Source organism: Aethalodelphis obliquidens, unplaced genomic scaffold (assembly GCF_003676395.1).
Source record: "Aethalodelphis obliquidens isolate GAN/ISIS:26980383/991018 unplaced genomic scaffold, ASM367639v1 scaffold5, whole genome shotgun sequence".
Classification (NCBI taxonomy): domain Eukaryota; kingdom Metazoa; phylum Chordata; class Mammalia; order Artiodactyla; family Delphinidae; genus Aethalodelphis; species Aethalodelphis obliquidens.
The window spans coordinates 26,788,610-26,860,698 of NW_020837949.1; the positions used below are offsets into that span (position 1 = coordinate 26,788,610).

The 72,089-nt window shown below is 38.8% G+C and overlaps 2 protein-coding genes, 1 long non-coding RNA gene and 1 other non-coding gene across 6 annotated transcripts; 1 reads left to right on the top strand and 3 right to left on the bottom strand.

The window, feature by feature from the left end:
* Positions 1–9,205: 9,205 nt before the first annotated feature.
* On the bottom strand, positions 9,206–27,437 carry HYAL4 (hyaluronidase 4). The gene is made up of 4 exons (XM_027101306.1): positions 27,413–27,437; positions 16,586–17,585; positions 11,880–11,969; positions 9,206–9,934 (listed from the first exon to the last, which is right to left on the bottom strand). The coding sequence occupies exons 2-4, from the start codon at positions 17,537–17,539 to the stop codon at positions 9,533–9,535; spliced, it is 1,446 nt and encodes a 481-aa protein (XP_026957107.1). The 5' UTR covers positions 17,540–17,585; positions 27,413–27,437; the 3' UTR covers positions 9,206–9,532.
* Positions 27,438–30,891: 3,454 nt separating this feature from the next.
* Positions 30,892–43,827, bottom strand: LOC113618155 (hyaluronidase-like). 3 transcript variants are annotated; one of them, XR_003431899.1, is made up of 4 exons: positions 36,235–36,848; positions 35,970–36,059; positions 35,318–35,399; positions 30,892–32,008 (listed from the first exon to the last, which is right to left on the bottom strand). XR_003431899.1 is itself a non-coding variant. In XM_027102057.1 (4 exons), the coding sequence occupies exons 1-4, from the start codon at positions 41,820–41,822 to the stop codon at positions 31,826–31,828; spliced, it is 321 nt and encodes a 106-aa protein (XP_026957858.1). In that variant the 5' UTR covers positions 41,823–43,827; the 3' UTR covers positions 31,277–31,825. The 3 variants fall into 3 exon arrangements, 1 of the variants encoding a protein (XP_026957858.1); XM_027102057.1 differs by lacking the exons at positions 35,318–35,399; positions 36,235–36,848 and adding exons at positions 41,566–41,601; positions 41,811–43,827 and having other exon boundaries at positions 31,277–32,008; XR_003431898.1 differs by having other exon boundaries at positions 31,284–32,008; positions 35,970–36,848.
* A 719-nt stretch (positions 43,828–44,546) lies between these two features.
* LOC113618156 (uncharacterized) lies at positions 44,547–49,105 on the bottom strand. Its single transcript, XR_003431900.1, has 2 exons — positions 49,056–49,105; positions 44,547–45,805 (listed from the first exon to the last, which is right to left on the bottom strand). It is a non-coding gene; the product is annotated as an uncharacterized LOC113618156 (long non-coding RNA).
* Positions 45,601–45,811, top strand: LOC113618647 (small nucleolar RNA U3). The gene has a single exon (XR_003432078.1). It is a non-coding gene; the product is annotated as a small nucleolar RNA U3 (small nucleolar RNA).
* Positions 49,106–72,089: the final 22,984 nt, after the last annotated feature.

A 72,089-nucleotide genomic window follows, 5' to 3' on the forward strand; every position in this document is an offset into this window, starting at 1 on the left:
GGCTATCTTCAAAGACGTAGAATAAAATTATTATTATTTTATTTTGGCAGCACCACACGGCTTGCAGGACCTCAGTTCCCTGACCAGGGACTGAACCTGGGCCATGGCAGTGAAAGCAGTGAATCCTAACCACTAGACCACCAGGGAACTCCCCTAGAATAAAATGTTTAAATCTAAGGAAAACAACTCTAGAAAGTTGTCTCCAGTCCAAAGAGGTGTGGCTGGAACCAAAGTCCCAAATCGAAGGTTTGGATGAAACTAGACTGTGTCTGGGAGCCCTCTGTCTCCTGTAGCGGGGGTATCTGCAGTCAAGTGTAGCCCTGGCAGCAGCTGGACCATGACACAGGGTCCTACAAGAAGGGCCAGAGACTACGCCACACCTCAACCCGGCCCCTTCCATATTCCTACAAGTGGAAAAATTGAGGAGTCTCCATTTTTGTCATATTTCAGCCTAAACTCACTGGCACCTCAAATGCCTCCCTTTACATCCAGAAATAACGCTGTGGATTCTACTCTAGGGCTTGCTGGTCTCTCTAGACCCTTGCTATGACCCACTGTTTCTCGCTGCTTGAACTGTTCTGATGCTTTCAGTTTTCCTCTGTGCCCTTGCTTTCACTTCCCCACTTGGAACTTCGTGACGGACACTGTAGTACTCTGCCTGCTTTGGTTTGGATTCTGGTTTCTCCTCTGTACTATCTTAAGACGTCTCTTGTCTTACTTGGGTTGGATAATCTCTACATCCCAAGTGAGGCTCCCCACACTACCTGCAAAGTCTGTCACCTACTTGTTTGCAATTAATTAAAATCTACTTCATGATTCTGATCTTACCTGGTCCACAACCTCAGTGAAAATTTACTTCTTTCTTGCTCTGGTTCCTTAGCTAATTTCCTTCTATTTTGATTATCATGAAATAATAGTCTTCATTGATTGCCTAAGTAAGAATTTCAGACATTGCAGAGGGCTATCAAGGAGATGTTCTGGAGTCACTGGGGCACCTCAAACCACACCATAAGTACCGACTACTTGATTTATTGATTCAACTATATGTAGCATTTATTACATGCCAAGCGCAGGCATGGAGGATACTACATGCACCAGGCTGTGTTCTTATGGAGACTGTATTCTAGTAGGAGAAAACAGACAATAAGAAAATCAACGAACAAGTAACTTCCGATTGATAAATGCCGACTTAGTACATTTAGGTTGCTAACAGAATACCACAGGCTGGGTAGCTTATATACAACAGAAATTTATTTCTCACAGTTCTGCAGGCTGGGAAGCCTAAGATCAAGTTGCCAGCATGGTCCGGTGAGGGCCCTTTTCCAGGTCGCAGACTTCTCACTGTGTCTTCACATGGTGGAAGGGGGCTTGCAAGCTCTCCAGGCCTATTTTATAAAAGCACCAATCCCTCATGATCTAAACACCTCCCAGAGGCTCCACATCCTAATATCATCACAACAGGCATTAAGATTTCAACATATAAATTTTGAGGGGCACAGACATTCAGACTTCAGCAAATGCTATTACAGAATTTAAAGAGAAGAATGGGAAAGAGCAGTCAGAGTTGAAAAGGCAATTCTTGTCTATTTTAAAGATATAATATATAATGCTGACTCCTAAAGAGATTGTACCAGTTAACACGTCCTCCAAAAATTAGTGCTTATTTCCCCATACCCAAACTCACATTATATTATTATACTTTGTAGAGCCTTTGCCAATCTGAGTAATATAAATATGATATCTCATTGCCATTTTAATAATAATTTGTTTTATTTTGAGAAGTTAGGCCATGCATCTTTTCTTTGCTGTAATTCTTGGTCCATGTCCTTTTCCCATGTTAGGTTTGGGTGGTTTTGAATTGGTTTGCTTAAGAGCTCTTTATATATCAGGGGAATTAGTGTCTTGTCATGTGTCCCAAATGTGTTTTTCCAGTTTGTGTTTTGACTTGCCCATGGTATGGTTTCCATGCAAAAGCAAGCTCCTTTTTTCATGTTTGTTTCTAAATATTTGGAGAATAAATGAGACTTAGTTTGAGTTCCCCACTAGCAGACTCTAAGATGAGGTTTAATGTGCAAGTGATTTATTAAGGAAGTTTTTTCTGGAAAAAATTCTTAGAGGATGAAAGTAGCAGAAGAAAAAAAGGGGATGAAGCCAAGAAAGGGTGCAGTTTCAAGTAAAGTCCTGTGGAAGGCAGCATTAGCCTGATCACACAAAGGATCCAATTAAGTGCTGCAGGAGGCAAAACCACACTGAATGGGAGGGAGGGAGGAGGGGAAGCCACTGAATCTCGGGGAGGGGATACACAACAGACAATAAAAGGGACCTTGGGGGATCTGTATGGACGCTGTCAGTGTCTGTTAACATTGTGTGGGGCAAGAGTCAATGAAAGGAAAGAATTAGAGAAGTTCAAGCCCAGCATTTGATTTCAATGTGGAAATTTCTTATTATTTCCTTGTGATTAATTATTAAATGAGGTAACAGAAGGAATCCACCCAGTCAGGACAGTTTAATCTCCTCTCCTTCACCTCTTCCCGGATTTCCACAGTCAGACCTGATGGTGCCAAAGATATTGGGAAAGGCACTTTTCATTAAGCTGAAGGCAAAGTAGGTAACTTTAGATGTAGATCTTGGGAGTTTATGAAAAGAGGTAATGGACTGAAAAGGGGGTGCTTGGTCTTGGTTAAGGAGCACAGAATTTAGTCTTGCACCATTACTCATAAAGGATGTCCTTGCTATATTTCTGGAGTAACTTGAAAATAGCCTCTGATATTGACTTTCATTAATATCACAAATTATTTTCTTTTTGGAGGACATGCAAGCTCCACTAAGGAAATGTCTTAATCCTCTAGTGGAGAAAAATTTGATCTTGTAAGGTAGGTATTAAGTAGAGAGCATTTGAAAGACTTACAACTCTTTTAATGACAAACAATTGTATAGCACAAAGCATTACCCAATTTAGGGCTGTCCTCTCCCAAATATCACTCCCAGGTATGCCCCTATGTGTTATGTAGATTAGTGGTTCCCTAGGGAGGCTGGGGATTGGGGAAAAGTAGATAGTGACTGATAATGGATTAGGAGTTTTTTGATGGGGTGATGAAAATGTTCTAAAATGTGATGGGGTGATAGATGCATAACTCTGTGAATGTACTAAAAACCATTAAATTGTAGACTTTAAATTGATAAATTATATAATATGTTAATTATATCTCCATTAAGATGTTATAATTTTAAAAATTCTTTCTGGAGGAAAGCAACTCAAATTTTGACACTTAGAATTCCCACAGACTAAGATCAACAAAATACACACATAATCAAAGGTTGCCAAACACACAAATAAATAAACTACCATGACTGAGGTCAGCAAGAATAAAAAAAGCCCCAAACAACAGAAAAACAGGTATAGGATCTCCTAATGTTTAAGTAATTATAAATATCAAATAGAAAATAATAAATATCTCTGTATAAATCTTAAAATTTTAAAAGTTGAAATCATAATAATGATTAAGCAAAAGACTCTTATATGATAAGGAGGATAAGCAGAAAAAATTGCCTGTTTAGACACTAGACCAAAAATATAGAACTTCAAAACCAAGTCTAACATTTTAAAATGGGCCCAGAGGGCTTCCCTGGTGGCGCAGTGGTTGAGAGTTCGCCTGCCAATGCAGGGGACACGGGTTCGTGCCTCAGTCGGGGAAGATCCCACATGCCGTGGAGCGGCTGGACCCGTGAGCCATGGCTGCTGAGCCTGAGCGTCTGGAGCCTGTGCTCCGCAAGGGGAGAGGCCACAGCAGTGAGAGGCCCGCGTACCGCAAAAAACAAACAAACAAAAACCCAAAACATAAAGTGGGCCCAGAGAGAAAAGACAGTTTACTTACAAAGAAAGGCATTCAGATAAAAAGTAGTATTATCACAAAAAATAACATAAAACTATGAAGAAGGATCTACAAAATGCTAAGGAAAAATAACTGTCAACTTTTATAACCAGCAAAACTTTTTATATTGAGTAAAATTAAGACATTATCAGACTAAAAAATAGAGAGCTGTCCCCCAGCAGACTTTCACTAAGGGAAACTTTTTTTTGGCCATGCTGCACAGCTTGCAGGATGTAAGTTCGCCAACTGGGAATTGGACCTGGGCCCATGGCAGTGAAAGCACTGAGTCCTAACCACTGGACTGCCAGGGGAGTCCCAAGGGAAACCTATTTTGAAGGGAGAAGGATGGAGGGAGGAAGGAAGGAGAGACAACCATCCCCATGTTATGGTTCTCACAACTCCTAAGAACAATCTAGTTGTTTCTGTTGCTCCTGCTTAGGATATGAAGCAGAAAACTCCAATTAATGTTCTTTAAAAGATCACATAAATTTTTCTTTTCTTGTTATATATATATTTTAACTTTTTTCACTAGGAATACCCATCATAGTTGATTAGGGAGCTTTTTCAAAATATACAAGTTAGTTAAGACTTCTGACTCCACAGTAGGTGGTGCGCCCAGGAGTATTTGTTTCGGGATGGCGCCCCAAATGATTTTAATATGCATCTCTGGCTAGGAATAACTGAATTACTGTTCTTTGTTTTAACTATTCTTTGTTTAAGAAACATTTTTCAAGGGCCTCCTGTGTGCCTGGTCTGAGCTTGACCTAGGAATACAATGGTGAACAAGATAGTCCCTACTGTTTAGGAAGTTGTAGTGAGTAGAGGGAGAAAAATGAAATGAAAAAAGTGTCCATTGTGCAGGACATAGTAATGGCAGAGACTGCTTATTATGCCCCACTCTCCTGTTCCCTTTTTTAGTAGTAATAGATTTTAATCTAGCCAAATGGCTGCCAGAAAAAGAACACATTTACCATCCTGCTTGCAGCCAGCTGGGTCACGTGACCAAATTCTGCCAAAAGATGTAAGCTGATGCATCATGTGATAGATTCTGGGAAATTTTCTAAAAAGAGATTTATTTTATTCATTTGTTTTATTTCCTCTTTGTACTATTCTCCATTTTATTGCGTGGAATTTAGATGTGATAGCTATGAAGTCATTCACCATCTTGAGATGATCAAGTAGTGGGTCTGACAATTCTTTCCCCTGTCTTTCTGTAGAGCGGAATCTTGAACTATCTGCCTCCAGAGGGAAAAATAAACTAATATTTTTAAAAAAGAGAATAAGGGCAGATTTCTTAAATCCAGAGGGAAATATGGATTGCTAGAATACACACAAATTAAAATCAGTAAATGCTCCTAGGTGGAAAACTGTAGCACCTCATTACACTTAGGTTTACCAACACAGTACAATCTTTAGTAGATTAGAAGTACAACATTTACTATATATTTTGCCTTGACAAAAGAATTGTAAGTAATTTGGGGGTAGCAATAAATTTGATTGCAGAAAATTACTTCTTTCAGTAACTGAATAGAACAAAATGCAGTAAGTGGCCTAAATAATGACCTAAGACTTCTACTTTCCAGACACAGAGAATAGAGTACCCTGTTCTAAGTTTGCACAATAAAAGCGGTACTTGAAGTGAAAAATTGATGGTTCCTGGGCTCACAGAGAGGAACAAAATGTCGAGCTCATAAATGAACGTTCAGTAACATTAAACATTTTCCAAGTTCTTAAGATTAGTAATAAAGACAAAGGAAACAGTAAGTTTATATATTTAGTCCTTGGATAGAAACAAAAATCATAATACTAACATTCACTTTGACACAATATTTTTCCATTATTAAATTTTATTCTATAATTTTAAATTATAACAGAGCTGCTGCTCAAGGTTTAGAATAAGCAAATAACTTAAAATTTGATAGCACTATATATCACTTTATACTTGATGTACATGGCTTAGTAATGGTTTCTTCAGGTTCCCTTTCTTTGATGAGATTATCATTTCCTTGAACTTAGCTGGCTAGTCACATATGGCTTTTACATTTGTATACTTTAGAGTTCCATACCAGTAGATGCTTAATAAATTTTAGATTAGTTTAGCTATCTCCAGGAAGTCTTTCTAAAATGTAACTGGAAATACATTTCTAATGTATAAGATTATGAGTCTCCCTCAATATGATTAGAGAGAAGTCAAAATAAAGCCTAAACAAGACACTTGTATTTTAAACTTCTTTTGACATCAGCATATAGAGAACATCCTCATTCCTTTTTAAGCTGAATGCTATCCCATTGTACTATTGAAAGTGCTTGATGATAATCGCTAACATTTGGTTGGGGACTTTTATGTGCCAGGTTTTGTGCTAAGTATTTTATCGACTTGGTATGATTAAATCTGTATAAAAGGAAAAAAGATACCATTAGGATCTCCCTTTTGAAAAAGAGAACACAGAAGATTAGAGACCCTGAATACCCTGCTATTTCCATAAAGGGAAGTTAGGACAATCCCAAGAAGCTGCAGTCATTAAGCAGCTTTAGAGGTGAATTTCCCATCCACCTTGGAGCAGTGAGCCAAGTGAAACAGAGAATCTGTATCTGGAAGATCTGGGGACTGGTTGAACGTAATCAGTAGTCATAGCCCAAATTAATAAAAAATGCATTAAATTCATGGTCAAAAGCTGAATGAATATATTTGGATTCTATTGCGACAAGAGTTATGGTGAAGAGAAAACTCGGCAACTCAGATTCCAGACTGGCGTCTTTTACAAACTGGCTCTTTGACTTTGCCAAGTGATTTATTCTCCTCAGGCCTCAGCTCTTCACAGAGGAGTTAAACTATGTGATTTCAGAGGCTAATGAACTAGGATAAGAATAAAACAATAACACTGGCCAATGACTTTGCAATCACTCTCTCATTAATGTGCAAAGTTAAAAAAAAAAAAAAACCTGTAACAAACTTATACCTTCTATTGATTCAGGTTTCTGAATCACTCATTCATTCATTCAAAATATTTGTTGGGCACCTACTATGTGCCAGGCACTGTACCAAGTAGTGTTCTGGCAGTGAACAAAATGAAGTCCTCATTTTCCTAGTTTACATTCTAGTAAGAGAAGACAGAAAATAAGCAAATATATGTCAGTTGGTGATAAATACTATACTATAGTATAGTATACTATACTATACTATAGTATAGTATACTATGTATAGTATATGTATAGTATATATATGTATAGTATATGTATAGTATACTATACATATACTATGTATAGTATAGTATACTATAGTATACTATGTCAGTTGGTGATAAATGCTACAGACCGGAGAATAAACAAGGAAGTTGATGGTGAAGGGACGTGTCCAGCCCTTGTGCCCTCTATGCTCTTCCTTGAATACAACAGGCCCACTACCAAATGTGCACTTGCTGAGTCATTTGCCTGAAATACCCTTCCCCCAAATATCCCCATAGCTAACTCTCTATCATTCAAACAGCATCTTCTCAAAGTGACCCAACACATGGAAAATCCCACCCTCCCCCACTCTGCTCTCTTAATTTTTTCGTATACATCTAACATCTGATATAAATTGTTTATTTGTATGTTGAATGTCTGTCTCCCCCAGCAAGAATATGAGTTCTAAGAAGGTAAGGCTGTTCGTTTTGTTCTAGGATATATTTAGTGCCTGATAAGAAGTAATGCTTAATAAATTGATTAATGTACAAATTGATTAATAGGTGAATGAATGAATTAGGAAGATGATACAGAAAGTCTTCTCCGATGAGGTGACTAAATAGTAGAAGCTGGATACTCAAAAATCAAAACTTAAGGAAAATTGCTAATTAAGTTTTGCTACATCCAGTTGATAGACTATTATGTGGTATTAAAATTATTTAAATTATATTTATGAAGACTATGAAATAACATGAAAACTATGATGTATGGTTAAGTGAAAAACACAAGATGCAAAAATATGTGTATATTATTATTTACAACCATGTTTTTAAAAAGTCTTTAGAAGAAAGGCCAGAAAGTAATACACCAAGAGTTACCAGCATATATTATAGAGATTATTGGTGATTTCCATTATTTTTTTTATTTACAAATTTTCTATAGTGTATTTATATCATCTTTGATATAAAAATAAAATAATGAAAAAATTTAAAAAGTTAACCTACATAATGTTACCTGTATTTTATGGTATTATAAATTTTTTTTGTTTTGTTTGTATTTTACATTTAGAAATTAGACCTTCACGATGTCAGTAACGTCTGACAAGCAGGGACCCAGAGTTGAAAAGGACACACCTGTATTGCAAATGTTTCACCGAAAGACAAAAGAGGCAGAGGAGGAGGTTGAATCAACTCTCATGCCTTCTGTAATAGCATCATACCTGTCTTGAGTTTACCTTCTAAGTAGATCATTTCCAGTAGAAGGAAATCCTGTCAGTTGAAACAGTGGCTCTCAAGAGAACACATGCATAAGTGATTGTACATAGAACATAATATCAGAAAGAGGAAATTGCCCAAGACTGTTTTATCCTAAGTGTCTCCATTACTTTGGTGATCAAGAGAAGATAATTGAAGATTAGCAACATGTATTAATAGCTGAAGTATGTATGGGATGTGTTATCCCATTTATTCCTCAGAATAATTCACTGAGGTAGGAATTATATTAACAAATTTCACTTGAGAAAATGGGGAATATGAATAACTTGCCCAGAGTCACACAACCAGATGGAGAGTGAAACAATGATTCAAATCAGATTCAAACTGACTCTAAAACCACTACTCAAAACTCATATGTGGGGACCAAAATAGCGATAGCACTTCCCAATAGCACTTCCAGGTCCCTTAAATATCATTTATTTTTAAAATTTTTAGTAATGATTTTTGCTTGCTAAAGACACCAACTGAATTTTTATTAACATGGCTCTCCAGTTTCTAGATCTAGAGCAATGTCAGCCTCGGCAAGCATGAGTACTATCCTGAAGCCTTTTGCTGTATTTAGATCACCAGCCTCTGTGAGGGAGGGACTCACGGTGGGTGAGAAAGGCGCCATATTGGAATAGATGTCTTTGCAGTGACTACAGCTCCCCTTGCCTCAGTTCCTGCACTCTTCTGTTAAGACACATCAGTGACTGGTTCTGCACTCATCGAGCCCAGGCATGGAGAAGAAGCCTGAAGAAGAAGTTTGAACCTAAGGCTGGAACAGGAATTCTGCATTTGGTCCCCTTTGGTGGACCAGGTGACCAGGTCACACCCTGAGGTGACCCCATTTGTTAAATCAGATAACTGCATAGGAATCTGTCCTTAAATAAGTTGCTAGCTGGAAAACCAGTCTTTGAAATCAATAATTTAATATTTATATGTATACTTTTATGTATCTATGTTCATATGAAGACTAAAATATATTCGTTTCAGGTTAAATACAACTTAAACATTCCAGTAAGGAAGAAGAATGCATTGATTTCACTCCTGGATCTGGTTTCTTAGCCAAATCGGAGCCAAATGAAGTAATACGTTTCCTGTTTATGTTAAGTGACACACGTGTCTACTTACAATACCTCTCAATGGATTTCATATGAGAAAAAGATTGTTGTAAGTTTCATCTCTTCCCTAAGTGACGACTCTAGAGGCCAAACTTCATTCCCTTTAAACTCAGTTATCTCACAACTGAATGCTCTGATAACCTGCGGAAACCAGCAGACACAATGTGATTAGGGAGCCAGAAAAAGAGGAAACCGCAGAGCAGCCGTCAGCCATCCTCATTTCTCTGCAATCAGCCCCTTCGTATCCCTGATAACAATGACAGGAGAATCTCTTCGCCAGCACCGCCAGGTCTGTATCAGATGCTTTGCCCTTCACAGTAAATTCTCCATCCTCGGAGGCCTCTATGTGGTAACTTGCAGGGTTCAAGTGAAGGTAATCGGGCGTTTTCCACACCTTCCTTACGCATCTCCCATTATTCCTGCAGAGGTGAGAGCTGCACACCTCAGCGGCTCTGGTCACGTTGACTATGTAGCTCCCTAAATCAGAACTCACAAACTGCTTCACCTTTGTACAGTTGCCCTAGAAAGGTAGAAACAAATGGGATTTAGTGCTTTTGCTGGTACTGGTAGGGTTAGAGCATCTAGATCCACAAGGCAGCTCTTTGGACTTGATTGAAACTTAATGGCTTGGTTCCAGCCCATGAACTCTTAGGTTCAAGTGCTGTAATACAGGGGACCCAGACCAGCAAAATGAGAGGTGGTTGCGACAGGAGATGGAGAATATGTTACCATAGGCTATCTGAACTTGCAAATGGGCCCCAGCCTCAGCATATACGACCTTGCCTTCTTTCAGTTTACATCCTTTATTTCCTCCTTCTAGATCCCAAGTTAATGGGTGTGAGGAAAAGGAGGAACAAACCCAAATTGAGAAATCGTGCCAGAGTTGCTGTCCTCTGGCCACCTTTCAGGTGTGTGTGTCTTTCAGGCTTGTGTTAGAACCTGAATCATCATGTTCTACCAAATTGTTGTTGACTGTCAACCTGAGCCTTCTGGATTTTCCTGTTAATTATGCTCAAATACCGACTGCCCTGGGATCTAGCCCCCTCTAAACAATTCAAAGACAGGAAAGCCTGGAAGGCTGGCCAGGTCATTTGTGTGTGGTTCCTATTGTGTGTTCCAAACAGAGGCCACCTGGTTGTGCACTCAGCTTCCTGAGGATGCTCTTCTCAGGAGGCACATGGGCTGGAGGGGAAATGTTGCACCTGGAGACTCAGGTACTGATCCTCAGTTTCTACCTAATTCTCATGTGTGGACAGAGGAGACTTTTAACTTTATATTGTCACAAACAGTTTCATGAACAATGTCTTGGTAGCAACAAATTGAGCCTGTGAAATTCTAAGAATAATATCAGATCACCATGAACTTGCAAAAAATTCAATTTAACAAAAAGCATTGAGGGCTTCCCTGGTTGCAGAGTGGTTAAGAATCTGCCTGCCAGTGCAGGGGGCACGGGTTCAAGCCCTGGTCCGGGAAGATCCCACATGCCGCGGAGCAACTAAGTTCATGCGCCACAACTACTGAGCCTGAGCTCTAGAGCCTGCGAGTCAAAACTACTGAGCCTATGCGCCACAACTGCTGACGCCTGCACGCCTAGAGCCCATGCTCTGCAACAAGAGAAGCCACCGCAATGAGAAGCCCGTGCACCACAACGAAGAGTAGCCCCTGCTCACTGCAACTAGAGAAAACCCATATGCAGCAACAAAGACCCAACACAGCAATAAATAAATAAATAAAAGCATTGAGGATACAAGTATTATAATTCAAGGCAAAATGCAGTACACTATAGGGATATAAACAAACAACATCTGGAAATACAGAAGAGATTGTGATTAATATGGATTGGAGAAAACCAGGAAGACTTCTTGGAGTAGATAGTATTTGAGCGGGAAGAAATTCGAAGAGACATAACTCATATTTTAAATGCTATTAATTTTCAGCTAATTTCTCCATAGAAGAAAAATAAGTTCAATATAGATATTAAAAATTACCATCTGATTCCACTTCTCTAAATATGATATCATACATTTTATGTAATGGCTAAATGCAAGGGCTCCAAAGTCATACCATCTGTGGTTAGTGCCAGCTCCACCACCAGCTAGCCTAACTAACTGTTACCCTAGTTAGATTTCCTTTCTTGTTTCCTCATCTGTAAATGAGGATGCTAGTCCCTACCTCATAAGGGTTATTATGATCAGGAAGTGAGCAAATCCGAAACCAAAAGGCACTTAGCACAATCCTAGCATAGAGTAAATATTCAACAATCGTCAGTATTATGATTACTATCTGAACCAAAGCTAATCTTTATGGAGCTCCCTCTATGTATCAGGTGCTGATTTGGACTTTAATTCTAAAGCAGGTTTACTATGGGAGACCTGAGAGCTCTGATTAGAGTAAGTTCTATAGGAAAACAGAGCAAATAATGTAAATATTGTAATATTAACTATACCGCCAAGGTACTGTCTTACCTCAGATGAAGTCAAATTCATGTCTCCCCAGATAACGATGCCTGCAGCTCCCAAGGCAGCACTTTCTCCAATAGTACTGATTAGATCTTGCTAGAATGAAGAGAGTTCATTACACTGTATTCATTTGAATATAAACAACCTGCCAGGGATTAGGATTGGAGGCTAAATTCAATATAATACATGAAACTATTCTCCAGTTTCTTAGAGTAAAGCAAATGTTAAATGAACTGGGGCTCAGAAATTTCACTCTATAATCATATAAAAACATATTAAATACATATTTTTAAACTTATATTTTGCCAAACAGGACATTACTTTTAAACAATTAGCCTGTAAATAGCCACTAAAAGTTGTTTAATTGAAGTTAGCTAGGAGTATATACATACAAACCAGCTATGAGTATACGACCTGGAAACAGAATCCAAGTTTTCCTTCTCTAAATGTGACGACTGCCTTGCATTCATCTTAGCCAAGTTCCCTTCCCAGTATGCAACACTCTCCTGAGAACTTTGCCTCTGCAGTGACTTGGAAGGCTTTTGTGTCATTTGGATTCCCAGGATAGGCAAAGGAGCACAGTGTTAAGGGCCCCGCAGGATCCGATTTGATCCAGCCCTTATATTTGGTCCCTGAAATTATTTGTATTTAAGTTTAAAGTACCTGATTTAATTGGCTTTACTTATGATTCTTCCAGTCACGGTAAGGCTGCCGGGATTTTTCTCAATATGGTTAAGATAGATGAAAACTAAATTTCAGCAGGGAGAATTTTGGTTTTGTAATCCTAAAGGATTATTGTTTTAGTGTTTAAAGATTAACATGAATCTAGGTCATTTCAGAGGGAAATTAAAAGTTGAATGTGTGCAGTTGGTTTCCTAAATAAAGTTTCTGCAGTTGATTTTCTAAATAAGTTTCTTATTTTTTTTTTTAATAAATTTATTTATTTACTTATGGCTACGTTGGGTCTTTGTTGCTGTTGCGTGGGCTTTCTCTAGTTGCGGTGAGCCAGGGCTACTCTTCGTTGAGGTGTGCAGGCTTCTTATTGCGGTGGCTTCTCTTGTTGCAGAGCACGGGATCTAGGCACATGGGCTTCAGTAGTTGTGGCACATGGGCTCAGTAGTTGTGGCTCGTGAGCTCTAGAGCACAAGGCTCAGTAGTTGTGGCGCACGGGCTTAATTGCTCCGCGGCAGGTGGGATCTTACAGGTTATTGATCCATATTCAGTAAGTACGGAAACTACAGATGTTTGTGGTGAAAGCCACAGCTTCTGAGGTTGATATCAGGAGGGAACGTTAGTTTCTTTCCAACGTGTCCTTTAGCGTCATTATCAAAGAGAGTTTATTGGGACTGATTCAAAATGGCAAGTCTCCTAGCATGTGTTGACTAGAGGTAAGGAGTCACTAGCAGATATTTAGGCAAATTCCTCTAACAAATTAGCCCACCGTCACCTAGCTGAGAGCAGGGTGCTGGATGAAACACAGAACAGCTATGCTTGGGGGGCCAAAAAATCAGGGTACTACTCAGTGAGGGAAGTCACAGGTAAGATGTCTCTAGGAGTAAATTGGGACCACCTGAGCGCATAAGCCACATGAAAGGAGAAATAAAGGAAGAGCACCTGATGTAATAGCAACACATCTTCCAGGTCCCAGCCTGGTGTAAGGGAGCCTTGCCCTACCCATGATTCTTGGCTCAAATCAAGGTTTTGGAAGTTAAGAGTAGGGACACCCAGAGGACTCATTCTTTACCCTTGGGTTTCAGTCCCTGAAGCTTTACCACAGTGCGTGTAAGTAAGGAGCCCACTGTGGGGGGCTGGAGCATCACTAATGTGCTCCCTTTGTGTGTTATCAGAGGGAATATGAATTAATTACAGGGGAAAACATCTTTAAACCTATAGTCAAGAAAACCCCTCTCATTATTTTTTAAAAGCATAGTATCAACAATATCTAAATTGCATTTATATATGTGGTATAGGCAATCTACTGTGTGAAATGAGGCTTTATAGACCGCATATGATTCCCCCAAGCTATGGCTGCTGATGAAATTTCATTCTTACATATTCCCCTTTCAAGTTTAAGACTCTGATACTTGTTAAAAAGTGTTATCTATACCACATATATTTCTGTAGTGCTTTAAATGTTCATTTTTGTCTTCTTATTTGGTTTTCATAATATTTCTCCTAAGTAGATAAGGCAGGTAATATTGTGCCATTTTGTAGATTAAGACAATGAGGCACTGAGGTCTGGAGAGGTTAAGAGGTTTGGTACTTATTGGTAAGTTGTTTTTCTAATCCTAATTATATGCGTGTGTACACACACAAACATTTTAAAATGCAGATATCTTTGGGAAGGCAGAAATGGAAGCCATTACTAGTATTTACAATTTGGTATAAGTGAATATCACGTTTTGAAAAGTTTGTGGGCAGGTTTTTATTGAGGGTGGAATAAAATGGTGGTTTGATGGTGTAAAACAGGTGGAAATGCCTTGCCTTTCAGAAAGTTTACAGAATGATACCACGAGACTAACAAAGAAAATTGTTTCTAGGTGAGACCCTAACTGTTGTTCCTTCTTCCCTTAGAGGGAACAGAAATGTTTCTGAGGCTGTAGCTGTTCAAGAAGGAGCTTGCCGTTGGCTTGCAGAATGTGCAGAAGGTACCAGTAGTTTAAACTAATCTATTGAAATGAACACTTTGTCCTTTAAAGTTGATTGTTTCTTCCAAAAGTAAATTTGTTATCACTAAAGAAAGGAACTTGTTTGAGCCAAACACAGAAAAGCAAAAGAAGTTTCATAGAGGAAGGTGGTATTTAACTTTCAATTCTAGAGTCAAGACTATTTTATAAAGATGTAGATAACTTTTTTACACCTTCCAAATAGTGTTAGTTTCCTACCATTCTCAATCAGTTGTTGCTGATTTTTCTGGGTAGTATTAATATCAGTTCACAAGACAGAATTTTTTTTTTTTTTTTTTTTTTGTGGTATACGGGCCTCTCACTGTTGTGGCCTCTCCGGTTGCGGAGCACAGGCTCCGGACGCGCAGGCTCGGTGGCCATGGCTCACGGGCCCAGCCGCTCCACGGCATGTGGGATCTTCCCAGACCGGGGCACGAACCCGTGTCCCCTGCATCGGCAGGCGGACTCTCAACCACTGCGCCACCAGGGAAGCCCCACAAGACAGAATTTTTATCTTTACTCATCTCATCAGTGGCGTCAGAGGCACAGCATTTACCAAATCCTGATGCATTTGTGTCATTTCTCCCTCTGAGGAGTAAGCTCTACTCTCTGTCTGCTCCACAGATACCTACTGCTCATGGTAGAGTCCTCACTGGGGTGTTTCCTGAGTCTCCTTTGGATACTTCATACTCAGAACATCTTTATATTTTGATACATGCTGGCAAATTGAAACTTGTTATAGTGGAGAAAAAAGAAAGGTGATCAACCCCTAGTGTGCAGCAATATCTTAAAATAACTCTGCATCACAAATGTGAAGGTCTGAACAAGGCTCAAGTCTTCTCATAATCACACATAATTATCCAAGTCCAAAGGTTAGAGTAGCATCTTCTTTGAAATTTTTGTCTCTACAAGTTTCCATTTCAGTGACTAGAGTAGTAAAGGGAAAGTAAGGGAGAGCAAATTGGGCTGAAAGTTCATCTATCTTAAAAGCTACACTCACAGTTTGTGTGAGGTCTTTGGCTGCATATATGACTTAAGTAAAATAAACAGAATAAAACTTCTATATGTTAGTTTTAACCTAGGGTTATGAAACCATCTACTAGTGATGAATTTACTATTGAATTTAGAAACTCACACCACTCTTACCAACTTTCCACTAATTGTGGTCATAGAGTCAAGAATAAACCAGATGGTTAAATCTATAGGGGTCACCTACTTTTAGCAGATTTGTAACTCCCTTATTCCTTAAAAAATTATTTTTAATTGTGTGAAAAAAACACTTAAAATTTACTATCTTAGGTATTTCTGAGTATATTCATGTTGTTGTGCCTCCCTTATATCTTTTATAAAACCTGCTATTGTGCCTTAAAAAGAAAACACTATTTTCCTCTTAAGATTTTTTTTTTTTTTTTCGGTACGCGGGCCTCTCACTGTTGTGGCCTCTCCCGTCGCGGAGCACAGGCTCCGGACGCGCAGGCTCAGCGGCCATGGCTCACGGGCCCAGCGGCTCCGCGGCATGTGGGATCTTCCCGGACCGGGGAACGAACCCACGTCCCCTGCATGGGCAGGCGGACTCTCAACCACTGCGCCACCAGGGAAGTCCTCCTCTTAAGATTTTTAACAATGAGGCCAGCAGCAGAAATGTCTACAATTCTACTTCCACATGTATGAGCAAACTACTCCATTTTAAAACCTCCTCTCTGTTTTCCCAACCTGTTTACCCCCAATTGTTTCAGTAACCTTCGCAAGAGGCCAGTTGTAAGGGAACACAATCAAGGTTGGGGAGCGGGAAGTAGTTGCTGACATTGCACTTTAACCCCTTCCCTCCTTACTTTGCTCCTTGAAAGACAAATAATAAATGAGATAATCAAAATTCAGTCTGTACAAATGAAGAATCTGAGTGATTGACTACTCAAAGGAAGAATTATGCTCCTATCTAATGGACCACTATTCTGGAATCCTTTAAAGAACATAACTAGCAAAGAAATGTCTCTTTTAGAGATAAGAGGAAATCTCCTTATCTTTGTCAAGGGGTATCTTTCTTACCTTAGAAAGAAAAAATAAAGGTTGGTCTGTGTAGCCTAACCTTGTGTAGACGAACACAGGCAGAGCATAATCATGGGATGTCATGGTGGAGATCCTCAAGGATTCATGCACCCGAAATTGCGAGAAACGCAAAATGTTTTTGCTGTCTCCAAGAGATTTCCTGACACCGATAGAAGGATATAAAGCAGCACTGCTGTTCCAGAGCCAAGAGAGCTCATTGTTCCTCAAAACTTCTTCTTCTGGGCATGACCCAGTATAGTTTGGGGCATAAACATTATAATTGTGGCAATCAGGATATAAATAGTAACCCCAAAGGCCCTTGGGTCTGCTCTTAATTCCCAGTTCGATGGTTTCCTTCATAAAAGCTTTTGCACTTTCTTCAAAGGTAGCTTTGGCTAAATATTCAATATCAGCAGCTGATACATTCTCTTGCATCTCAGAAATAAGCTTTCTTGATTTCTGTCTGTAGATATCTTTTGTGTTCCAGTTCCTGGCCCACTGGGGTCGCCAATATTCCCAGTCTATAACGGCAAGTCCACTGAAATCTTCAGAAGGGATGTAATAATTAATATCTTGGTCAGCTTTTTCCAGATGTACCTGCAAACTTATGTTCTGGGGGAGACCCCCATTAATGGGAACTCCCTGGGATGTATACCATGGATAGTATCCCAGTCTGTTGACATAAAATATAGTGACATTTTGCCCCCTGGCCCTGGCCAGTGGACTTCCAATCACCTGAAACATTTTCAAATTTAGTCTTAAATTATATTTTATCAAGCACTGATCTGTTGGAGCATTCCAGGCAGCTATAAAAGGTTTCCTTTGATAAATTGGAAGTTGGGCAGGTTTTAGGGAAGAGATAGACTTCAGAATGAAAAGTATGGGCAGCCATGATGTGAGATGTATTGGTTGAACAACACAAAACCTTAGTTGTCCTTCAGATAATGGTTTCATGATAAGATAAAAATCTTCTCTTCTGCTTTAATGCACTCTGGAAGACCTGAGGAGAGATTCAATTTTCTGTTAACGATAATTTTGAGGAAAAAGACTCAAATGCTGGCTGGATATTATTATAGTTCTTATCTATTTACATCTTTAAGTACATTTTAGTTAAAGGTCTTAAAGATCCCTATAAATACATTGAGATAGAAGTGAGTGCAGTGACCTAACTTCTATTCAGGGGGAAGAAATGCAACTCAACAAACATCATGGAGCATCAGATGCTGTGTCCAGAATACAAAATGAATAAGATGTGGTCCTTGCCCTCAAAAAAGCTCATGATCAAATAAAGATGTAAAAGAGTATTCACTACCATTTTGGAAAACTCATCAAATCCCAGGCTCAGTGCTTACTTCCTGAATAAATATTTATCTCATTTAATTTTGTAATACCTTTTTATTATTTCATTCAATAAGCCAAATGTCTGGTTGCTTTCCCAGGCTTCCTTGCCGCTAGGGTACTGGTATGTGACCATGGACAGGACAATTAGATGCAGCCCACTCTAGACTTTGAATTGAGATCTTGGGAATCAAAGTGGCTAAAAGGTGGTGGTGCCCGTGATAACAGAAATTCCAGAAATGCCGGGAGTGGCAGTGCCTGTCAGGGCACCCACAATCTGATACCCATGGTGTTGATGTTAAGTGGCAGCATTGCCCTCACGGAACAGCACTCTTCTGCGCAGATCAGAGAGGTTTTGTTTTGGTTGCTTACAACCAGGAACTCACTGACAGAGATGCTTTCCATGCAATCTGTGGCTTGTGAGTACTTCCTCCAGCAAAGGTGATCACTGTGGGCAGCATGTTGTATGTAATTATCATTTTTAACCACCAGGTGTCACCAGGCAAACCTTATAGCATTTCTCAGGCCTAGGACACAGAGGTAAACAAAAATTATAAGTAATCTGTAAAATTTTATTCAGTGACATTAAGAAGTCCTAAGTTATATATAAAATATTAGTTGGGGATATACACAAAATACCACTTTTTAAAGCTATGGAGGTAGATATTTTCCTCAGTCATTCACAGAATAAATATCTGTATCCTTCCACAATGCAAAGATGAGTAAGATTACTTAGTAACATGAAATCTACTGAACGTATAAATTATGGTTTGAAGAGAACAGTATTTTCAAGGGAGTATAATTTTATGAGTACAATAAGAATTGCGGTCCTCAAAACTGCCTCTTATCTCTGAATGTTTTTATCATATTCTGCCTCAGGGTAAGAAAAATGGATGTGCATAAGGTGTTCATTCATAGAAAAACATTTTTTCTTTGAATTTAAAATTCAGTTTATGTTAGAGAAGGCTACGTATGTATACAAAAAAAAAATCTATTCTCCCAGAACACTTCCTGCTTTGGGTTTCATGCAAAACATGGTTTTCCACTGATTATTGTTTCCCTTTTGGTCAGTCTCCTCATCACTGCCACAGAAAATCCTCATTCATTTACTACAAAGTTACCAAGTGGTTCTGTTCTACTATCCTGGAACACTGTTATTCTCCTTTCTCCAGTAAATGGTAGGTGCACTTTCCACGGCAGGTGGCAGGCAGAGCTCCTGATAAAATGTGCAGGTGCACAGCCAATACAGGCAAAAGAAACAAGGGAAATCCAGTGCCTGTGTCTTCTATTTGCTGTATGCCTTGGGTTTCTGCTTCCCACGCAGGTTTGTCATGGCACTGGTGCCCCCTCTCTCACTCTCCTAGTTAAGCATGGCTTGCTGGGAGGAGAGTCCCTCGCTCTGCACCTCCCAGACAATCTTTTCAGTCCCCTGCCCCCGCTGTGCTATCATTAGCTGTGTGCTTCTCCCACCCTCTTTCCTTCACCAGGGAACCTCCGCAGGCCTGCCAATGGCTTCAGAATCCCTCTAAAGCCCTTTCCCTCATCCTACCCAGGCCATCAAAATCCCCACTGCCAAGCTCTACCTGTATCTTGACTAGTTGTCACAGCATAACAATCTCTGGATTATCCACACTTAACCATGAGTCACCAGTAGCACTTTCCTTGTCTTTTTCCCTTCCCCACTCTCATAATCTTTCCAGGAAGTTTTGCTTTTTTAAACAAATCTCGAATTAGTGGGATTTTAGGAAGAATTGGCGGGATATTGGGGGTGGGTATGGTGAATTCAATCTGGATTTTTCCCCTAAAATTTTATCACCCAGTTTTCTCTTCTTAGGTTTGTTCTGAGAACGTATATGAAAGACACCTGCCCTCACAGAGCTTAAATCCTTTCAGGGGAGACAGACAATAAGGTGAGTAAAATATACAATATATTGGATGGCGGTAACAACCAAGAAAAGAATTAAGCAAGGATTCATTTTAGATGGGAAGACCTCATTAATCTGAAAAGAAGTGATCTGAAAAGAAGATAAAGAGTAAGGCTGGAGGATGTCTGGGGAAGCATGGGGGGGAAAGCAGGTGCAAAGGCCCTGTGGCAGGCACACGCCTGCCATGTTTAAGGAACTTCAAAGAAGCCAGTTACTAAGTAAAAGGGACAGAGAGGTAAGAGAGAGGGTCTTGTAGGGCCTAGTTGGGGCTATGGCTTTCACTCTAAGTGAGATGGGAAGGAGTTGAGAGAGTTTGGAGAGAAGAATGACACTGTCTGATTTGGGCTTAACTGGATTCCATAGGCTGCTGTGTTGAGGCAAGCATGAAAGTGAAAGGGCACAAGAAAGAAGCATCAGGAAGCCTGTAAGGAGGCTCTTGTCATAATCCAGGACAGAGATGACAGTGGCACGATCCAGTTATTTAGAAGAACTTCACAATATTTTTAATAATCACCAACACAGAAAAATAATAAGATTATAAACCTATAAATTAATCCTACTAATTTTGTTTTAATTTTGATTACAACTCTAAACTTCTGTTATACACAATGTAGGTTTTTTTTTTTTCATACAGCATGGTGATTCTTACTAATCTTTAAGATTAGAGGGAATACTTTTGGGAGTATTCCCCAAAAACATACACGTTCATCTCTTAATATTAATGTATTAGTGGAAGGAATTAATTTTCCAAGTCTACAACTCTTCTGTTTCTTTTTTTTGCGATATTGGGATCTGTTTTCAAAACCTTTAGGACTCCAAGTGTCTTCCCCTAAATCCACAAGGGTTTAAAAAGGTATCCTGAAGGTCATTATCCCCATTTTTATTGGAAATTTAAAAACGCAATGTTTTATTTCCAAACCTTTAAGGAAAGTACTGACTGAAGTGATATTTTGTTGCCAATAATAAATATATATGCATAATTTTTTTTTTTTTTTTGCGGTACGTGGGCCTCTCACTGCCGTGGCCTCTCCTGCTGTGGAGCACAGGCTCCGGACGCGCAGGCTCAGCGGCCATGGCTCACAGGCCCAGCCGCTCCGCGGCATGTGGGATCTTCCCGGATCGGGGCACGAACCCGTGTCCCCTGCCTCGGCAGGCGGACTCTCAACCACTGCGCCACCAGGGAAGCCCTATATGCATAAATATTTATCAGAATGGAAAATAGAGCGGAGCTGCTGAGTTCAACTCAACTCTGTAGAAATAATTGTTAACCTGCTTTCTCATAAAAGCTTATTAGAGAAAAGGCCAATTATAGGCTTCCATTTTTTTATCTGAAGAATGTTATTACCTTAGTCTGACTGTTAATGTCTTATCCTGATGGTTCTTAAGATCTTCTCTCATGAAATATCAATATTGTAAAAGCTGGCGCTAAGTGTTCCAGCAGAAGAAAAAATATAGTTTAATGGATAGAGTTTTTCCCATACATTTTTCTTAAAAACTTGATGCCTATTGGTTTACAATATAATATACTATATGATAAGATTTCTTTAAGTTCCACAATTCATCATTAGGTACTAAGTTTTATTATAACTCTATTTCATGTCATAATCAAAGAACACTGATGTCCCTCCATCTGAACAAATTTTAGAACCACTGGACTACCTTGATTATACAAAACGGCTTCCCTTCCTAAAAATGAGCTTAAGTTTTGTAAGTATATAAAAATGACTATTTCAGTGTTGCTTGTGCTAATGGGAAATTCACTCTTCGGTGTGAAAGGCCACATTTCTTATGAAGCAAGAGCATTTTAAAACCTGAAAGAGAATGTAATTGTCTTTACATAAGCGTATATACTTAGTCTTTGTCAAAAAGTATTACTTCTCTTTTAGGACTTGAAATTTCTTGCAGCCAAGATCAACAGCTTCTAGGAAAAGCACACAAAGTCTTAGAACCACATTTTGAATAAAATGTTCCCTCTGTCAAACCATTTTTAACTAAGCTCCTTAAAATAACATTAGGTTGATTTGAATCCTCAGTTTTCTACTTGAAGTTTTTGAACTGTAAAGCCATCTAGTGGTCTGTGAAATGTTACTAAGGTTTTTTTCAATGTCCATAGTCAAGATTATAACTTAAAACACCCTCTACTCCCATAATATGACCCAAGCCATTGACCGGAAGAGCTGGGATACCAGGCAGGGTAAGCAGACAGAAACTAGGAAGCTGGGGGTGGGTGGTGGTGAGGCCGAACCTCAGGCCTAAGGACTACAAGGATATTTAAATAGGAGAGTTTGATCTGGGTTCTCTAGATACCAGATCTGAATGTCAGGGTACAGACTGGAGCGGAAGGGCAGGCACTTGAGAGGAAAAAGGTTGTGGCCAGGTCACGTGGTTTTCTCTTAAGTAAGCATGGCTTAATTTCAATTTCTGCCTTTGTCCTGACAGGAATAGCTTAGAATCTAGGATTGGCCTGGTTTTGTTAACAGCACCCATTCCTCTGTGGGAGCACGCATATTTTAGCAAGGCAGGAAATTTGAGCAAGGTGAAATGTGCAAGCACTGGCTCGAAACTCTCTGTAATGAAGAAAGAATAAAGAATGATGGTGCATTCCTGGTGGAAACAGAAGGCAGAAAATTTTTATCTGAGTGACAAATGCACAAAACCTCTCACCTGGAAATTCTGCTTCTGTGTTATTCATTGCAGCATTGCCTATCATTTCCAAGCTGGAAACAAATGTCTGTCATTAAGGGACTGGTGAAATAAAGCATGGCTTTCCACACAATGGAATACTATGCAGCTGTAACAAAGAACGAGGTTGCCTTTCCATGTTGATATGGATATTCACCAGATATCATAATTATTCTTTAAAGTATATATTTGTTTTATGTATATGTCTGTACATATACTTAAAATTCTTAAAAAGCTAGATATGTATAGAATGAAGCCATTATTTTTCTAAGAAAGGGATATATATATATATGTATGTGTATATATGTAATATATATATACAAATATATATATTACATATATATGTAAATATGTGATCTGTGCAGTAAGGAATATCTCTGGAAGAATTATGATTGCATTACTTGCCTCCAGGAAGAGGAACTTGTGGCTGAGGGAGAGAAACTGCAGGGGTAGGATGAGATTTGGGGGAGGAGGAAACTTCTGTTGGGATTTTGTACTATGTTGATGTAGCAGCTATTCAAAACCATTACTCAAATTTAAAAAAATGAATAAAATTCTTTGGAAAAGAAAGAAGATGTACATTGATTCTGACTATAAGGAATCTGGCATGGCTTCCTAAACAAGGTAACATCTGAGTTGATTTTACTACAAAGATCATTTTTTTATAAAGTTATTTGAGAAAATGGTATGCTTTTCTGCAACAGGGCAAGAAAAAGACCTTTTCAGGAAATAAGAGAGGTTTTATTTTTTGTAGTTGAAGTAAACACCATCAGCCAGAGATTTAAGTTACCACTCTATGCTGTCACGCGGATATTAAGAACTAAGTATAGGTTGTTTAATTATCTATGGTAAAGGAAAACTAACAGTGGTTAATGGTTTAGGAGATGTTCAGTAGGAACACAGAAGATAGGCCTAAAGAAATTGATTAGGGCTTCCCTGGTGGCGCAGTGGTTGAGAGTCCGCCTACCCGTGCAGGGGACACGGGTTCGTGCCCCGGTCCGGGAGGATCTCACATGCCGCGGAGCGGCTGGGCCCGTGAGCCATGGCCTCTGAGCCTGCGCGTCTGGAGCCTGTGCTCCGCAACGGGAGAGGCCACAATAGTGGGAGGCCCGCGTACCGCAAAAAAAAAAAAAAAAAGAAAAGAAATTGATTAGTGTTATTATGCACCACAAAAGGCAGTGCACAATACCACTACATTACTTATTACAAGTGGGAAAATAGGCTGTAGGGTAATAGGCCTTCTCTGATTGCAAACAATGCAAAGCTCTAGCTATAACAGTAAAAGCATTTGGAGGGATTTGATATGAAAAAAATGCTTTGATCATTCTTTTTATTTCCTTGCCTATACGTTAATTTTGGTGATTTATCCAACTAATTTTAAATAACTCAGGAAGTTGCATTTTACCCATTCAACTTCAGATCATTTTTTCTTGTGTTTTCTTCTTAAACACTTCAATTCCAGTGTATTTTATCCAATAGTACCTTTCTGACAGAAATTAACTTCTGACTTCTTTTTTTAATTCTTCAATGTTTATGGCATTATTTTTATTTTTTATTCTTCCTCACACTTCCCTATTATAAACCCTTTCTCAAATCATATTTCTTTCTTTGAGTTCTATCCAACTACCCTGGTGTGTTTACAACACAAAATAAGGAGATCTCAGTGCAATATAACAGAAGCCAGTATGAAGCAGAGGTTACTGGAAAAAGCACACTGGAAAAAGTTTCATTGTCTCACCTATTCAATTTTTATTTATATTGTTTTAATTTGCCTTTATAGCATATCACAATACTGTCTTTTGGGGGGGCAGCAAGGGTATGATGATAAATGATAGCATTTTATATATGCAAATATAGTACTGACATCTATCCCCTGTCTATGAGCTGAAATCTCAGTTTTTCAAAATTATACTTGTGAACTTAAATTCCACTTTTAAATTTATGAATATAGGATAGAATCTTGCCCACCACCCCTTCCTCCACACCCCTCTGCAACTTTATAGCCCTCTGGCTGACATTTTCATAAAAGACAGATTTTCTAACCAAGATGGCAATCCCTCTGAATTGGATTGCTCTCTGGACATCTCACCACTATGGTCTCGCTTCCTGATACTCAGTTGATTCATGCCTGAGTTTGCAGTGCCCTTTGGCATTGCAACTAATGTTCCCTACCTAAAATATCCCTTTCAACCTTCAGTAAACTTGGTTATAAACTGTCAAACCCATTACAATTAAGCAATCTGAAAAGACTGTGGCACATAAAAAATTAAGAGCTGGCAAAATTATGTTTGCATGTACTTTTCTTCACTTTTCAGGTTTGGATCTAGGTATGCTTAGCTACCTAGATATCTCATATCTCCTTCTAAGTCTCTAGGCTTCCACTTCAGGTACACCTGCTGGATGTATGATAAAATTTTTGATGTTGCAAGTGAATGTGCTGGTCAGCCTGAGCTCCACCAGGTTTTAATAACAAATAGTATGTATTATCGTGTAACCAAGGAATTATGCTTTATTTTTTAAAAATTTTAATAAACTGTTGAAACACGAAATATAGTAGCTAACTAGTCATTAATTTGTATGAATTTGGAAAAGATCATTACTTGATCTCTACTTTGGTTGCCCTTTCACATGATATGAGAGGTGTGTTGTACTTGGATATTAGTAAAGAAAGTTGAGTTTCTGCATTAATTATAGTAGCATATACTAACCATAAATGTGAAGTAAATGCTTTTTCATACAATGAATTTTTAGTTCCTTAAAAAGTTTACTCGTTCATGACCATTAATTCCACGCAGTTTAATTATACAAACAATATAACTTGAAAATATTTTGAAATAGATTTTGGTTTCCAAATGTAACCTTGACAGAATCTCTTAATACAATAAGGAAATCTGGAAATGTTCCAGTCATGGGTTCTGGGTTGGACTAAGGATGCACCAAGGTTGTTCTGGGATACCGATGATAAAGGCAGAGCAATTCCAGCCTAGGACAGTAGACAATTCTTGAACCACCCAATATAATGCATCTAAGAAACAGTGTTCCTTGAAGAGTGGAATTTGTTTTTTTTTTCAAGTATACTTGATAAGAGGGAACATGGGATATATTCATTTGGATCTATTATGAACATTGGACCAATGCTTAGGTGAAAAGCTTCCCTCTGTGAAAAAGACAACTGGAGATTGTTCCTGTTAGAAATTCATAGCAACTGCAAGTCTATTATATGTAGAAAAATTCAAGGATGTGCTAACCTAAGGAGAACTAGATTTCAACAAACAAGTAATTATAGATGATGATGTAAATATAACTATAACTTTAATTACTGAATTTGCTAAAGTTTTTCCCAAGAAAGAGCCAGGTTCCCATAGAAGTTTATTGCTAAGAAAATATGGTACATATTATGATTCTCAAAAACATTATAAAGGACATGAATCCTGAATCTCTGCACGTGAGTTTTTTATAAATTGTTATTTTTAAAAATTTCCTTAACTTCACCATTTAACACCTTTTCAACTCTTTGCTCCTGACTCTACCTAAACATTAAGAATCTATGAATAAATACTTCAACAAGGAACCTTGTTTCTGTCATCAAACTGAATTCAAATTTACAGACAAGGCTGAAATAAATCATGTGACTAAACTCTCTTAAGTAAATCTACAATATAAGTATTTATTAGTAATATGAATATCTTAATTAGTAATGGCTCTAGATTAAAGATTGTTGTTCAGGAGCTGGCCATGAAGGAGTTAGAGATAATCAAGTTTCATTGCCTAAGCTATGCTATTCAACTCATAATTTTTCAAAAATTTCACTTTACCTTTGGTGTATGTAGCCACCAAAGTAGATAGCTTTTTTCTCCGTCTTTAGGCTATTTCTTGACTTTAAGATGTACTCTCTCCAATGGATTAAATGATTTAAGATTTGTCTTTCTCATATTGTCTTGGTAGGTGTTCTTTCTTTTCTGGAAAATCTAAATCTAACTATCTTTATGTATATATATGTTTACATCCTCTTCCCAATTACTGATTTTGTTATTTGAAGTGCCTGTTGATTTTCATCTCTGAATATTCAGTCCCTTTATTAGTATTTGGAAAGAAAATTTAAAACATATTTTATGACCAAAAAAATAACCATCTTCTGAACCATTTTAAATGTCATATGTTTCCTAAAAACTGCAATACTTGTTCCAAATAACAGCCCTCTAATACTATCCAATACAGTAGGTATGATAACTATGTAACGTATCTTCTAAAATACATTTTATTAACGATCATGCAAAAATAAAATCTTTATCAAATAAAGAAATATACTTATATGTAAAGAAAACCATTTAGGTATATAAAGTTAGCTTGAGGGACTCTGCACAGCTATCAGTTATAAAAAATATTAAAATTGTGGGTCTCTCATAAAACCATATGTTCTATGGCTTATCTACAGTTAGTTTACTAACCTGCTTCAAGGAATACATTCTGATGCTATTGTATTAAGGATTAAGTATTAGGTTATGATAACACAATATACTGCAAAAAGCTGCTTTTCAGAGAAATTGTTCATGTAGAAGAGAAATGAAACAAGTCTCAAATACATATTAATGTAAGAATCATCCTCAAATACAAATTTATAATAAAAAATGAACTGGAATTTAAGTTATATCTGTCAGCGACAAATGTACTTTTTACAATGTTAGGTTCATAAAAGCAAGTTCACATTTTGAAAGATAACTGAATTTGGAAACTAAATAAAATAAGTTAGGACAGAAAAGAAATCAGGATATTCCAAGAAATGAAACAAAACTAGTTTTCTTCTAACTAACTCCTCTGAGAAAGCATGTTTCTAAAAACAGTCCTCAAAAAATTTTCAAACAAAACAAAAAGTGTATTTTACCTTTGCTTTTGTTTGCTGCCCGTCCTTTAGTCACCTGATGCAAGCAGAGGTTCAGTGGCAAAAGGATGCCCTATGGCTGTTCAGAGAAACATGTCATTACAGAGGTGACTCAGTCCTCCAAGTTAAACTAGAGGCTGGCATTACATCTCTTTATAACCAAAGTCAGACTCTCTTAAAAGCACATTGGTATAAGTGACCATTGTTTCTGAAAATACCCAATTTAAATTCACTGACCTAAGAAGGAAGAAAGAAAACTTTGATTGAGACTTTAGTTGGAGAATAGAGGTAAAAATAACCATACATTGGAAAGATTTCCTAGGATGTGCTATCCTTGATGATAATGGAATAATTAACTCTTAGTAGCGTTTTAGTTATCATACTGAGTAAATACATTAATCTACTAGAACCACTGGTTCAAGATGATAAATTGAGATCATGTATTTACTGTGTCATCTGCAGTACATGTCCTTAGAAAAAGTACAGTATAAAGCTGAAAACAAGAAGAGGTGACATGACTCAAAGATCGAAAATAGATTGAATTGAATCAGAAATTTTTAACAGTAGAAATTTACTTTAGAGGTATGAACTGTCCCTTCCACTGGAGAAATAAACCTTAGGTGCAGCGACAACAGCTCCAAAAAATGCAAGTGCATGGGGAACCAATTATCTGAGCAATCAGTTAAAATATTGACTCCAGTATAGCAGAACCAGTCAGACCATTCAACTTCCCAGAGTATGGAGCACGACAAGTAAGAGAGCCATGTGACGCCAGGACGCTGAAATATAGAGAAAGACCTTCCCAGGTAGGGTTCAGAGTGTCTGTGAGACCCAATACAAGAGCAGTGCTGAGCTGGGTATAGTTGGGTCTCCCCAGTGGGCACAGAGGGCATAAAAAGGTTTCTCAGCCCTCGAGGGAATTACACTCCTCTTCCAAGGTAATTTTCTCCTTACTCTGATGATTGTGAGTGTTCCTACCAACCTGCCTGTTTTCTGCTCACATGCCCCAGATGGAATCTTACTTGTCAGCGTGCCTCAGCCCCTTTCACAGTCTACAGCCCATTCTCCCATTCAACATAGAGTCCTGTTGAGTAAATATACCCAAACAAAGGCAGGGGGCTGGCAGGGGTTGGGGGATCCCTATGACGGTTTGCAATCACTCTGTTCCCCCATAAATATAAATGGATAGCCAAGGATCACATACACACACAAGAAAAGAATTCTTTGGAATTAAAAATACGAGTGTCAGAATATTGTGAAGACTAGACTAGCATTCCAGAAGAAAAAGTGGGCAAATCCATAATACAAAACAAAAAAGACAAAGGCTTAGAATACATGAAAGAAAAGCAACACTGAGTATAGATCTAGAAGTGCTAAGATCCATCTCATAGTAATTTCTTAAATGAACAGAGAGAATGAAAAATAATCAAAGAAAATTATCCTGAGCTGAAGATGGGAGTTTGAATTAGGAGAGAAAGCTAGGCGGCTTTGTAAAGAATATCTCCAATATACAGATAAACACAATGACATGAATTTACTAAGGACCAGAAAGTATGACATACTGCTACTGAGATGAAGACATACATTCTTTCTGATTTAAAAGTTAATGGTGTGGAACAATTACAAGACTGGAAGAAAGCAAGTATCTCATCAAAAAGTTTGTGTCCAATAAAGGGTACTGTGATTTTTTTTAACAATTAATGGGAGGTAAGAAAGAGCACTGCCCTAGACAACAGACAAAGTATCATTGTTCAGGTAATTCGGGAGCGAGATGGGCACTCTCAGGGTTTCTAACAGGTATTACCAATCATCTTACAAGGTATGTTTCATTTACTAAAGTGGTTTGTAGTATTTATAAGATATTTTGATTACAGTGTATCCTTTATTAATGTCTCTTGGAGAATTATCATAAACATAGTAATGGAGTTTAAATTTCGATCTTTTATTTAAGAAAAATAGAGATGTATGTGTTTGTCTTTGGATTAGACATAATTGATGAGTTTTTATGAGACAGTTTACTAAGCACTATGGTCTGGAAACCCAAAGTTATGCAAGTCAAAATAAATAACAAAAATTCAATGCTTTTCATAATCTGTTTTTAACCTGAGCAGATTTTTTTTAACAAGCCAAAATTTTTGAAGTATCTGTTGTTAGAAATGTGGCATCCTTTGGTTTTAAAACGTTTCTTTTGCTTGCTATTAAATTTAAGTGAAATAAAATATAACGTTTTTTATTTAGAAAAAGTTAAATGATTATTTGTGGGGAATAGAATTGGGGGGTCCTATTTTCTTCTATGTCTTTTCCATACGTTTTCCCTTTTTCTTTCATCTACCTTAATCCTTCTTATGCCTTGACTATTTTGGAGGCATGTTAGTTTAAACAGTGGAAAGCAGTGATGTGTATGCCATCCTTTATATATTCACTGATTAGTGGGTAAAATTGGCTATACCTCTCAATATCTCTGTATCTTATTTTCTTTATCTTCAAAATGGTGATAATATGTATTAATATTTGCCTTTGCCTGCCTTACTGGAATCCACTGCATATCGAAACTCGTATAATAATCGTTGAAAAACTTATTACTGTAAGGATAGAAGGAGCTATTCTTTTTCACTTATCATGGCTTAGCACCAACTTTTTAACAGTTGTAGAAACATTTCTTGCTTGGGCACGAGAATCGAATTACTGTAATTGCAGTCTTGGTGCAGCAGGATACCAACAAAATAGGGGAACTTACAAAGAGCCCCCAATTTAGCTTACTATATTTCACTGCCTCTTTAAAGTTACTTCTCCTGAAAATGAGAAAATAGACAAACAAATGAAGTTTGAAGCTGAGTGTGATCTACCTATCAACGTTCTATATGGCTGGATAAAGTACCAAGAAAAGTCTAATATTTGGAAAGTTTCAGGCAGGAAAACATCTTCCCTAAACTAGGGAGGGAAACGGTATTTGAGATAGTATAATTTCTTTTGAATCTTTATGAAAGAAAATGATCTGGATTACAACTAGGTCAGATCAAGTCGTCATATGAATTTTTCAAATGACTTGCCATGCATTCAAGACTCAAAGGAAATTGCTTCGATACAGTACACTTTAATAAACCAGCAGGTATCACATCAAAGAATTTCCTATACAAATTCCATTTATGGGAGTCTAATAGGGCTTACCTTCTGATACTGATGATTGCCAAATGAATTTCTAAGAGCCCTAGAGATACTTTGGATTAAATTGAGCCCTACAGCACTCAGTATAGATTCCCTCTTGCCCCATGACTTGGTATCCTGGGGTCACTTGTATCATGTAGGATTTCCCAATTGTTGGAACAGAAACAGCTATAACACAATGGTCGCCTTCTGTAGCTCCCATGTTATTGTACGTTCCATATCTCACATGACTTTATTACCAATTTCTCAATTTGCTATTAGCAATCAGAGTCTCAAAACTATCGTAGCAACATCTAATCATAATAGATGCTCCTGTTGCTGTCCAATTTAAGTGTATATTTATTTTTTTAAAAAATAATAAAATGTAGATAACATCTTACTTGACCCATTTTCTTCCAGAAATTTCTCTTCTTTTTTTAAAGTTACCTTCACTCAAACTCTTAGTTCAAATAGAGTCAGTTAATGACCTGGCTCACTCTTCATCCTGCATCAGCCACAGTGGCCTTCTTGAGGCCCTGAAACCCTCCAAACCTGCTCCCACTTAACGACTTTTGCATTTGCTCTTCCCTAATCCAAGAATGCTCTTCTCAGACACATCTGTGATCTGTGCCTCCTGCCTTCAGGTCCTCTCATTAGGCAGCCACATTTCACGACCTTAGATGTAATTTCCAGAGCTCTCCCACACTCCCTAATCCCTTTACCCTGCTTTGTTAGCCTCCACTGCACTTAGCACCATTTGATATAAACGTATTTGTTTATTTATTATAGTTCATTTTCCCACAATAATTTAAGCTCCCCAAGGACAGAGACTTCGGTACATTCACATCCTTATCCTTAGTGCCTCGCATGAAGTAAGTACCCAATAAATAATTGCTCTATCTAATGGCTCTATGGAGCCAATGAATACCTTTATTTATTTATTTATTTTACTTTAAAGCCAACAGATATTTTAGAAGTAGATTGAAGTTAAAGAAAAAAAATCAGCATCTCCTACCCTTCAGTATTTCAAGGAAATATTGACGTTGTCGTAGGGGGTAAAAAAAATCAACAGAATCGCAGAGAAGGTCATGCAGAGAAACCGATAATTTAAAGTTAGCCATAGGAGGCTTATCCTTCCCTCTCAGGACATCCGAAGAACGTTGCTGGCAAGACTCTCCATGCCAGCCATGACAGCAGTGACACACAAGCCCATCCTTCATGTCCTTTATCGTCTTCAGTTTATTGGCTGGAGAAATGATGACTCTCAAGCTCTTAGGGCATATTTCTTACTGCTACTTTCAGGCATATGCAGATAGGAGGAGGATTCAGGTGCTTTTCGAACACATCTTCCATTATTGTGACATAGACTTTGCAGAGTTTGGCTGCTGTTGTCACATTAACAGCATAACTGTCCAATGGCCCTTGAATGAATTTTTGCACAGACAAGCAGGTCTCCTGTAGGAAAAACAGAGATCTATTTAGATCACTTTCATAATGTGATTCCATTATCCAGGTGTTATTTATTAATACCTGAATTTTATATCTGGTAAGGCTGGGAAGAAAGAGCGTTTCAGTGATTAATCATTTAAATGATAGACTAAGTCCTTATAAAGTCCCGTAAGTGATGATCCATGCCTTTGATTAGGAATACACTAACGAACCAATTTCAAACCATTTTCGGGGGAAGATGATTCCACATTTTTCCACTAGAGACTATCCTTAAAGAGATATTTGTAGTAACGCTTTACAAAGAAAATCATTAACGTGGGTTTTTTTAAATTTAAATTTAATTGTGAAACAATTTTGATACTGATACTTCATCTATGTTAATATCAGGTCAGATTTTTCTAAGACTGCCAAGTTCTCCCACTCCTCTTCTTACCTCTGCAGAGATAACCGTCCTCCTGAAGTTGGGGGCGGGGCGTAGTCCTTGCATCCATCTTTTTATAACTTTACTACATATAAATGTAATTATAAACAATATGTAATATTATTTTGTGTTTTTAATTTTTTTCTACTTTTCTTTTTTCTTTAATTAATTCATTAATTTATTTATTTTTGTCTGTGTTGGGTCTTCGCCTCCGCGCATGGGCTCCCCCGTGCTGTGACGAGCGGAGGCCACTGCTCACTGCGGTGTGTGGGCCTCTCATTGTGGTGGCCTCTCTTGCTGCAGAGCACGGGCTCTAGGCACGCAGGCTTCCGTAGTTGTGGCACGTGGGCCCAGTAGTTGTGGCTCACGGGCTCTAGAGCGCAGGCTCAGTAGTTGTGGCGCACAGGCTTAGTTGCTCAGTTGCTCCGCGGCAGGTGCAATCCTCCCAGACCAGGGATCGAACCTGTGTCCCCTACATTGGCAGGTGGATTCCCAACCACTGCACCACCAGGGAAGTCCCAGTGTGTTTTTAAATTTTTATATAAATTTATATTATTTGGGATATTTTATTTTATACAACTTGCTTCTCAAACAACATTCTTGAGATTTTTTTCCCCCATGTTAATACATGTAGCCCTTTTTAATAAAAAAATTTAGCAGTGATTCAGTTTCATAGTATAAATATATCATCCATTATTTATTCATCAGTTGGGTTGTAGGAGAGTCTATAAAAGATCATTATTTACAACCAAATACCTAAGTCACTTGTATAGCATATAGAAAGTAAGGTTGTCTTCCCACAAGTCTACGGTTGGGTGCCATTGATGTGTCCACAGTTTTGGGCTTTAACACTAGGACATATTTCCACCTATGGATGATCACACTGTGCGGCTAGAATGGGCTAGCCTAATTGAAACGACATCATCAGCTAACCCAGAATAATCTGGCTAGAATCTTCATCAATGCCTGCCTTGATCCATAAAGGAAGGACCATGGGAAAATCCTAGTAGATTCAATAAACATCAAGTGTGTTTTCAACTAGCGCGTCAGTTATTTTGTATAAAAAACTCCAATTAATTTAAAACAGTGGGATAGTTTCTCTGGGAGAAGAGGCCCCGGAAATGTGAATCCATCTAATAAGGATTTAGGGGTTCAAATGCAAAGTCATAAGGCAGAATAAAGCACCTAATGGCAGGCAGTTGAACAAGGATCACTTGGGCAATTACAAGTTCTGAAAATCCTGTGTGTAATATTTTTGTTCAAGGCACATTCAGTCTAGGCCAGCTTCATACTATATTTAGGAAAAAATGTCATTTTTAGTCAGGACAAGACTCCTTATCTGAGGCATCTGAGGAGGTTTCTAGGACAGATGGAAAAAAATAAAACCAGGAAACCATAAAATAAAAAAGAAAGGAAGAAAAAGAAAGAAAGTGGGGGGAGGAAAGGGGGAGGAAGGAAGGAAGGGAAAGAGAGAGAGAGAGAGAGAGAAAGAAAGAAAGGAAGGAAGGAAGGAAGAAAGAAGGAAAAAGAAAGGAAGGAAGGAAGGAAGAAAGAAAGAAAGAAAGAAAAAGAAGAAAGAAGGAAGGAAGGAAGGAAGAAAGAAAGAAAGAAAGAAAAAAGAAAAGAAGGAAGGAGGGAAGGAAGGAAGGAAGGAAGGAAGAAAGAAAGAAAGAAAGAAAGAAAGAAAAAGAAAGAAAGGAAGGAAGAAAGAAAGAAGGGGGAGGGAGGAGGAAGAAAAGAAAAGATTGGGGGGAGACTGTAATCAAAGAGAGCATAGAACACAGGTAAACCCAATCAAGTTCAACTGGGGCATCCCCTGTTCTGTCCCAGTCCTCTTCCTTGAAATTCCTTCTTCACTCATCTTCCAGGATGTCACACTCTCCTGGTTTTTCCTTATCTCACTGAATGCTCCTTAATCTCCTTTACTAGCTCTTGCTCAGCTTCCCTACCTCTTAACCCTGGAGTGCCCTAGGCTTAGTTCTTGGACCCCTTCTCTTCTCCAGCTATACTCTCTCTGGATAAACTCATCCCATCTCACTGCCTTAAACAGAACTCCCAAATGTGTATTTCCCACACTTTATCCCTGACTGACTGTACACCCACCTGCCTGTTTGACATCTCCACCTGGATGTCTCACAAACAGTTCAACCTTAACCTACTCCAATCTGATCTCCTGATCCTCTTCCCAGCCTGCTGCTCTGACAGCCTTCCCCATCTCAGCATATGCCAGCTCCCTCTTTCCAATGCCTCAGGAGCAAAAGCTTGGAGGTGCAAGTTTTGTGGGTGTTGGGAGTGTCCCTAACCAAATCTCAAGGGCCCCTCATGCAAGAAGGAGCCAGACCCTACATGGCAGCCACGTGCAAAGGTCTTCAAGAGACAACAACAATTATAAACGTCACCAAATAAATAAAAAGTACCTTGCCCAGCTGTCTCCTCTCCACCCTAGTCTCACCCATCCTTGAAGCAAATGAGCAACGAAACTGATGGTGCTCCTCTTCCCCATAACTGAGACCCAGGCTTGGGGTGTGAGGAGGAGAAGCAAGAAGTTTTAACCTGGAGAATAACAACCACCACCTATATGGCACTTACCATGTGCCAGGTACTGTTTTAAGTGCTTTACGTGTATGAATAATGTCATTCTCATATCAGCCCTATGAGATAGATACTATTATTTGCCCCATTTTACAGATAAAGAAATTGTAGAGATTTGCTCAAGGTCAAATGGCTAGTAGGTAGCAAAAAGTGAACACTGGAACCCAAGCAATTCAACCCTCCTGCTCTTACTAACCCCACCACGCTGACTCGTGCAATGCTGAACGAGAAAGACGTGGCTGTTTTTATATTTTATGAGACTGGATGTTTTAATACCTGAAAATTGAACTATGTGTTAATACCTAGAAGTGAGGAAAAACTGTGGTTTCAGAATTTTCACTTAGGTAGTGTGACAGGCCACCAACTGAACATGTCCAAAGTCAGCTGTGGAAAAATAATAGAGTTATTCCATGTGAGCATTTCTATCAAGAGTAGATTGTTAATAAAGTTTATATAAATATATTTTTCCTCCCATGAGCATTTCTATCATAGATAATCAGAAAATAAAGAATCACTTTTGGAGAATCCATCCTCCATGTGGATGAAAAAATATTTATTTTTAAAGTTTAGTATTCTTTCTTTGCCACATATATATTACATCATTTAATCTACCAAAATTCTGGCAAAATAGGTTTTATTTCAATCCTTTTTTTTAGATGGAGAAATGGAGTCTCAGAGAGGTTAATTAACTTGTCCAAGATTACACCCCTAGAATGCAAAATTTGAATTCTCACTTAGGGTTGTCTGATTGGAAAACTTGTGCCCTTTCTATGCTACTACCAGCAACAGTGGCTGGTACAGAGTAAGTGCTCAATGTGAGTGCCTGTCCTCTTTGTGCTTTATTAAAGTCAAGTGAGTAGATAATCTGCAAATGTTTGTCTCCAACCTGAAAAATTAAAAAAAAATCAATATCTAGAAGACCCCCAAGATGCTGATGGAGTAATCACTGCTTACCTTTGAATCAGAATATTCATATCCTCCCCACAATATTATTCCTGCCGTCCCCAATGCTGCACTCTCACCAACTGCATGTACTAAGTCCTCCTAGAAAAGAGAAGGATCACAAGCGGTTTGTGCCAACCATATTTAGTCATTGACAATTCAGTAAGTCTCAATCCATCAACTGTGGTAAAGAGCACATTGATAATGTTATCTTTGCGTCTAAAACAAAGGACTATAGAGCAGAATTGGAAAGGGTAATTCTGCCTGGGATACTGACCTGATAAATATTTATGATGCTCCAGGCAATATTCTAGACACTAGGAATATAAAAATGAAATAGATTCCAGTTCCTGTTCTTGAGGGAGTGCTTTACTGTGATGATTGAGACAGACATATATAACTACAGCGTAACAAATTAAATTACATATTAGCACCAACAAGATATATATAGATTAGAGGAAGTGCTTAATGCTGCATGGAAAAGTCTGGGAAGACTTCCTTCAAGAGGTGAAATTTTAGAAGGGTCTTTGGAAATGAGTATAAATTGATAAAATAGACTAGAGAGAGCAGAGTTTTATATCCAGAAGGAAGAAAAATGGCAGAGGCTCATATGTATGAAAAAGCATGATCCATCCAGAGAAGTGCCAGTAACTCTTACGGTAAAAAGCACAGGGGACTTGGGGAGAAGTAAAGGCATCTGAATCATTGTATATAAGTAGGATCCAAGTGTCTTTTATGCTATTTTATTTTATTACGCTATTTTAAAGTCCTAGGGTTTAACTACAAGAAAGTTTTAGTACTGGAAGACCACATATTTGCAACTTTTTAAAAATAAATTTATTTATTTTATTTTATTTATTTATTTTTGGCTGTGTTGGGTCTTCGTTGCTGCACCCAGGCTTTCTCTAGTTGTGGCGAGCAGAGGCTACTCTTCATTGTGGTGCGTGAGCTTCTCATTGTGGTGGCTTCTCTTGTTGTGGAGCACAGGCTCTAGGTGTGTGGGCTTCAGTAGTTGTGGTGCATGGGTTCAGTAGTTGTGGCTCGTGGGCTCTAGAGCACAGGCTCAGTAGTTGTGGCGCACGGGCTTAGTTGCTCCTCAGCATGTGGGATCTTCCCAGATCAGGGATGGAACCCATGTCCCCTGCATTGGCAGGCAGATTCTTAACCACTGCGCCACCCGGGAAGTCCCCATTTGCAACTCTGATAGGTATTTTTGGCTGTCACAAAAAATCATATTGGAGGGGGAAGTCAAGATGGCAGGCAGGGATCCCAAATAGGAGATGATGGAAACTATTCAGTGAGAAATGATGAGGGCCTCAACAAAGGCAAGGTCAGTCCTTGTAAAGCAGAGGAGACAGACTGAACAGTTATTTGGAAATTAAGATGGATAAGTTTTAGTTACCTACTGGGTAATAGAAAAAGAGGGGAGGCAGCCAAGTGACTCTCAAGTTGGGTGACTAAGTAGATTATAATTCACCAAGATGAGAAAGAGAGAAGGTTACATTCATGATTATAGACCAAGAGTAAAGAAGCAGGAAATAGGGAGAGATGAAAGACAGAGGGAATGATTGACGGACCATCTGCATTCTTTCCTTCCCTACAAGGAGTGGAGAATCAGAGATCCAGTAGAAAGGCAAAGTGTTCAAAAGCCAGAATGAGAAAGTGGCCATGCTACAGCAAAGCTCCTCTGCATTGTATGAAGTCTCTACTAACACTAGTACTTGTGTTTCACAATTTGTCTAAGTAATGAAACAAGAAAGAAGATCATTCTTCCATTATACTAACTAGTATTCTGTTCATTAAATGAAAATCAAGTCTCTCAGTTAAATTGAGACACTGGAAAGAAAATATTCAGCAGAGTTGGTTTTAAGTGATTTTGTACTTATAATATGAAGAACATAATGATATTATGATAACATAATAAATGTTATTTAGACAATAAATGAGAAATATCCAAACTGTTTGTTGATATGTGATAAATGGAAAGCAACAAGATAGTATTAAAACACTTCAATATACTATTACTCAGGTAATACTAGAGTTTTAGTCTTCTGAAGTAGAGCTCATTTATTTAGCCCATAATTTACTTCCAAAATCAAAAAGTACCAAAAAATGGGAAAGTTATGAAAAAGACTTTCATTAAAATATGGCTCATCTCATTCTCTCATTTTCTATCAAGACAAACTATCTGCATGGATTATTATTATTTTCTACTCAATATTATTAATAACATATTTTATCTGACACACTGTAGCAACTCAATAAATAGTTTTTGAATGAATAAATATAACCTAGTCTTTTTCCCAAAAGGATTTGAGAAAAGTGACATGATTTGAGAGATCTGTTACTTGAGGAATAACTTATTGAGAAGACTTTGGTAGGCATGACTGGTGTCTTCAAATACCTGGGGAACTGACTTTTGAAATAAGGATTTGATTTATTCTGTGTTGCACGAGAAGTTAGAATTAGAACTAGTAGTGGTATGAAGTTATCCAGAAGCAGAGTAGGCTCAACATACTCAAGAACTTTCCAGGGATTAATACTGTCCCCATAGGGCAGTTTTCCTTCTGGAATGGGGAGAGCCCCATCAAAAAGTGCTAAAACAGGTAAGAAAAGAGCCATGTCTGAGTGAGAGGCGGGCTAGAGACCTCTGAGATCCTCCAACTTTTTGTCATGGTGCTATGTTTCTTTTCCTCCTAAACGTATTGAATGAACAGCTGGACTTTGGGAAAATTAAAGACTTCTGCTCTGTGAAAGATGATATCAAGAGAATGAAAAGACAAACTGAAGACTGGGAGAGAATATTTGCAAAAAGCATATCTAATAAAAGATTATTATCCAAAATCTACCAAAAACTCTTAAAACCCAACAACCTGATTTTAAAAGGGAAAAGATCTGAATAGATACCTCCCTAAAGAAGATATGCAAAATGCAACAGCTAATTTGGAAGACAGTTTGCCAGTTTTTTACAACACTAAATATACTCTTACAATTTGATAGAGAAATTTTGCTCCTTGGTATTTACCCAAATTACTTAAAAACTTATGTCCACACAAAAACCTGCACAAGGATGCAGCTTTAATCATAACTGCCAAAAGTTGGAAGCCGCTAAGAGGCCCTTCAATAGGTGAATGGATGAATAAACTGTGGTACATTCAGACAATGGCATATTATTCAGCCTTGAAAAGAAATGTGCTATCAAGCCATGAAGTGCATATTACTAAGTGAAACAAACCAATCTGAAAAGTATTCTCAGTATATAATCTGCTGGAAAAGGCAACGGAGACAGTAAAAAAAAAAAAATCAGTGGGGCTTCCCTGGTGGCATAGTGGTTGAGAGTCCGCCTGCCGATGCAGGGGACACGGGTTCGTGCCCTGGTCCGGGAAGATCCCACATGCTGCGGAGTGGCTAGGCCCGTGAGCCATGGCCGCTGAGCCTGCGCGTCCGGAGCCTTGCTCCACAACGGGAGAGGCCACAACAGTGAGAGGCCCGCGTACCGGAAAAAAAAAAAAAATCCATGGACTTCTAGGGCAGTGAAACTATTCTATATGATACGACAATCGTGGATTCATGTCATTTTTCAAAACCCTGATGTTGTAGAATGTACAACATCAAGAGTTAACCCTAATGTGGACTGTAGACTTTGGGTGATGATGATGATGCATCGCTCTACGTTCACCGACTGTAATGTACCGTTCTGATGCGGGATACTGACAGCAGGGGCGGCTGTGCATGTGTGGAGACGGGGTGGGGAGGGGTAGGAAAACTCTTTCTGCTTAGTTTTGCTGTGAACTTAAAAATTCTTTAAAAAATAAAATCGATTTAAATGGGAAAACATTGACAAAATTGTGTTCATGGGAGCTATATTTCCAATAGAGAAAAGCTAGAAACAACATACATATGTGGAGTTTGTTAAATATATTATGAAATATATTATGTAGTTCCATTAAATAGCATGAAGTATTTCCCAGTTTCTCATCGTCTTTTAACTTTTTCTCTTGTTTTGCCATGAAAGCCCTCATAAGACAAAAGTCAGGTTTAAAGATTCAATTACAGATTGATACGTCTCAAGTAAACATTTCCTGCTTCTCCCTGAAGCCACTCCATCCCCTCTTCCACCCTGAAGGAGCCAGCAGCAGCCTAGTATTTGGAAGAAAGACAATGGAGAAGAAGCAAAACATACCTCCCTTCTCTCATGACAGATATGTTCCCAAAGGATTTAAGCCAAAGAAAAAAGAAAAATATTAACTTTTTTAAATTGAACTTTGAATTTAACTCTATATCGAGTGACCAAAGTGCTAAAATCTGGTCATTGCAACTAGCGATCTGTGGATGATGCAGCTCTGAGAGGTTTGGCCTGATGTTCAGTTTAAACTGATGCCATACGCTTCAGTAAATTGGGGTTGTCCAATAAGTAGCGAATGGAAGGGCAATGGTCCCAAACAGTAATGAGGGGACACCTGCTCCTTCCCTGTCCAATGGGAGGTGACAGGTGAGAGAGAAAATAACCATCAATCAAGAGGGCTTCAGGGAAACAAGTCCAGGAGGTAGACAGTGGAGGTGATTGTACAACAATGTGAATGTACTTAATATCACTGAACTGTACATTTGAAAAATCATTAAAATGGTAAGTTGATTGTATGTTTACTTTACCATAATTAAAGAATAAACTTAAAAAGAATGCTGCAGGGGAAGCAGAAGACTGCCAGTTTTCTGTTATATCAAGAAAGTTAAGTGACCATTCAGAAAAAGAGATGTATGATCTAGGGGATTTTCTTGACTACAGATTTTAAATTACAGAGGATATAATGGACAGGTTTGTCAGGTCAGGGAGGGATGTGAATTTGGCTCCATGACAGGGTATAGAGGAAAATACAAGTGATACAAATAACCTGGGAGTTTGGGCTTTATGTGTTAAAGGCATGATGGAATGCATTCTGATGGAGTCCTAAAGGGAGGTAAGTCATCAGTTCCAATTACAGCCTCCTACTTGTCATTGGTATCTTAGATATTCTGTAGTGAGAAGTATTGGGAAAGGGACATCATTTTGCCAATAGCATTCAGAGTTCTGTGGGCCTCACTTTCAATTCTGCCCAGGACAGTGCCAAAGGTGAAAAAGATGTGGTTTAGCTTTTTGTTATGCATGTTCTTCAACTAAAAAGTGAACCAATTAACATGGTTCTAAACATACACGTGTGTGTGTGTGTGGTGTGTGTATAGAGACATATATACAGATATATATGTCTATATATATCTCCAAATTCATATGTAATTGGGGATTTCATTCTTTCCACTCAATGACAGTAAACTTTGTGACGTCTCCCAGATAGATATGTTTTTTACATATGATGAAATCAACAACCACTAAGTTCATTATGATAACACTTAATTAACTTAGGATCCAGTAAAAAATCACACTGCGGTTTACAACAACTTTAAACCAACAAAGGTTTATAATAACATCATAGAGCCTCTTACAATGTGCTGTGGGGCATTCCAGACATAGGTGAAATTTTCTCTCAAGGCATGTCTTGTTTGCATGAAAGTTGGAGCCCTGTAGAAGCCACATGGCATCAATAGATTTATTTTTTACCTGCAGGTTACTTACGGTTTTGATTTTCTCAGAGAGAGCCATAGTAGTTTTCTAAAAAGAAAAAGAAAGGAAATAATGATTAAAGCAGATTTGACTCCATAGAGCATTTGTTCAAATTCACCCATATTTCCAATTTGTAATAAAATGATGTCAGGTCAAATTCAAATTATTTAAATTCCCCTACAAAAAATAACAAAGGAGTAAAAAATTTTCTATAAAGCTTATAAAATACAGACTTAGACTTTGGTTTGCTTACTTACACAGATTGCCATGGCATTAGAGCCACGTCAGTCTAATGACCTCAAGGACACTGGAACAGGAGTCCAGACATATTTTCTGATCTTCACTGAGTCTAGGACTGTGGGAGAAAATATGAATCTTCCCTGCAGATAGGTTTCCAATTTGTAAGATCTGTCAGATGAACTCAGGCTCCCCGAAAGAGATTCGGCTGGAGCGGGTACAAGAAGAGTATAGTATTCTTGAAGGGTAGGTAGATTGAGGTCCAGCACCCAAAGATTGGAGGGAACAGGTACAAGTACAGTGTGATACTGGGCTTGACCATCTTCTGACCCCTCTTTTTCTCCTCCCTTCAAGAGCTTGACTGCTCTGAATAAAAGAGAACAATGATATAGAAGAAAGCACTGTGATTCCTACTGCCACAGGGACCTATAATTTCCCCGTGGAATTAAAATAGCAAGCTTCTCAGATATCTGGGGAGAGATAAGAAGATCGCTCTTTGGAGGAGTGGAGTAGATTGGTAGCCACACAGAAAACGGGTGGGACAAACCCCTTGAGTGAACTGTGACAAGGGGTCATAAAGTCTGAGCAAAGGACACTGGAGCAGAAGGAATGCAACGTGCTGATTAAATCAGGATCTTTCTTCTCCCTTCCTCTAGGACTCCTCAAGGTACAAATTGGCGGGGACAGAGTAAAGTATTGTATAGCCACATGAGGGGTCTCAGACACTGGAGTTTGTGTATTATTACACATGTGAACCACTTATCCTCAATGGTGGGTAAAGTCAGGAAAAATATGTGAATAACCACACTCATCACATGTTTCTTTAGGAAAAAATTGTCATGTCATATATGCCATTTACTACTGTGCTTTATTCACATCAGGTGGGTGGTGGCTTGTGAAGGTAATCAGCCTGGCTATAGCGGGGGAAAGCTACATTTTCTTAACATGTATATAGTATAGTACGAGTAAATTATGAATTACAGCATAAGGGTATATAAATAACCAACAAATTATACAAAGTTGAATCATTTCTGTAGGTTAGACAACCCAGAGTGCCACCTGAGTTCAAAACGTGAAGATATCAAATGTGGTGAAAAGAAGTCTTGATAAGCTTTGAGCTGGAAGTGTATTTGAGGCTTGAACTTAAGCAGGATTTGAACAGGTTGAATTTGCAAAGGGGCTCCAGATGGAGGGAAGAGCAGGAAGAAAACCGCAGAGGAAGAGAGACAAAGGGCCTGCGCAAATGGTAACACACGCTGCTTTGCGAGGTGTAGATAGCTCGAGGTGGAGAAGTCTAGCAGGAAGTTAGGAATTTTTCTAGAAGTATAGAAGTGGGAATCTTCTTTGTTGAGGAGGCGGTTGACACAAAGGAAGAAAATATCTACAGGCAAAAGGTGAGACAAGAAGATTTTGGAAATCACCTCAAAATTGAAGAAGGAGAGAAAATATCCACTAACAGAAGGAAAAAACAAAAGCCACGAGAGAAAAGGGAAGTCAGGACAGTGTACCCAAGGATAAGAGTCCACAAGCATTTAAAGAAGGTAATGAGCTGTGCAAGATGAGAACCAAGAAAAGACAACTTGCTGAGGCAATCAGATGCTGACTAATGACCTTCAGTATAGCAGTTTCAAGACAGTTATGGGTTTTATGAGTGAATCCACTTAGTGAAGGCAGCATTCTTCCTCAGACTCAAGTGCAGTCTCTGTGTCCTCTTGATGTCTCTCCCTAGGGATCCTTCAGCTAGAGTAAAGAGAGGATTCCGTCTCAAAAAAAGATGCCTGGATGGTTCAGGCCTCTTGACTCCCATATACTCAACTGAATTTACTCCTGAAGAGGTAAAAGAACAAACTGACACTATATTTAGAGTCATAGTAGATAATCAGGAGCTTGATGTCTTTTAGTCCTGAAATACTAGTGGATTTAAGAGATACGGGTAATGCTAGCTGATACAGTAGTATATGACTGTAGATATTTCATAATCTAAAAGATATATTTGGAACAGTACTGCATCTTTCTTTGTGTGTGTGTGTGTGTGTGTGTGTGTGTGTGTGTGTCTGTGTGTCTGTGTGTGTGTGTGGTACGTGGGCCTCTCACTGTTGTGGCCTCTCCCGCTGCGGAGCACAGACTCTGGACACGCAGGCTCAGAGGCCATGGCTCACAGGCCCAGCCGCTCCGCGGCACGTGGGATCCTCCCGGACCAGGGCACGAACCCGCGCCCCGCATCGGCAGTCAGACTCTCAACCACTGCGCCACCAGGGAAGCCCTGCATCTTTCTTTTTTATTTATTAAGCCATCTTATTTTTTCAAGCAGTTGAAAATAGGCATTTGTTAATGTTTAGCTTTGCTTTTAGTATCTTTTGTTTCTGTCTTTAAAATTAAAGATTCAATACCATGGAAAGATTTATAGGCTGCTCAAAAGTGACATATACTCATTGGCACTCTTTTGTAGGGAAGTCTTTAAAAGATGAAAAACAAAAACAAAACCTTCCCAACTTGGGCTCCACAATTTGGGTTAGATTTTAAATTTTAGATTAATAATAAATGTAGCTCAAGAATACACAAAATAAAGTAGGTTGAACTTGATTTGCACCCTTAATGAGTGCAAAAAGGCAAAAGCTAAATTTAAATTTTATTAAACAGAGGATTCTCAGAAACAGAGAAGGCATCTTTTGATGATACGTAAAAATGAGAAGAAAGCTTTCCTTTAAAAAGAAGTTTCTACCTGAAGACTTTGAAAAGATTTACAGTAGAGGGAGTTGTAGTGAAGAGAGAGATATTTTTCAATTTAATTTTTCAAAACTCCACATGGATATTGAAAATTAGAATTATCAAGCAAACATTTATCATTTTATATAATATCAGAACCTTCTGCAGCAAGCATCTGGGAAAATCTTTATTTTTGGAAGTATCAAGTATTACATTGGTTGCTTTGGCAGTGGTTGTACTTGGAGATTACATGCTCAGTTTTCTCCCAGACTCATGAATCTCCTCCTCTTCTGGGGAGGGATAAGGGAAGAGGCAGAGAAAAGATAAAAGTGTTTCTACCATACTATTCTGGAAATTTCTTTCCCTTCAGGACACAAAAACCGTGGAAAGAAATGTGCTTCTCCAATACATGTCTATAGGGTGATGAGATATTTTGGTGTGCTGGGGACAGTCACAATTACACGCATTGTCCTAGGTTCTAGTGCACCTTTTATTTCTCAGTTTTGCTCCAATTTAGAAAATAAATTATATGTACACCCTACATATGTAGCAATTGCCCTATATAGACTCAAGAGAAGTATAACACAGATCTTTCTCAGTTTACGGTGGATTAAGTCTCAATAAGCCCATTATAAGTTGAAAATATTAAGTTGAAACCACATTAATCTACCTAACCTACTGTACATCACAGCTTAGTGCAGCCTCCCTTAAATGTACTCAGAACACGTACATTAGCCTACTGTTGGGCAAAATCATCTAACACAAAGACTGTTTTGTACTAAAATGTTGAAATGTCACCTGTAATTTATTGAATACTGTAAGGAAAAGAAAAATACAGAATGGGCGTATGGGCACAGAATAGTTGTAAGTGTACGAGTTGTTTATCCTCGTGATTGCGTGGCTGACTGGGAGCTGCAGCACTGCCGCTGCCCAGCATCACAAGAGAGTATCTTAGGGCAAATCACTAGCCCAGGAAAAGATCAAAATTCAAAACTTGAAGTACAGTTTCCACTGGATGAATATTGCTTTTGTATCATTGTAAAGTTGAAAAATCGTGGAACCACCATAAGTCAGGAACTGCCTGCACCGAAAATAGGAATTTCAAAGATTATGTTTTCAGGGATCATTTCTGTAGTTCATTATGAGAGAAGTTTCTCTGAATGTGCAGAGCACTTGAAACTCTGAGGAAGAAGCTTATTGTTCTCTCCTGAGTGTGAAGCTGGTTCTTGGTGTTGGTTCTGCAACTGCCATTGGCCACTGATGATCATTCTTCTCTTCCTTTGGGAGAGCAAGGAGAAGAGGACACTGTCTGAGTAAAACAAACAACAAAAAAAGAAGTTTCAAAGTACTTTCTAATTAACCTACAAACTGGAGGAATATGAAATTGCAAAAAAAATTATAAAATCAAAACAAACAATAAAATTGGTGACATCAGTCAATATGATAATTTTATTTATTAACTTTATTCTTTATTTATAAGAGTTTAACGGCTTAGAAATAAGGGTAGGGTTTTTTTTTTAATTTGAAAATTTAACTATAGAATTATTAGTCATCTTCAATAAACCAATTTGTACTTTTTTACTCTTTCTCCTCATGAGAGGAAAGGCTTCATGTAATTTTTGGCTCAAGTTAATGAGCACACTGAAACATCTCATCTCTATTTAAGAGCATGTTAAGATCCATTTATACAGAATACACCAAAATTCCTTTTCTGGATTAATAACTACCAGTGCTACCCCTGAACCAACTCAATTCCACTTAAATTTAAGAAACAATAGTTTTGGACTCATAGATTGATGGAACAGAATACAGCCCAGAAATAAACCCATACATATATTGTCAAGTAATTTATGAGAAAGGAGCCAAGAATATACAACGGGGAAAGGACAGTCTCTTCAATAAATGGTGTTGGGAAAACCGAACAGCCACATGCAAAAGAATGAAGTTGGACCATTATCTTTTACACCATACACAAAAATTAACTCAAAATGGATTAAAGACTTGAATGTAAGACCTGAAACCATAGAACTCCTAGAAGAGAACATAAGTAGTAAGTTTCTTGACATCCACCTTGGTAATGATATTTTTGGATTTGACACTAAAAGTAAAGGCAACAAAAGTGAAAATAAACAAGTGGGACTACCTCAGACTAAAGCTTCTGCACAGCAGAGGAAACCATCAACAAAATTAAAGGCAACCTACTGAATGGGAGAAAATATTTGCAAATCTTATATTGGATCAAGTGTTAATATCCAAAATATGTAAAGAACTCACACAACTCAATGATAAAAAAAACAAACAATCTGATTTTAAATGGACAGAAGATCTGAATAGACATTTTTCCAAAGAAGATATAGAGAAGGCCAACAGATATGTGAAAAAACAATATCACAAATCATTAGGAAATGCAAATCAAAATCACAATGAAATATCACCTGACACCTGTTAGAATGACTATTATGAAAAAGACAAGAAATAACAAGTGTTTGTGAGGAGGGATGTGGAGAAAAGGTAACCCTTGTACACTAATGGTGGGAATGTAAATTGGTGTAGCCACTGTGGAAAACCATATGGAGTTTCCTCGACAATTAAAAGTAGTACTATCACATGATACAGCAATTCCAATTCTGGGTATTTATCTAAGGAAAACAAAAACACCTAACTTGAAAAGATATATGCATTCCTATGTTCACAGAAGCATTATTTACAATAGCCAAGATACGGAAACAACCTATATGTCCATTAATGGATAAATGTGATACACACACACACACATATGTATACATAATGAAATATTATTTAGACATAAAAAGTGAAATCTTGCCATTTGCAAAAACATGGATGGATCTTGTGGGGATTATGCTATGTAAAAACAGAGAAAGGGGCTTCCCTGGTGGTGCAGTGGTTGAGAGTCTGCCTGCCGACGCAGGGGACACGGGTTCGTGCCCCGGTCCAGGAGGATCCCACATGCCGCGGCTGGGCCCGTGGGCCATGGCCGCTGAGCCTGCGCGTCCGGAGCCTGTGCTCTGCAATGGGAGAGGCCACAACAGTGAGAGGCCTGCGTACCGCAAAAAAAAAAAAAAAAACAGAGAAAGACAAATATAATAGGAGCTCACTTGTATGGAGAATCCAAAAAGAACAAAGCCCATAGATACAGGGAGGAGGGAGCAATTAGCTGGTTGTCAGATTGGGGGGTGGGAGGGAGGAAGTGGGATAAATGGGTAAAGGTAGTCAGAAGGTACAAACTTCCAGTTATAAAATAAATAACCCATGGGGATGTAATGTACAGCATAGTGACCACAGTTAATAATACTGTGTTGCATATTTGAAAGTTTCTAAGAGGGTAAATCTTAAAAGATCTCATCACAAGAAAAAAATCTTTGTAACTATGTATGATGACAGATAGTTAACTAGACTTATGGTGGACACCATCTGGCAATATATTCAATATCAAATCATTATGTTATACACCTGAGACGAATATAATGTTGTATGTCAGTTACACCTCAATTTTTAAAAGTTTTAAAATGTTTTAGTTGGTTCAGTAAGATTTTTTCAAGTGCCTCAGTATGGAAACCAGAAGTGAATGAGAAATAACATAAATATATGCCTAAATTGATCACATCCTCATGAGCCAACAAGGGACAGGAAATGAGGGGTGGGTAAAGGAAGATTAGTGAAGCTTCTTCTTCAAGAGGATGAAATAGACATAGAAACCAATGCTGCATAATAAATTATCTTTCAAAATAACATTGAGATTTGAAATAGATGAGTAGAAAGAATTTTTAAAATGCAGAGAAACAGAGTGACTGCATTCTAATTGAATCATAACAGATGATATAGACTTACTTGATTTTTTTATGTACCAAGGGAAAGAAACTTCTATTTTTACTTTATAATGAACTCATGTACCAAAAAAAATGTATTCAGAAAAAAATTCTTGTTGGAATTGAAGTCAAAGAAAGAGCTAGTTTAAAATGTAAGACATTCATTGTAGAAAAATATGTCTGATAAAAAGAGCAAAAAAAAACATGGAGTCAAAATGAATAAATAAAAAATGACTAACAGAGGAGAGGAACCAAGATGGCACAGTAGAAGGACGTGCTCTCACTCCCTCTTGTGAGAGCACCAGAGTCACAACTAGTTGCTGGACAGTCATCGACAGGAAGACACTGGACCTCACCAAAAAAGATACCCCACATCCAAAGACAAAGGAGAAGCCACAATGAGACAGTAGGAGGGGCCCAATCACAGTAAAATCAAATCCCATAACTGCTGGGTGGGTGACTCACAGACTGGAGAACACTTACACCACAGAAGTCCACCCACTGGAGTGAAGGTTCTGAGCCCCACGTCAGGCTTCCCAACCTGGGGGTCCGGCAACAGGAGGAGGAATTCCTAGAGAATCATACTTTGAAGGCTAGTGGGATTTGACTGCAGGACTTCGACAGGACTGGGGGAAACAGAGACTTCACTCTTGGAGGGCACACACAAAGTAGTGTGTGCATTGGGACCCAGGGGAAGGAGCAGTGACCCCAGGGAGACTGAACCAGACTTACCTGCTAGTGTTGGAGGGTCTCCTGCAGAGGCAGTGGGTGGCTGTGGCTCACTGTGGGGACAAGGACACTGGCAGCAGAAGTTCTGGGAAGTACTCCTTGGCATGAGCCCTCCCAGAGTCTGTCATTAGCCCCACCAAAGAGCCCAGGTAGGCTAGAGTGTTGGGTTGCCTCAGACCAAACAACCAACAGGGAGGAAACCCAGCCCCACCCATCAGCAGTCAAGTGGATTAAAGTTTCACTGAGCTCTGCCAACCAGAGCAACACCCAGCTCTACCCACCAGCAGTCCCTCCCATCAGGAAGCTTGCTTAAGTCACTTAGATAGCCTCATCAACCAGAGGGCAGACAGCAGAAGCAAGAAGAAATACTAGCGAATAGAATCCAACAACACATTAAAAGGATCATACACCATGATCAAGTGGGATTTATCCCACGGTTGCAAGGATTCTTCAATATATGCAAATCAATCAATGTGATTAACATCAATAACCATATTAACAAATTGAAGAATAAAAACCATATGATCATCTCAATAGATGCAGAAAAAGCTTTTGACAAAATTCAACACCGATTTATGATAAAAACTCTCCAGAAAGTGGGCCTAGAGGGAACCTACCTCAACATAATAAAGGCCATATATGACAAACCCACAGCAAACATCATTCTCAATGGTGAAAAACTGAAAGCATTTCCTCTAAGATCAGGAACAAGACAAGGATGTCCACTCTCACCACTATTATTCAACATAGTTTTGGAAGTCCTAGCCACAGCAATCAGAGCAATCACAGCAATCAGAGAAGAAAAATAAATAAATAAATAAATAAATAAATAAATAAATAAATAAAAGGAATACAAATTGGAAAAGAAATGTAAAACTGTCACTGTTTGCAGATGACATAATACTATACATAGAGAATCCTACAAATGCCACCAGAAAACTACTAGAGCTAATCAATGAATCTGGCAAAGTTGCAGGATACAAAATTAATGCACAGAAATCTCTTGCATTCCTAAACATTAATGATGAAAAATCTGAAAGAGAAATTAAGGAAACACTCCCACTTACCACTGCAACAAAAAGAATAAAATACCTAGGAATAAAACTACCTAGGGAGACAAAAGACCTGTATGCAGAAAACTATAAGACACTGATGAAGGAAATTAAAGATAATACCAACAGATGGAGAGATATACCATGTTCTTGGATTGGAAGAATCAATATGGTGAAAATGACTATACTACCCAAAGCCATCTACAGATTCAATGCAATCCCTATCAAATTACCAATGGCATTTTTTACAGAACTAGAACAAAAAATCTTAAAATTTTTTTCAAGACACAAAAGACCCCAAATAGCCAAAGCAGTCTTGAGGGAAAAAAACGAAGCTGGAGGAATCAGACTCCCTGACTTCAGACTCTACTACAAAGCTATAGTAATCAAGACAATATGGTACTGGCACAAAAACAGAAACATAGGTCAATGGAACAAGATAGAAAGCCCAGAGATAAACCCACGCACCTATGGTCAACTAATCTATGACAAAGGAGGCAAGAATATACAATGGAGAAAAGACAGCCTCTTCAATAAGTGGTGCTGGGAAAACTGGACAGCTACATGTAAAAGAATGAAATTAGAACATTCCCTAACACCATACACAAAAGTAAACTCAAAATGGATTAGAGACCTAAATGTAAGACCAGACACTATAAAACTCTTAGAGGAAAACATAGGAAGAACACTCTTTGACATAAATCACAGCAAGATCTTTTTTGATCCACCTCCTAGGGTAATGGAAATAAAAACAAAAATAAACAAATGGGAACTAATGAAACTTAAAAGTTTTTGCACAGCAAAGGAAACCATAAACAAGACAAAAAGACAACCCTCAGAATGGGAGAAAATATTTGCAAACGAATCAATGGACAAAGGATTAATTTCCAAAATATATAAACAGCTCATGCAGCTCAATTTTTTTTTTTTTTTTTTTTTTTTTTTTGCGGTACGCGGGCCTCTCACTGCTGTGGCTTCTCCCGTTGCGGAGCACAGGCTCCGGACGCACAGGCTCAGCGGCCATGGCTCACGGGCCTAGCCGCTCCGTGGCATGTGGGATCTTCCCGGACCGGGGCACGAACCCACGTTCCCTGCATCGGCAGGCGGACTCTCAACCACTGCGCCACCAGGGAAGCCCATGCAGCTCAAAATTAAAGAAACAAACAACCCAATCCAAAAATGGGCAGAAGACCTAAATAGACATTTCTCCAAAGAAGACATACAGATGGCCAAGAAGCACATGAAAAGCTGCTCAACATCACTAACTATTAGAGAAATGCAAATCAAAACTACAATGAGGTATTACCTCACACTGGTTAGAATGGGCACCATCAGAAAATCTACAAACAACAAATGCTGGAGAGGGTGTGGAGAAAAGGGAACCCTCTCGCACTGCTGGTGGGAATGTAAATTGATACAGCCACTATGGAGAACAGTATGGAGGTTCCTTAAAAAAGTAAAAATAGAATTACCATATGATCCAGCAATCCCACTACTGGGCATATACCCAGAGAAAACCATAATTCAAAAAGACACATGCACACCAATGTTCATAGCAGCACTATTTACAATAGCCAGGTCATGGAAGCAACCTAAATGCCCATCAACAGATGAATGGATAAAGAAGAGGTAGTACATATATAGAATGGAATATTACTCAGCCATAAAAAGGAACAAAATTGGGTCATTTGTTGAGACGTGGATGGATCTAGAGACTGTCATACAGAGTGAAGTAAGTCAGATAGAGAAAAACAAACATCGTATATTAACACATGTATGTGGAACCTAGAAAAATGGTACAGATGAACGAGTTTGCAGGGCAGAAGTTGTGACACAGATGTAGAGAACAAACGTATGGACACCAAGGGGGGAAAGCAGTTGGGGGGTGGGATGGTGGTGTTATGAATTGGGTGATTGGGAATGACATGTATACACTGATGTGTATAAAATGGATGACTAATAAGAATCTTCTGTATTAAAAAATAAAATTCAAAAATTAAAGAAAACATAGGAGAAAATTTTTGAGATCTTAGGTTAGGCAAAGATTTTATAGAACATATATAAAAAGCAGAACCCCTAAAAACTGGGTAATTGAATTTAACTCCCTGCTCTTTGAAAGACACTGAAAAGAAAATAAAAAGACAAACCAGAGACCAGAAAGAAAATGTTTGTAAACACATATCTGATGGGAGACTGTATCAATAATACATAAAGAACTTAAACATACTCATTAAAATATTTGAACAGATGCATTACCAAAAAGAAATGATTTGGAGAGCAAACACATAGAAAGGCGCTTTCTTTCCATCAGTTTTCATCAGAAAAACTCACATTAAAATCACCATGAGATACTAATACACAGCTACTAGGAGAGCTAAAATTAAGCAACAACAACAAGAAAAATTGGCAACATTAAATGCTTGAGTGTGCAGAGCTGGATCTCTTCTACGTTGTTGATGGGGTGCAATGGTGCAGTGTCTTTGAATAGTCTTAGGTATTTACGCAACAGAAATGTAAAAAATACCCACACAGAGATTTGAACATGAATGTTTATAACAGCTTCATTCATTATAGCTACATACTGGAAACAACCCAACTATCCATCAATTTATAAAGAGATATATAAATTGGGACATATTGATCTAAAGAAATAAGGGCTGAGCAATAAAATGGAGTGAACTACTGATGAATAACAGGGTTAATTTCAGAAGCATTTTGGTATGTGGAAAAAGCCAGGTCATTTATAAAACGTTCTAAAAAGGCAAAACTGTAAATACAGAGATCAGTAGCTGCCAGAGCCTGGGGGTGAGGGATTGACTCTAAAGGAGCAGGAGTTAATTGTTTTTTTAAATTAATCCCTATTGGAGTGTAGTTGATTTATAATGTTGTGTTAGTTTCTGCTGTACAGCAAAGTGAATCAGTTATCCATATACATAGATCCACTCTTTTTTGGAAGGAGTTAATTTTTGAAGTTATAGAAAGGTTTTCTATCTCAGGTGGGGTGGTGATTATCCTTTATATTTGTTACAGCTCACCAAGCTTCACACTAAAGGTGGGTGAATTGTGCTGTTTGTGAATCGAATTTCATTAAAAGTGACTTAAAATTTCATTATAGCAAAATGTATAACCATACTTTTAGAGACATTCAGGAAATTATCAAATGCATTTTCTTGAGCTAGGAAAAGTGTTTCAAATTGTTTCACTAATTTTCTTCTTTTTATTCTTAGAAATTTTCCATTTCCATTATCCTCTCCTTTTATATAACTTAGGTTTGGGTCTTTTCATTGACCAGAAAATAAACAATAATCTGTTCCGTGTTAGGCTTCTGTGGGTCTCCACACCTGCGAGAACTCAGCCAGTGCCTCCAATCTTCTCACCACTGGAGGCCACGTTTGATGCCTCTTTCCCACCTCAGCGGGTGTGAGCCGAGGGTCCACGGTGGAGGGCTGCCAAGTCCTAATAGTGACTTTCCACAAAGGTAGCCTTTGAGGTCTGTGGTTGCCATGGCTACTGGCACGACCAAATTTGAGTACACCACTGCTTTAAAACAGTCAAAGAATTTAAAAATAGGGTTGATCTATTAGATTGAGACATGGATTATAAGCCATCTTGACATAAGAGAAGGTGACATTTTCTCTGTGATACAAATTTTAGAGATAGAATAAATAAGCTTAAACATACTACAGTTTTCTTTTTTTTTTTTAATAGTCTATCATTTACTTGAGGAGAAAATGAGGAAACCTGGACCAGTAATAAAACATTGACATTGATTGGCTCATAGAAACCCAAAGGGTCAAAATGGTCACCCCATTAAAGTGGGATCTAAAGGGGTCAGGGGCGTCTTGACTCAAATGTGGCTCACAGTGATCATGTCTCCAGTACCCACATGTATATTTGGGGATGATATATTTAGTCGTTGCAATAACCTCATTTTGGTTTCCAGTCCTGTGGGTAAGACCCGTCAGTGTAAGGAAGCCCTGAAATTGCACCCAAGTCGAGGTAGTAAATGAAAACCAATTATTACATTCTAAGTGAGAGAGTGGAAATTAATGTCACCGTTAAAATCCTGGGATGCAGAGGTGGTGGTCACCATCACGTCACTGGTGTTTAATTCACCAGTCTGATCTCTGCAAAAACCAGAGGAAGCCCAGAGAATGACTATAGAAGGTTGTACCTTCCAGAAGTCACCGGCCTCACTGAATGCTGGAATGGACTATTAAAGGCAAACTTACATGGCCAGGCAATACTCTGAATAGATGTGGTTCTGTACTTCAGGGTGCCATATTTGTAATATGTCAAAGGTTTCGCTATGGTGATTTTTGCTCAAAAAAAACACCATGGGTTTGGGAAAAAAAATGACTAACAAAAATGTTAACAAAAGAATTCATAATTGCCTTTCAAAGTAGTATATGTTTGAAAAGACCTAGAAAAATTAGTCTGCTGATAAAAGAGTAAGAATTGAAAATATTAAAAAGGAGCTATGAAAGTAAGTGATTTTTTTTTCGGTACTGCCTTTTAACAAGAAAATTACAGGAAATGTGCAATTAAGAAATAACATCTTTACATAAGGCCATAAGGGGAAGAGAAGAGAATACATTGAATGTGACTCAGTCAGAGGGAAGTGGCATCACTGTAACAATACAAAAGGAGTTTGTAATGAGCCTACTGATGTATTTAGAGTTAACTGATAAAGTGGTTGCCTCCCCTGAATGATTGTAATAGCCTCTTACAAGTCTCCCAACTTACACTCCTGTGTCCTCCAGTCTAGTTGCAGCATGGCAACCACAGTGTCCTCTTAAAACCTTAAGTCAGATCATACCCCTTCTGTGCTCAAAGCTCTTCAATGATGCCCCATGTGCCTCAGAGTAAAACTTAAGGTTTTACATGATCCTGGAAGGCCCTGCGTGATTGGGACACAGTTACCTACCTCTCTGACTTCCTCTCCTGACTCTCCCCTGGATCACTCTCTGGTCACACAGGCACCCTTGGAGTTCCTACAACAGACCAGTCGTGTGCCTCCCTAAGAGACTTTGCTCCAGCTCAGTAGTTCTCAAAGGATGCCCCAGGGATCCCTGTAAGCCCAGGACCCTTTCATGGGATCTAAAATGTCAACTATAAAACAAAAGCTCAACAAATTTGAAGAGTGTAAAGGAGACCTGAGACCAAAACACTGAGAATCATTGCCCTAGCTAATCCACTGCAGCTTGGAGGGCTCTTCCCTCACATATCTGCTTGGCTCAGTTCCACACCTTCCTCAAGACTTTGCTTGTGCTTCACTCTCCCAGTGACCCTACCCTGACCACCTCCTCTAAATCTCAGACTTCTGAATCTCACTCACATTTTCTCTTTCCCATGACGTTTATTACCTTACAACATATTATATAATTTACTTAAATATTATACTTATTGTCTATCTCTACAACTCTACAACGCAAGCTTTGAAAGGGTGAACGTCGTGGTCTGTTTTGTACACTGATCTATCCCAAGAGCATAGAAGAGGGCCTGATACTTAGTGGATGTTTGTTGAATGAATAAATGAATGATGAACAGCTGATAAAAATAGATTTCCAAGACACGTTGAAGTAATAGCTTTACAAAACAAAGCAAATGTTACATACATTCATCAAAATTTAATAAATGGGGAAAATGCTTAAGTGTCTATAAGCATCTAAAGAACAAATAATAATAAAAAGCAACATAAAGACTACTACTTTCTCTGGTGAACCTGTTGGCACAAGAAATCTTTGAAATCTTTGAAAGACCTTGTATCAGTAATTACGTGCTCCAGTCTGCGAATGAAACACACCACTTCCATCACAACTAATTACTCATTAGCTAGAACTAGCCACGTGGCCCCTCCCAACCAAAAAAGGGACCAGAAAGTACACTCCCACCATCTACCTGAAGGCAAGAACCTGGAAATATTTGATGACTAGCACTACCACATGGTGAATTATGTTTCAAATTTGGTAAAACAATTTAATAACCAAGATTAATAAAACTTCCTGGGCTTCCCTGGTGGCGCAGTGGTTGAGAGTCCGCCTGCCGATGCAGGGGACACGGGTTCGGCCCCAGTCTGGGAAGATCCCACATGCCGCGGAGCGGCTGGGCCCGTGAGCCATGGCCACTGAGCCTGCGCGTTCGGAGCCTGTGCTCTGCAACGGGAGAGGCCACAATAGTGAGAGGCCCGCGTACCGCAAAAAATATAAAAAATAAATAAATAAAATTTCCTGTGACATTAGTTCAGAATATGCAATGATTGTAAAAAACAAATAATGCTAATTTTATTATAAATAATAAATGGTTTATTAAGACTTATATAGCAGAAAATAGGTTAGGATATGTTACAGTCATTATAATGAATTTTATTAATGATTTGGACTTGGGAGTCTTCATTTGTTACCCACATCTTTCCTTCCTTCCTTCCTTCTTCCTTCTCTTCCTTTTTTCCTTCCCTCTTCCTCCCTTCAGCAAATAAGTATTGAACTCCTCTATGTATAGCTAAGGGTACTGGATGATGAAGATACAACAGTGAATAGATTCCTGCCCCCACAGAGCTCATAATCTACTGACGACAAACAGGTAAGCAGAGTTTGCAAATGAAAATAGTTATAGATTGTGATAAATGTTATAATGGAGATAAACATTTGATAAAGAATGAGCAGGAGAGTCAGGAAAGTCTAAAGTGATACTGGAGATGAGAGCTGTGGGCTGTGAAGGAGCTAGTCCTGCAAAGACCCCGAGGAAGAGAATTCCAGACACAAAGAACATGAGTGAACAATTTCAGAGTCCTGCGTGGTCTGATCTGTGGGAGGAAGGGGGAGAGTGGTGAGGGAGAAAGAGAGGCAGGCAGAGAGCGACCACGCAGGGCTTAGCTGATGAAGGTGATGAGGTTCGATTTTACTCCAAGAGCAATGGAAAGTCATCAAAGTCTTTGTAAGCAAGGGATTGACCAGATTCCTCTTACGTCTCTAAAAGATTACATTCGCTTCTGGGAGAGATACAGAATGGATGGGGGACTATTAGGAAGTTAAATGCAGAAATCCAGTTGGTTTTGATTAAGTTTAGATAATGAACATGGGGAGAAAGGAAGATTCAACACATATTTAAGAAAGCCAACAAGATTTCATACTGGTACATATGGAATCTAAAAGAGAAAAAAAGTGGTTCTGATGAACCTAGGGGCAGGAAAGGAATAAAGAATGGACTTGAGGACACAGGGAGGGGGAAGGGAAGGCTGGGACAAAGTGAGAGAGTGGCATTGACATATATACACTAGCAAATGTAAAATAAATAGCTAGTGGAAAGTAGCTGCATAGCACAGGGAGATCAGCTCCGGTGGTTTGCGACCACCTAGAGGGGTGGGATAGAGAGGGTGGGAGGGAGACACAAGAGGGAGGGGATATGGGGTTATATATATACATATAGCTGATTCACTTTGTTATACATCAGAAACTAAGACACCATTGTAAAGCAATTAAACTCCAAAAAAGATGTTTAAAAATAAACAATCAATTAATTAATTAAAAAAAGCAAAGACCAAGTGCTGACATTAAAAAGAAAAAAAGATATGCTGGATTAGATGTGGAGTTGAAAGAAAAGGGAAAACTCAAAGACTGAGGAAATTGGCTGGATGGTGAGGCCATTTACTGAAATGGAAAAGGCAGAGAAGAAATAAATCGGAATTGTGGGCAGTCAAGAATTCTTTATTTAACATACTAAATTTTATGTGCTTCTTAAATATCCAAGAAGAGATTCCATGCATTCTGGAAATTTTAACATTAATTTAACATTTATTAAGCACTTATTATGAGCACTGTATTCAGAATTTAATATATATAGCAGGGTCAGAATTTTACATCATACTATGTAATGTATACATTTTACATATACATATATATGTTTATTTATGAATGTACTTCTTATCGTAAATAAATTACATAAAATGTAATTGCTTTATTTTGTCTACAACTACTTTGGTTTTCAACTTGAATTCCCTACATTTGAATAGGAAAAAAAATAACTGTCCAATTCCATTTAAATTTAATCCAATCCAACATCTTTAAAAGTATAATGTTTCTGGGCTTCCCTGGTGGCGCAGTGGTTGAGAATCTGCCTGCTAATGCAGGGGACACGGGTTCGAGCCCTGGTCTAGGAAGATCCCACATGCCACGGAGCAACTAGGCCCGTGAGCCGTGGCCGCTGAGCCTGCGCGTCTGGAGCCTGTGCTCCGCAACAAGAGAGGCCACGACAGTGAGAGGCCTGCGCACCGCGATGAAGAGTGGCTCCCGCTTGCCGCAACTAGAGAAAGCCCTTGCACAGAAACGAAGACCCAACACAGCCAAAAATAAATAAATAAATAAATTAAAAGAAGGCTCAACATTAAAAAAAAACAAGTATAATGTTTCTTTCTATAGAATAAAAGTCTCATAGGGTCTTCTCCATTCTTCTGCCTCTCTCCCTAAGGATGGTGCCCTCTCATGCAGGGGTACAACTTGTACAACTGCGTGGCAACAGGGAAGTGTCAGGGGCCTTGAATGTAATATCCTTTGCCTCTTCTGGTTTCTAGTGCAATATTCTTTATCCACCAGGATGTTGCTGAAAGCTCTCCAGCCCAATGCTCAATCTCTTGGGGTCAGTCTACCGCACGCAGGATCAAAGGCAACGCAGGAAGCCTAAATACCCAGGCCTTCCTCCACGTGAACATAGTTCATTCTTATGTGCCTGTGCTGCAACTTGGGACATGGCAGCCCGCATGTTTGCTTCCTCCCAGAATCTCAAATGGTGAGTAGAAGGGTGAAAGAGTACCTCTCCATTCTCTGTGTTCCTTGCACTTAAAGAATGCCTGGGTCTAGGCCAGAGCCAAAACCCAGAGAAGGAAAAATGCAGAGACATCCACTCTCTTCATTCTCCTACTGTCCTCTTCTTCCCATAATTACCCTTAGTTTGAAAGGAGTGTGTTTTACCCCAGAGAGGGCCTGGCTGGCCACCATAGGTAGAAGGGGAAACATCTCTCCATCACTGGTTAACTGCTAAGCTTATAAGGCTGAAGTCTTACTGCACAATCCAAATGTATAAGTCAGAAGAAGAATTTTAATTTATTCTATTTGCATTCATCATATAAACAAATTTTAGATTCATCCTGCACAGATGGAAGCTTTCTTAACACCAAGGTAAAAGTCATGAGTTCAGAAAAGCAAAAAAGAAAATTATATTATTTATGTTAAAAATTACCAATCCTGGGCTTCCCTGGTGGCGCAGTGGTTGAGAATCTGCCTGCCAATGCAGGGGACACGGGTTCGAGCCCTGGTCTGGGAAGATCCCACATGCCGCGGAGCAACTGCGCCCGTGAGCCACAGCTACTGAGCCTGCGCGTCTGGAGCCTGTGTTCCGCAACACAAGAGGCCGCGACAATGAGAGGCCCGCGCACCGCGATGAAGAGTGGTCCCCGCTCGCCGCAACTAGAGAAAGCCCTCACACAGAAATGAAGACCCAATACATTCTAAATAAATAAATAAATAAATAAATAAATTTATAAAAAAAAAAAAAAAAAATTACCAATCCTCACATCAAACTTCTAAGATTGGTACGCTTATTAATTCTATTTTAGAAAAGAAATAATCGATGCTCATAAAGGTTATGTAACACAAATTATAAGATGACATTATTGGGATTTCAAACAATTCTATCTACCAAGCTCCTGCTAAAATGCCTTTTCTTGAAATTTTTGTGGTTAATCCTTGCAAAGAGAAGAAAATGAAAGTAAAGGATTCCAACACAATATGTAATACAGATGACTATAGACTGACTTAAAGTCTACACCCTAACAAGGGCCCCAAAAGTAAATAATCTGAAACAGAATCAAGTCATGTATTGGTTAGGAATGACATAAGAGAGCAGAACATCCTTGCAGAGAGAAAGCTGGCATTATTCTGGGCATGTGCTCAAGGGTTACGATCAACTCCAAAATCTGAGTAGCTTAACACATAAGTTTATATTTTTGTCCACATTACACCACTCATATGAGTTGGCAGACTTTCTGCTCCACACGGTCATTGAGAGACCCAGGCCAGTGGAGATGCCGCCATGTTGTAGGTGCACCAGCCTGAGCACGCAGCTTCCTCTGGTGTTCAGTTAGGGAAAGAGGGAAACGAGGCACTCGCAAAGGCGTTTCAAATAATACACTTACATCCACTAGTATTTCACTAGTCAGAACTAGTCCTTTGAACCCATCTAATTGCAAGGTGACCAGGAAGTGGCAGGAGAGCAAATGGGTTTGATCTGCCCCTGCCACGGCCCCATGAACATAATTCATGTATCCAGCCACCTGCCTCCTCCTTACTTAAGTTCTTTCATTTCCAAGGTTGCCTTTAAATTCAGGATAAATATTATTACCCTTGTTTTCAGGATAAATATTATTATCCTTGTTTTAGAGACTGCTTTAAATATTGTGATCAAGGAAAAATATTGCAAGATCTTTACAAAGCTTTATTAAATGCTAAATTACTGTTCTAAGATCATTGTAGGTAATATTTTGTGTGTGTTTTTTAATGAAGCAGTGTTTATGGCACGAGAACTCATCTACTCTTATACCTGTTAGGAATAAGGCACCACACAAGTAGAAAGGTGGAGTCTACTGAATGCATGGTTTCTATCACCACAGCTTGCCCATAACCTTGGCCTTACTTCTGGTTTAAATACACAAGAGTGACTTCAACGTTAAACATCTGATTGTGTTGCAACTGGCTTTTCAACTACAACTGACTGGTTTCCATTTACAAAATTCCTTATTATATTATGAGTCTCGAACAACAGAAGTTTGTGAGTCAGTATTAACACAGGGAACTTGAACCTACTATAAAAAGTTACTTCAGAAGTTGAGGTCTTTAGGAAATGTAAGGAAGTAGCACCACCTGGTGGGTAAGAATGACAGGAGAAATTGGAGATTTGCTTATTAAGAAATGAGTAGTTGTGGGCGCTTTTAAATATTATTACAATTGCTGTAGATATAATCAGTTTTCCAAACAAAAGCCTTTTGAGAGCTTTGGAACTTATACCTGAGGAATGAAATTCTCTCCTTAGAAAACAGGGACAAATAGAGGGTGTATGACTTTTCACCTTATCATTTCTGATTGATGGCTGTTCACCGGGATCTGGGGAAACCCAGGTCAGTGAAAATGGCCTGTGGTAGTGATGAGAGGGTGGTTTACAACCAACCCAAGACTATTATCATCAAAGAGCCGAGAGTCTTGGTAATTTTAGAAAGTTTACACGTGCTAGGCCAAGGCACTGAGCATAGGCCTCCAACTCACTTAGTACTTATTAGTAAAGTGTGAGCAGGGGGCCCTTCCTCATATCTGTTTATTGGTCAGTATCAGAATTTAATGGTGAGATTCTTTTTGAAAAAGGCATGAACACAAAAGTTTTCAGCTTTTCAGCTTTCAAGTATCTGTGCCCCATTTATTTAGCTGACATTTTCGCACAGCTTGAAGATTGCTTTGTTAACCTGAAACAAATATTTCTGCCATAGTTCTCCAGCCAAGATAGGTTTGTTTGGGATCAGTGAAGAACTGCACTTCAGGGTCTGCAACCATGTCAAGCCATGTGCAAGTCCCTGCATGGCAAGGGAAGGAGCAAGCTTTTATACAGGGGAAAAGGAAGTTAGGAGGACTCTAGTAAACAGAGTCCATGGCTTTTCATTGCCTGAGTCCTTGCCAGGAAAGAAGAGGGGTCTTTTTCTGTCCAATGGGCTCTGTCATTTCTACAGGGTATGAGAGCTCCTCTTTCTGGTCTCCCAACTCTATTTAACTGAGGCTTCTGTTTATTAATTTTTCATAGCTTCCTTGAGAAATTAAATTTGGGGTTCTATTTAGCCATTTTTGAAAGCTGAACTTAAAGAGAGCAACAATGTAATGAACCTGCTCTGGAATACCCCACGGTAACACTTTAATCCCAGCTTTTTCTGATATGTTCAGCAGCAACAGGACAATGGTAGACCTGATCTACAGTAAGGGAAGGTACAAGAATAGTCAGCGAACAGATGTTGAAACCTCAACATGTTACCCATCAGTTTAGCATTGAAACTCATTAAGCCAGGCTCCCTTAAGGGACTGTTTTCACCTGACTTTTCCCCCCTGTGCATATCAAAGCCGAATGTATTTTATAGTCTTCAAGTATATAGAGCAAGAAGTTGTAGTCAGCAGGCTTCGGGGGTCAAGAAAGATGCCTTAGTCCAGGAGCTGAAAGTCCAGATTTTGAACCAGATTTTTTTCTCTTTTGAGATCTTGTTACCCATTAGCTTTACCCTCCCCTCCCCACCCCCATTTCCCATCCCTCTCACCCTAAGCAACCACTAATCTACTTTCTCTCTACAGATTTGCCTATTTTGGACCTTTCCTGTGAATGGAATTGGCTTCTTCGTTATTGGCTTCTTTCACTTAGCATAATGTTTTCAAGCTTCCTCCATGTTGTAGTATATATCAGCACTTCATTCCTTTTTGTAGCTGAATAACATTCCGTTGTATGTATGTACCACATTTTGTTTATTCATTCGTCCTCCAAATGGTATTTGGACTTTTCCACCTTTTGGCTATTATGAATAATACTGCTTTGAACGTTAGTGTACACATTTTTATGTGAACATATGTTTTAATTTCTCTTGGAATGAAATGACTAGATCCTAGAAATGGAATTGTTAGGTTATATGATAACCATGTTTAATAAAGAGTACCTGATTTTTAATCCTGGCTCTGGTGTTTCTAGCTCTGTGTTTTTAGGAAAGTTATGCCTCAGTTACTTTATCTATAAAATGGAGCCAACAGTACTTCATATGCTTGTTTTAAAGATAAAGGAAGTTACTATACAAAAGGCTCATAGGGACTTCCCTGGTGGTCCAGTGGCTGAGACTCCGCGCTCCCAATGCAGGGGGCCCAGGTTCGATCCCTGGTCAGGGAATTAGATCTCACACGCCACAACTAAAATTTAAAAAAAGATCCCCACATGCCACAACAAAGATCCCACATGCTGCAACTAAGACCCAGCGCAGCCAAAATAAATAAATAAATGTTTTTTTTAAAGGCTCATAATATATTTATAAACATCACATAAGTGGTTTTTGTTTTTGTTTTTGTTTTTGTTTTTATCAATTTCCATATCCTCTTCCCTGCCCCTTTTGTGACAAAAGGAATAGTTTCAGGTTTGGTCAGATCTGGACAATTCTTCCTGTATTGTCCCAACTCTACTAACCATTTTCTGTTTTCCCAGAATGTCTAACCCCACATTGTTCTGTGTTTAAATTGTGGCTTCTTTTCTTTAGTGCCTTATAACGGTTAATAAATAGTGCTTATTCTTTACATTGGCAAACGATCAAAGTTCAGTTAAATATAAGCTTTATAGAGGCTTCGTTTCCCTGCAATATAGCTTGCAAACAGTTGCCTTCCTGCTTTACTTGTAAGCTGTGGGGAAGATATTTAATTATTTGCTTGGCCCAATACTCTTAACGCTAGTGTCTTACCCTATATGTCTCTGTCCCACAGGACTCAAGGAGCCAGTTTTATTCTGCTCCATTTTTGGTAAGAATTCCTTGTTTGTTGGGGTCCAAGGTGAAATGGCTCCCACCATGGTGCAGTACCATGACTCTCCCCGGTAACTATTATACATTCCACTAATCATATTTCTGATTAAGCCAGTCATGCTTACAACCATGGAGACTACGTTGATAGTAAGCTCTCAAGTCCTGAGATGCTCTATTTAACAATAGGACTCAAAGGACATTGGGTCTCAGATTTTATCACTGTAAAAACAGTCCGCTTGGCCTAAAGATAAAATATGCTTAAAGTCAACTATCTAGCAAATACATCAAATTGTTCTTAAGCAAAGAAGACAGAAGGGGACTTTATTTACTGAGAGCTTACTATGTGGCAGATGCTAGCTGTTTTAAGTAATATTTTGGACCCGCTCAAGGCTGAAGCATGAAGTCCTCTATTTGTGCCTAATAGCACAACTTCTTGTTACAAAATGTCCCAGGGGCTTTGTGACCATCACAGAATGCTCCTAAGGACTAACACAGATGCCCAGACACACATCTTATTTTGCATGGGCCCAGGATATCTGTAGGTGAGAACTTAAACCTGGTCCACATATTGTGTTCAGGCATCCACAAACCAGTCTAGGGGACTGGGATTCCTTGAAAGAGGCTGGCCTGGAGAAGGGGACCTTAGAAACTGTGAGAAGATATGGAAGAGCAGGTCTAAGCTGGTACCTTGCCTGAATGTCAAAGGGAGCCATGGATGTGGCAGCAGGAGGTTGCACATGACCTTCCCTGACATTGTTCCTCACCAAGCGTGAGTGTGCTATGGCTGGGACCTACCTGCAGATCTGGTTCTAGGGGCCTAACTTGAAATATCTCTGATCATGAGACTTGAAACGAGTTTTTCTACTGTCCAGAACTGGAGAGAGGCATGAGGGCAGCAGCCTGGGGCTAAGAGCAGAGGATGTGAGAACAGAGTGACTGCAGGCAAACCTCACCCACAGGGCCTCCCAGACAGAATTAAATGAATGGGAAGGGCTGCCACCAAAAAACTGATTTTTCTACTAGTCGAGCAGCTGTGGACTCAAAGCCTTGAGATTCGGGATATTATTATAAATGTGAAATACTTATATGTCCTGTCAGGTGAGGCCTAAGGCTATATGGGTTATGTGCATTTAACCTACACTGTTGATTTTACAGAAGAAAAACTGAGGCTGGGTGAGGTAATAAGTCACCTAAGTGCACAGAAATAAGCAGTAGAGCCAAGAACCAACACCCGAGCTGTGTGACTCCAAAAGCCAGGATCCTTCCCCTATACAATTTGCTTCTGGAGATACAGAAGATTCAATGCAGCATAAACAGCACGCACTTATAGTCTTCCAAATAACAGTGGTAAAAAGCAACACATGTTGAACAACTATTCTATGCTAAGTGATTTGCCTATGCATCAGTGTGATTTTCTGAGAAATTAATTAATATTTTGATTTTTTTCTATTGTCTTTACACCAAAGAATAATGCTAGTGCCTTACGCCTTTGAAATCTAGATTCCCTTTATCCTCAGAGTGAGAGTAATAGGACTCATTTCAAAGCCCTCAGCCAATATAGGGATTAAACTGAACTATCCCAAAGGGGATGAAAATGGAGGCTTCAGGAAATTGGCCCAACCCTGGAGGTTGTTCCCCGATTGAATCATGGGAAGGACCGTAGATTTCTTCAAGTGCCTGGACTCAGCACTCTGGAGATAACAAGTCCTTGTATGAGAATGGATGTTTGAATGCCTGTGAGAATTGGCCCTAAGTGCTGCAGCTTGAGCACCTAGAGTAAGTCGTTTGTGGCTAAGGAGTCAGCAGAGAGGAACATCTCGAGTATATATTGGTCAGCCCACCCAAGGAGGCCATCTCCAGTATATGGCATAGAAGTGGTGCCCAACTATTGTTGAGCATTTAGAAGACTGAGCTACCATCCGTGTCTGTGAAGGTTGTGTCCCAGTATATAGCAACTAGATGGAACCACGGGGAAAAAGAGCCATCCCTATTGACCAAGAGCCAGGCCCTTCCCCATGTTCCTAGGAATATGTAAGCCCCAGGGATTTTGTAAGCTCAGTTAATCACTTACATTGGACTTCGTAAGTTGACCTTGATAAGTTGTTGATTTGGAGATGGCTTTATTTAGAAAATAAGGAACCATGACATCTCTTGTACCTTGAGTGTTATGGAGATATTCATACTTATTATACACTTTCTATTCACATAAAACATTCTTGAGGTTCTAGTATCATCTTCCATTTTACAGATAAAGAAATTAGACCTTTGAGAAGTTGAGCAACTTGCCCATGTTCACACAACTCATAAGCATTTCTTAATACAGAGAATTTAGGCCTTTCACACTTGCCAGCCATATAAAAGGCACTGAAACACAGCATCATCCACATGCCTTGAAAACTAATTCAAGGAGTCTGTCACCAGAAGCTATATAAACAAATCGTTACCTAGTGTAAATAGGATTTGTAGCAGAATTCACTCTTATAAAACACTTACTGATATTCAATTATATATAGGACATAGTGGGGTTTTCTATAATAAGGCATGTCTTAGAATTTAGTTGGCGAGTAGAACATATATCAGTAAAGGTACATTTAACTGTCAAGAGACTGTTACAGATAATCAATGCTATAGGAATTTGTACTGGATCACTAGTAGATGGTGCAATGGAAAGACCATTAGATAACGCGTCAGAAGACATCAGTTCCAATTCTGACACCAACTGTGCCACTTCTAGCTCCTTAACCTTCAAGATTCTGAATTTCCCTCTGCCTCAGATTTGCCATTTAGAAACTGTTCTAGCAATATGCTCCCTTCTTTCCTCACGGGGTTTTTAACATTTGCAAAAATGTTTACAAAACTATGATGAACTACACAGAGATACTGTTTCCCTCTTTTCATTAGCGCCATGTTTTCATGATTCGTGGTAACTATGATTATTATTTTCATGTGTCAATTTGACCAGGCTATAGAGTACCCAGGTGTTTCATAAAATATCAGCCTAGATGTTGCTGTGAAAATATTTTTTTTACATTGTCATTTAAATCAGTAGACTTTGAGTAAAGCAGATTACCCTTCATAATGTGGATAGGCTTCATCCAATAAGTTGAAGACCTTAAGAGAAAAAACTAAAGTTCTCTGAAAAAAAAGGAATTCTGCCTCCAGGCTGACTTCAGACTCAAGGCTACAACACCAACTCCTGCCAAAAATATCCAGCCTACCGGTCAGCCCTGCAAATATCAGATTTGCCAGCCCCACACACGTATGAGCCAATTCTTGAAAATAAATCTCTCTCTCCCCAACCAATATGAAAGGTATATGTATATGTGTGTGTGTGTGTGTGTGTGTGTGTGTGTGTGTGTGTGTATACATACATAAACAGTCATCCCTTGGTATCTATGGAGGATTGGTTCCACAAGCCCCCATGGACACCAAAATCCATGGATACTCAAGTCACGTATATAAAATGATGTAGTACAATGAATAGAGTTGACCCTCCTTATCTGCAGATACGGAGAGCTGACCGTATGTGTATATACACATATATGTATATGTACACATGCACATTCATACACACACACACACACACACACACATCCTATTGGTCCTGCTTCTCTGGAGAACACTAATACAATAGCTGCTCTGAATGAAGAACTTACTTTGACAAGAAAAATGTGAAAAGCAATCAAAGAAAACTCTGAAAGTACTATTTTATTCTTAACATATTTTCTGTTCGTCCAGTTTTGAACGTATATGAAATAGTAAATATATAGGATGTTACATGATAATATTTCATTATTCCAAAGAAATACATATACTTGATATACCCAAGTAGGAAATATGATAAAAAGAGAATGTTTGCTTTTCTTTGGGGGAGCATGTTGTGGCATGAGTGTGTCTTTGCTCAAGGCACTCCTTGCATTTGGAATCCTTTCCCTCCTAGTCATCCTTTGTCCAAATGGTATGTAGCCCATTTTCTAAGGCACAGTTCAATGATGCTTCTAAGGGGAAATACCCAATTCCTCTAACTGAAAGTTGTCACTACCTCTTTTGAACTCTGTTCCTCTTTATATAGTATTCATCACTTTATGTCCTGAATTACAGTTATTTGTGTGTTTGTGTTGTTCCCACCTCTGGAGATAGCAATATTCTTGAGGACAGTAGTTACTGATAAATCATAGTTTTCATCAGAGCCTCCTATAGCTCCTTGCCTAAGGTATCTTGATAAATACGTACTGAATAAATAAACCTTCATGGGTCATTTTGGTCTCTCGAGTTTCAGCTGTTCTCTCTAATTTGTGCTATAACAAATCCTATAAGTACTTTCTATCAGAGTGACTGTAACCATTCATATGTGGTAGTGGTCTGGTGGTGAACATTTATTAGGTAGTGAAGGAATGAAAAGCAGCAGCATGGGGCTTTAGCTGTGAGGTTGAAAGTTGGCTTAAAATGACATTTTAAATGAGGGAATTTTATGAACAGAGGTAGTGAAATCACACAGGCTTTGAAGCGTACTCTGATGACTGCATGGTAACCAAGGTACTTCCTTGTTCTCCCATGAAATGTTCTTGATATTTATCAGTGATATAAACCCGCTGCTAAATATGTAACAAAAGGAAAGTACAAGCATCTGTGTACACAGCAAATATTTCACTTTCAAAGATATTGCTCTGCCCTCAATGAACAGTGTGTACTTTCCATCTAAATTTGGAACACTTTACTAACTTCACATTATGTGAATAGACACAGTGTCACAAAGAGTTAAAATGACTTCTCGGGGTAAAAAGCAGAGCTGAAATCTATTTTAGATCCCAGAATTTTAAAATTCCAATTTACACGTTTGGCAACCAATATTCCTTACATCTCTAAACGAAAATTCATTGAAATGTATGGTTGGAGAGCAGGGATTTTTTTTGAGTTCTATTCAACTAGTTTTACACTTTGATGCACCTAAAAGTTCTAAAACCAGCATTTCTCTAAAAGATGAGAATAATAATCTATAATACACTCAATTCATGGATCCAGTATCTATTGATTGATAACATATAATAAGCACTATAAGCACATAAGCACTGTATTGAGTGCTGAGGATCCATCCATGAAGAAAACATCGCTCCCACCCTCAAGAAGACCACTGACTACTGGGAGGGGGTGGACATACACACCAGACCAACTGGTCAATCTTGATTGTTGTTTAATGTTAGTTTTAGTTTTCCCTGCAGTCAATTCACTGTGGTAAAATAAATTATCTCCTCTTCTACCTTGCACCTGAAAAGATCTCTTCTCCCGTTATATTGCAATTGCCCCATCCCCGCTCAGTAAACCCAAATGGAACTCTTCAGAAAGAAAGTTAAACTGTTCTGGATTCAGGCCTACTCAGCAAGATTATACTGGATTATCACAGAAGGGGAGTGGATAGAGGTTATTATTTGGAATTGAAGAAGGGGTGTGACTGAGACCTGGAGGTGATTTCCTGAGGTGGGTAGGGGCTTGGATCTTATTCCCACTCAGAATTTCATTAGGTGGAAGGACCCCTGATAGGGAATGTATGTAGGAAGCTGGTGGCTCAGTCTCTATTGCTGTGGTCTTTTGAGCCTTGGAGAAGGCTTCCGGGGTTGAGACGACAATGGAGGAAGGGTACTACACAAGCAAGAGAGTAGCCTACCTTAAAATAGGTCACGTGGGCTTGAGCAACGGGCATGACAACTAAAGCAACTAGAATGAACTCAAGTCAAGAATTCTTTCATGGGGACTTCCCTGGTGGTCCAGTGGCTAAGACTCCACGCTCCCAATGAAGGAGGCCTGGGTTCGATCCCTGGTCAGGGAACTAGATTCTGCATGCCGTAACTAAGAGTTTGCATGCCACAACAAAGATCCTGCACGCTGCAACGAAGATCCCTCGTGCCGCAACTAACAGTGCATCGAAATAAATAAATAAATATTAAAAAAAACAGAATCCTTTCCTCCATGATGACATAGGATAAACTATATAATGTCCCCTGGGAATCATGAACAACCTCAAGGAGGAGCTCTCTAGTAATTGGTATTAAACATGTTGACGGGCTTCCCTGGTGGCACAGTGGTTAAGAATCCGCCTTCCAATGCAGGGGATACGGGTTCGATCCCTGGTCCGGGAAGATTCCCACATGCCGTGGAGCAACTAAGCCCGTGCGCCACAACTACTGAGTCTGTGCTCTAGAGCCGCAAGAGCCACAATTACTGAGCCCACGTGCCATAACTACTGAAGCCTGCACGCCTAGAGCCCGTGCTCCACAACAAGTGAAGCCACTGCAACGAAGAGTAGCCCCCGCTCGCTGCAAATAGAGAAAGCCCGCGCACAGCAACGAAGACCCAATGTAGCCAAAGATAAATAAATAAATAAATATTAAAAAAAAAAAAAACAAACATGTTGACAAGAGAGTTCAGAGCAAGACTTATTTTGATTTTTCAAACTAAGTTAATATGATTTTTGTTTCACCCAAATCTCATGGGGAAATTCATATTCCTTACAGTCAGATACATGGATATAGAAGTACTAAAACAGAGAATGTACTGTGCTAGAAATGCTCCTAGAAGAAAGGAACTACCCCACCTGCCAGATTTTAAAACTTGCTTGATCACTTTAGTGTTTCTCTATTGGAACATGTCTTAAACCTGATGCATATCTTTAACGTTCTATTTGTTTTGCTTCGATTTTCAAAAAACGCTGCTATTTTAGAATCAAGAAAATATTATCAATATAATTCCCTGTAGGAAACTAAGGGGGACAGGAAGGTATCATAGAGCAATTGATTTTTTTTAATGGACTCAAAAGATGAGTAGTGAACATAGTAGAGTAAATACAAAATATTTGTAGATGGAAATATATGGAAAAAGCACCGTGAATGCAAGAAAATCTAAACATCATTGGCAGGCAAACGGCCTGGCACCTCTTTCAACCAATATACAAAAACTACTTGTTGAAGATTTACTTAGGGAGTGTGGAAAATTATATCAACAAAAAATTCTTCATAGAAACAAATTCCTTTACTGATTGACGTCTACTGGTCAAAGCATAGTCAATGTTCTGAAAAAAATGTGACCACTTAGTGGGATGCTTATCCATAGATTAAAAATCTAAATAAAAAGATCAATCATGTCCCCATTAAGCAGCATTGTGACCCGTATCCTGGACCTTGGCATCTTGACTGTTACTGCTAGTTTGCGAGAAAACTCAGTATAGCTAGCTAATTCTGGCAAGAAGAGTTTTGTTTTGTATTTTTATTTCTGCTCAAGGGCTTGCCTCTTTTGGCAGAAGTGGGACCAAAATTTGCATTTTGCCAAGGATGGCAGGTCAAAGCCTGCATTATCTGGCAACATATTTTCAATGTAATTCAGGGCTGTGTAGCACTTTTATAAGTTGGCACCTGGCTGGGGCTGTCCATGTGGCCCATGCCTTAATCTAGCTCTGAGTTCAAGGAACTTTAAGAAGCAAAAATGTGTTTATGGCAGGGATGGCAAATGAGCCAGTATAGTAAATTACTGTTTTAATGAAATACTTTGGCAACACACCATCTCTCTTGATCCCTACATCATTCTGCTATAGGTATCATCACTTCCGTTTTAAAGATGATGAAACTGAACCTGAGGAAATTAACCTACCTTAGGATGAGACTAATCAAACAATAAATAAGTAGAAAATGGAGTGTAGGTCCTCCGAATCTCAATTCATGCACTGCCCACTAGCCCCCTTAACGGGCACTGTGATTCTCTAATCCAAGTGAGAGGTTCCTTTGTTTGTTCAAAGAAATCAATATACTTAATTTTTCAATAATTGTTTATGCCACAAGTATTAAAGCAAATGAGAGAATGAAAGTAAATCATCCAACTGGTTTAGATTAGAAAAACACCACATCTCCCTTTTTGACACTCAGTGTAAAGGGGTCCCTACACAATTATCAGGCTCCCAGTTGCTAATGGTGGAAGCTACAGCTCATTATCTGCCTTCTTCTAAAATGTGAACCATAACAAAAGGGACAACCACATAATTGGACCCTGTGACTGCCAGGGCCCCTCCCACATCCTGGAAGGTTCCTGGTTTTCAGTGGAGTTGGGAGCCGTTGTGAAAACTGGCAAATTCAAATCCAAGCAGTTGTGGTTTGTAAAGCTCTTTATAGAGTTAAGGTAAGCAAATTTATTTGTAGCAAAATATACGCAATGAAAGTCCTTTGGAATAAACATTCCTAAATAAGTCGCTGAAATACTGTGGATTTTTAACCACTAAGTAATTCCCTAGTAATCAGTTTTGAATGTTTACAGGCTTGTTTTCTTCCTCGTTTCTTATTTCTGAACCTTTTAATTCCTTTCCTTAGCAACAGTGAGAATATTCCAACGTAATTCTTTCCAAGGACTCTCTGTCAGCAGCTGTGAAACCTC

Coding starts and splice junctions, on each gene's coding strand:
- HYAL4 (XM_027101306.1), bottom strand. CDS start 17,539: ATGAAACCATTATCTGAAGGACAACTAAGGTTTTGTGTTGTTCAACCA. Junction 11,970..16,585: donor CTTTATTTTTTCTTTCTAAG/GTAAGAAAGATA, acceptor TCTTCATTCTAG/CAAGATCTAATCAGTACTAT. Junction 9,935..11,879: donor TGAATTTGACTTCATCTGAG/GTAAGACAGTAC, acceptor CTACCTTTCTAG/GGCAACTGTACAAAGGTGAA.
- LOC113618155 (XM_027102057.1), bottom strand. Junction 36,060..41,565: donor TCTCTGAGAAAATCAAAACC/GTAAGTAACCTG, acceptor TCTCTTTTCTAG/GAGGACTTAGTACATGCAGT. Junction 32,009..35,969: donor ATGAATATTCTGATTCAAAG/GTAAGCAGTGAT, acceptor TTTTTCCTACAG/GAGACCTGCTTGTCTGTGCA.